We start from the raw sequence: 72,089 nt of genomic DNA on the forward strand, positions 1-72,089 counted from the left end.
GTTCCTCCGCTTGCCGGGAGCCGGCCCCTCCCCCCGGGGTCTATCTTCCCGTCCTTTGGGTTCACTTCTCCGCCCGTCCTACCTTTCAGAAAGTGGTTGTTTTTCTGTTTCCAGAATTGCTATTCTTCTTCTCTTTGATCTGCCGATGGATTTTCAGGTGTTTGCAATCTTTAGATAAGCTATCTAGCTGATCTCGGGCTAGCTGTTGTAGTCTCAGCCTGCTACTTCTCCGCCATCTTGACTCCTCCTCAAGAAATATTCTTTCTTTAGGTATCAGGTATCACAGTTTTTTTCTCCAAAGGTTGTTCTCCACTTCAGGGGTGGCAGAATAGGGACAAAGAACAAAACATCAGATTACCTAGTGAAAGACAGCAGAAGTTGTGTTCAGTACTGCCAATGCATCAGGAACTAAGGAATAATTCCAGAGTGGTGAAAACTAAAAAAAGGAGAGTAAAACTTAAAATATATATATATATATTTCCACCTGTTGGCTGACTCCTTTACTACACATGTGCTAAGTAAATCTCAAAGAAGCACAAGTGAGAACAGCAACCATGAGGCTTAAGAAATGAACAAAAATTTGAGTAACTATGGAATACTGGAAGATAGATTTCAGACTTTAAACTTTGCCAAAGTGTAATAGTCAGTATCCTAGAGCTCTAGTCAATATCATAGACCACTGGTTAAAACTGCCCTTGCTGTAAAGGCCATACCCAAGAAATAAGTATGATGCCTGTGAATAAGGACTACACCTTATAAGGACAAACTGAATAGCAGCTTTAGTAAAGCCTTAAATCTAGACACAATGAGATCAAGTTAATCACCAGAATACTAAAACTTATAGAAAGAAAGTTTACCCCTTTGGAAGAAGAAAACATTGTGTTTTCACAGGTATATTTCAACAATGTTCACTGTACTTATGAGGAATACTAAATAGAGATTGAAATGGCTAAAAATTAATATAAAACAAAGATAGTAGGTGAGGGCCCACAAATAACTCAGGTAATGAAATTATCTGACAGGAACTTTATGACTAATATGTGAACCATGATAAAAATCTGAAAGAAAAGAAAAGATGGAAAATAGAATAAAAAGCAAAGATTTTAACAGAGAATTTGAAATTATTAAAAAATTACAAAAAATTATGAAGTTATACATTACAATTACAAAATAATTGAAATTACAAAAAACTACAGAAATGTGAAAATATGAGCCCATTGAATGATATTGAACACAATAGAACATAGAATTAGAAAACTACAAATAGAAAAAATAGAATATTTATATACTGAAGCACTGAAAGAAACAAGATTGAGAAAAATAATATAAAGTAAAATGTAAGAAACGTGTGAGACACTATCAAAAGTTCTAACATATGCAAAATTTGAGTCCCAGAGAGAGGGAAAGAAAATGAGGTGGAATCAATGTTTTAGTAAATCACAGCAAATTTTTTTAAAAACTGATGAAAATTTCTCTGTGAATCCCATGCAGATGCAAATATTTCATTTAATTCCATGCCAAATAAATATTTTTTAAAATACCTGTCAAGTTACATCAAAGTGAAACTGTTGAAAATCAAAGATTAAGAGTAAATTTTGACGGTAACCACAGAAGCCAAAGATCTATTTATTACCTTCAAAGGAGTGCTAAGACTGATGGCTGACTTTTTTAATAGGAACAATCAAAGATAGATTAAAATTTGATGATATATTTACATGCTGAAAACATTTCCAATTCACAATTCTATACTCAGAAGAAATATCCTTCAAATATGGAATAGCAGGTACAGTCTCCCCTCCACAGGCACTCTAAACTTACAAAACTTGAAAGACTATACAAAGAAACTCTTCATATCCTGAACCACATGTGGAACAAGGCTTTTTATCTCTAAGAGAAAGGAAGCACATTAAGTAAGTATACATTCACCAAGACTTTCACCAAGGGTGGGGTAAACTTTCTGAACCATGATAAAAGAAGGGGAATTCAAAAAAGAGATAAGCAGTCTCCCTGAGAAGAGGAAATCAATAATTGCAATATGGGACTCCTGAGGCAGCTTAAATTTGGAAAGCAGGATATGAGAGACAAAGGAGATATGCAGAAAAGAACACCAGAAATCTGCATAAGGATCCTTTGAGCCTTTGGCTGGAGATTAATCTGCACATACACAGGGTGATACTCCATGAGACTTAGCAGAGGACAACTACTGAAGAACTGTATGCTAAAACAGAAATTCTGGAAATTACAAAATTCTGCATACACTGGAGTTTATATGGCCACAGTAGAGAGACTTCACACTCACTCTGGACATTTAACTGAGATGACAGAAATCCCTTTCTGTAGAAGTAAGCCTACTGTCATGCTAGGTAAGGCTACTGCAAAACTACCCTAATAAATTTTAAAATCAAGACTCAACAAAAATTGTAAATGAACTTCCTATAAGCACAAAACTCATCACTTTTTTAAAGGAAACTAACAGAATCCAGACTTCAACAATGTAACATCCATAAGGACCAGCATATAATCACAAACTGGTACTCATATGTAAAAGTGGGATCCTATCATCTGTAGCTGAAAGGAAAATGTCAAGAGAGATTTAGGGATGTCACTAAAATTAGCAGACAGGAAAATTAAAAGAGCTATTATATATAAGGTCAAACATTTACAGAAAAATAAAGGTGGAAAAGCATAAGAGAAGAATGGAAAATATAAAAAGGAACCAAATTATTCTGCTTCAAAGAATAATCAAGTACATATTACTAGGCTAGCTCTCCTGCCATAGACAACCAGAAAATATTTTCAGAAGTTGGAAACTGGACAGTACAAAGCTATAATCCTGATAGAAGAAAAAAAAAGAATGAGATGAATTTTGTGATTGCCTCTGGACTCTAGTATAGTGAGGTGGAAATCAGTCAGAAGAAACGTTATCTCCATATGGGGAAGATAAAGATCAGAACTCATAGATACAGAGGCAATGGGGATATATGGTATAGAATACATATATAAGATTGTTATACAGGAAAAAAAAAAAATCTCCAGAAATCTATGTGGACTCCTCTTCAGTGTTCACCAGAAGACTAGTCAGCTATATCAGGATGATACTCCATAGGACAGGACAATGAGCAACTACCAAAACTCACATCATATAGGAAGACATTTGAATTGAGATAAAGAGGAGAGGGAGATATTATTGAATACTTATGATGATAAGTGAGTCACCAGAAATGGTTTACATACATTTTGAGTAGTGATAAACCATTCCTGAAGTAAACTACTACAGATGCATTCTAATGGATATAGATAATGGATAATGGTGCCAGCTTTCAAAGGATTAATCTAATTCACAAATAATTTAACTTCTGCCAGAAAATATCAAAACTTGAAAAGAAAGTAAAAAATTTCATATATTCAAAAACATAACATTTATAATGCCCAGCATTCAATCAAAATGTATTAGGCACAATGAAGATCCAGGAAAATCTAACCAATAACCTAATAATAATGTTAAGAGAAACACATCTAGAAATCAATGTCTGCGATTGACAAAATTTTTAAAAAACACATTATATATGTTCTAGAATCTAAAGGAAAGCATAAAGATAATGAAAATAAATCCTATAGAAACAAAAAATGGAAATCTTAGGATGAATATGTAATTCACTGAATAGGAATAATAGATTATACACAGTGGAAGGAAAGATTAGTAAACTTGATGATAGGGCCATATTAATATAGGATATAAATGTTACAGATTTGATGAAGTATCAATGCCATTTGCCCTTTTAAAGCTTTTTGTGTGCTATTCATGGTTCTAAAAGAATCTACATGTAATGAATTGTAATTAACAAATCTCATGACATGAATAATATTTTGTAATATTGAATAATTCATATATATGTCTAAACAAAACATATGTGATGATGACTGTTTATTGTACGAATGTATACCTGTTAAAATGGTAAAAACTGCAATATAAGTTAGTGATTTGTGATGAAATTAAAATATTTCTGTTTTAGGATGATAACATCCACAACTCCATTACAAAATTTGATCTCAACTTCAAAATCCTTCTTTATTTCTGAATCTAAGCATTGCTTCAAGAATTTTATAGACAATTCACTATAACTTGCCCAACAAAGTAACATTTTTTTCTCAAATTAATGTGTTATTTTATTTTTTTAATTAAATTTATTTATTTTAGCATAACAGTATTCATTATTTTTTCATCACACCCAGTGCTCCATGCAGTCCGTGCCCTCTATAATACCCACCACCTGGTACCCCTACCTCCCACCCCCCGCCACTTCAAACCCTTCGGATTGTTTTTCAGAGTCCATAGTCTCTCATGGTTCACCTCCCCTTCCAATTTCCCCCAACTCCCTTCTCCTCTCTAACTCCCCATGTCCTCCATGCTATTTGTTATGCTCCACAAATAAGTGAAACCATATGATAATTGACTCTCTCTGCTTGACTTATTTCACTCAGCATAATCTCTTCCAGTTCCGTCCATGTTGCTACAAAAGTTGGGTATTCATCCTTTCTGATAGAGGCATAATAGAATAAACATTGTTAAAATATCTATATTGCCTAGAGCAATCTATACTTTTAATGCCATTCCAATCAAAATTCCACCAGTATTCTTCAAAGAGCTGGAGCAAATAATCCAGAAATTTGTATGGAATCAGAAGAGACCCCGAATCACTAAGGAATGTTGAAAAACAAAAATAAAACTGGGGACATCACGTTACCTAATTTCAAGCTTTATTACAAAGCTGTGGTCACCAAGACAGCATGGTACTGTCATAAAAACAGACACATAGAACAGTGGAACAGAGTAGAGAGCCCAGATATGGACCCTCAACTCTATGATCAATTAATCTTCGACAAAACAGGAAAAAATAAACAGTGGAAAAAAGACAGTCTCTTCAATAAATGGTGCTGGGAAAACTGGACAGCTATATGTAGAAGAATGAAATTCGACCACTCTCAAATTAATGTTAATAGGACACAACATAAGAACTACAATGACTCAGAAAAAAATGTGTAATTTGGCATTAGTTTCAATTGAACAAAAACTATGTGGAAGGGTTATTTTTAACAACATATTTAGTGATTTTGCTGAAATTAAGGCATTAACAAATTTTATGAAATAATTAGATAGTAATTTGTTAATTGTTTATTTCCTTTATATTCTCTCAGACATCATAGGATCACTGGGAGACAATTTTCTAAGGGTGACTCATATTTCTACACATCTTGCCAGCAGAGACTCTGTCATTCTTCTTGTTCCAGACCACTTTTTAAAGAATATTTGCATGGCAGAGAGACTCGGGAGATATACTGCTGTGTTCTCCCAGGAAAGAAGACAGAATTTTTCTGTTCAGAATAATATCTGTCAGGTGCCAAATTTGGGCAAGTTTGTTTCCACCTCCCTTAAAAGACTCTGATTTCCTGTGGTCAGATTTTCACTCCTATACTACAAGTCACTGTCTGCCCAGACATTGTGTGGCCCTTGTCATGTGACCATGTGGGAATTAGGGCTCAATAATCTGTTATAAGTGAAGGCATTTTGGCTGTTACAATGCTGTGAGTAATGAAGTCCTTTGTCTCCAGCCCAAGTATCTCATATATTCTTACAATGTCCACGTAAGGCAGGCTAATTTGTTAGAATAATTCTATATTAGAGAATATAGAATTCTTGTTAGGTTGCAGGGAGAGCAAAATCTCCCACATGCAACAGTTCTTAATAGGGGACTATTTCCAGAGAAGTATTGGAAATAAATACAAAGATTTATCATCTTTGGTATTTTTCACTTAAAACTAGACTTTCCATTTTTTTATTATGAAGATACATTTGTGAGAACAGGGCTACAAAATCTATTATGAAATATATTTTATTAAACTCATTAATTTATAAATTAAATATTTAGTCTGGTGGTATGTGAACCTCCATTTTTAGTCTTATCTCAGACTCTGTATATAATAGGGGTGGACTTCCTCACATGAGATGATCCCCACCAGTATCCTTAATCCAAATATAGAATTACTCCAACCTTGAACATTGAACTTCCAGAAATTCTGATGTGAACTTTACTTCCTTATACTTCATGTGTCTGCTGACAAGACCATTTAGGTAGACCTTGAATGTTATAGCTCTTCTCATTAGACAGTATTGCCTACTCTGCATCTTATCCTGACCCTGATGATTTCCTATCATATTTGTAAATATATAAACCAAAATTGATTTACTCATGTTTCTGTACAGATAAAAACTTCAAATTGCCATTTGTCAATAACATAGTTGTACCGCTTTTCACTAAGAATCTCTGTGATATATTTATTTATATCTTTTTATTGTTTCAGGCATAAAAGAGAATCTGGGTAGTTTCCTTTTTTGTCTATGAAAGGATATTCATATAAATGCACTAATTAACTGGATCATCATTGGTTTATTATTTCATTCATGTATTCATTGGACATTCATTGAGTACCTATTATATGCCAGATTCTTTTTAGGCTGGACATAAGACAAATTTTTTTCTAAAATTTAGTAGCAAAAGATAAGTAATAATAAGAAAAACACAGGGCTATTTCAATATATTGAAATATATTTGTTGTTGAAATATATTTCTTTGTTGAAATATATTTCAACAAGCAAACTTCAGCTTGAGGGGCTGTGGACAACAGAACATAATTTCATTAATGGCATTTTTTAAGTCATATGTAAGATTTCCAACTAACTGCACGTAAAAACATTTAGATTTGTTTTTCTTAACTTGGGTTTGGGGTCAAGAGAGCTTTAGAAATTCTGGGAAAATGGCAGTTTTAGCACATTTTACAAAAATACTACTATCCAGTACACAATTAAATGAGAAAAAAATAACAATAGAAAAGAAATGAAGAGTTGTAGAAAGTCATTCACCTCATGTTATATTAAAATTTGGATAATATTGAAGGGAAATTAAATGAGCTCAAATTAAAACTTTCTGGACTCAGTATAGAATGACCTATCAAAAGTGTGTGCCTTTCTGCTAGGTTTTATTAGTATTTATCAGTTTCAAAAAGAGACTACTGAAAAAGTGGTTGGGCTCTACCTTTTTAGAAATTCTTTTATCCTTGCTGATAGACAAGAGTTGTAGAACTGAAGGAGAGTATGGTAGGTTAAGTACTAGCATAATTTCATTTTTCCCCCAGTCTATAATCCTAGAACGAAGAGTGAAACATGAAAGCCAGCCTCCTTAGGGCTCAGAAGCAGCATAAACATACAAAATTACAATATAAACCCAATGAGTAGAAGAGTTTCATTCCAAATAAAACCTCACCAAAGTGAGAATTTATAGCCAAATTCCAGGAAAAACAGTTATGGAAACAAATCACTGACACATAATCTCTCAATTTTGTTTGTCTGTTCACAGATAACTTTTCAACAAACTCAGAGAGAAACTACAGAGGCAATGTTAATGAAGTTCTAGTTTTCCATATATCTAGATTCTCATCCCAATCAGGAAACTGAAGGGTAATTCAGAAGGCAAAAAAAAGTAAGAGCCAGTGGATTAATTTCCTCCTTTGATTTAGGAAGACTTAATGCTGACTTTCTTTTGTGTTGGTAAATGAAAAATATGGATTTAAAAAAATTACTTCAAACTACAAACATAACTACTAATAGAAATAAAAGTTTGTGAGCCAAATAAGGTAGCCACAAGTCACAGGTGACTACTAAACATTTAAAATACAGAAAGGAACTTTTTCTTTCATATTATTCAAGTTTAACTTAAATTTAAATAGCTGCATGTGACTGTTAGCCACTGTGTAAAACAGTGCATGTATTGAGCATTAAGAACGTTTCCTCATAGAGTTTGCTTTCTAGAGTTGAAAAAAAAAATCCAGAAGTATGTAAACAATCAGTGGAGTAATAAGATAACTTCAGACTGTGATGAGTACCATGAGTAAAGTAAATAGAACAATGTTTTTAAAAATGAATGTAACATGTGTATGATTGTTGGCAGATATGCTAGATAGGGTGATGGAGAAAAGTGCTGGAATTTGTGTTCAAGCCTAAAAGACAAACTGAATAGTAGACACATGATTGTCCAGTCTCTCTTAGATGTTAGTGTTCAGAGTTCTTTGATTTTTCTGGCATGGCCCAAGTTTTGCTGATCATCTCCTTGTCCTGTGCTAACGTTATTTACAAGGGACATCTGCAACTGAGTGGGTGGCTTTCATGCACTGAGACCCTTATAATTATCCATAATATGTTCATTCTCATACCATCTGCAGTTTTTTGGTTTGTTCTTAAAGCAGAGTTTTGAATTTAGTCTTTCTAAGAAACTTTGCAATTTTCAAGTTCTGCTGGATGTCAGCTGAAATTTTTAATTTTCCCAGATTTGCACAGAGCTGACTCTCCCATCTCTTCATTTTCAGTTATGGTGTTATCTTCTATGAGAAAACAAAAAAAAAAAAAAAAGAAAAGAAAAAGAAGAAGTGTACTTTAATCCTTAGAATTAATTCTCTAATTAAATTTGGATGGAAAAAAGTATTTTCTTTTTTGCAGCAACTTACTGTGGGAAACCATTAAATGTCCAACTTAACTTCTTGACTTCAGATGTAAAGCGATATTCATTTGTAAGAGTTAGATACCCAATACTTTGTACATTACTTGGTATTAATCACTGAAGTGTACCTAAGGAATCACTGGATCAACAGGATGAAAGGAGTTTCTCTCAAACAGATACAAAAATCCTTTCAAAGGAAATTGTTAGGCTTAAACTTTTGAATATAATAAACATACGGTATTGTGAAAAAACAAAAGCAAAAACTAATGTTAAAAATGAGAAGCTGAAAGCAAATTGATATAACTTGTAGAAGTTAATGAAATTAGAACAGTATTTGTAGCAAACTATAATTATATAGATAATGTGATACTTCTTAAAAGAGTCTGCAAGTTCAACATAAACCCTTCATATTCTCAAATGAGAAAAAGTCCTTAATAAATTAATGTGACAATGGCTTATTAATTCTGTTGGGAGACAAAAATCCGATATTTTACTCTCTAAATAAATTGTACATTGAGTCCAGGCGAAATATGCTATTTTACTATAATGAAATCCATAGTATAGTGAAGATTTTGTTACTGATTTTATAGTTTACTTATCTGTTAATAAGCCTAATACTGACAATTTAGTCATTTGGAAGTTTTCTTATAAGATACAAATCTGTAAATATTTTAAAAGATACAAAATTCAACAATCTTACATGTTAACGCTAAAATAGAATTTGTTTTATACGTTGGTATAATTATTTAGAGGATAATTCTATTAAGTAATTATGTTATGGTGAAGGACAAAATTGAATCACATTACAGATGGGTATCATTTTTTCATGTAATCAAACTTATAATCAAGAGTTAAAACAATTGAGTTGTTTTGCTAATCTCTTACTTGGTAGATTGGGGATTAACTTTGCAAGTAGTTCTTTAATAATGAATCAACACAGCTGCATTCTTTCACAGTCTAGAGACAGAGGGTGTAACACACACAAAAAACTCATCAATTGTTCTTATTATTAGTAGCTTTATTTGTTTTAGCATTTTACTGAATTTTCAAACAATAATTATATAACAAAGGATCAAACCAAGTAAATCCCATATTGCCTTTTAGCTACAATACACACTTAATTACAAATAATCAGCATACTCATCAAACAACACTTCGAAGGGCTTGGATTATTTATTACTACCATAAAGCCCTTCATTAAGCATGGAAGGGAGGAGGAGCAGTCAACTCTGTCCAAAAGAACAGAGAGAAAAATGCCTGCGATGTTTAATTTATAAAAAGGCTTTTTCCAATAAAGTAGTTTAAGTTATTTATTACTTTTAGTTATATATTTATTTGGTTAATGCATAATTTGTCACCTAATTTTGCCTTGACTCAGAAGACCACCAAATAAAAAGGAGTGTTTAAGAAACAATTAAGTTATCATATTCTACTCTAAATATAACCTCTTAATTGAAAGAAATGTCACCTCAGCAAAATGTCATTGGCAAGACATTTTTGGCATACTGTATAAAATTCTCTGATCTGAAATTTATCATTATCACCTATAAGTTTTTTTGGACTATGGATTGAAATATGTAAATACCTAAACTTAACAAAATATTCAGGCTTCCAGAGTTTTAAAAATAAACTTAAAGAAAATATTAGAGTGAACATACTCTTTCAAGTTCTAGTATATATCATTTTAATGATATATGATGCCTCCTTTATTAACGTTGTAAGGAAAAACAGCAGTGTCAATTTTTTTTTTTTATTAGTAGAGTATCAGTTTATTTGTAGCAGTGTCAATTTTTATGGGAAACTGCGTTCCATGTTGTTCTGTGCAGTGGTGATGACTACTAGTAATCAGTATTAAATATCCATAATCAATACTACTTATCTATACTGTATTCATCACTTGAAGGTTGAATATTGGTCAAAATTTTAATGACAGTATATAGTAATATATATATGGTCCTGCATTATGTTCACATTCAGTAGTGTAAACAATATCTGTATTATATTACCTCTGCTTAATATAAAACTGTGATATTTATAAAAATTCAGAATGGAGTTCCTTATTTTGTTGAAAGACTCAACTCAGCTATAACTTGTTATAAATTCTATTAAAAATTAGTGAAAAATCCCAGTAAATATTATTATCCATATTCAATATTATGGCAGTTTGATGCTCATTAGAAATTTATTTCTGAACTTGATACAAGGTGAAGTAAATACTTCCTTATACTAAGAATTCTCAGATTAAGAAAGAGGAAAGACTACTTTTACTGATACAAGGAAGATGTTTACATTTTTATTTTTTAAATGTGTTATTGCTAGGGGGATAAAATTGAAAACATTGTCTTTAATCAATGCACAATATTGTGAAACCTTTCTTTTTATTATTTTAATTAAACAGATTTTAAGGTAGATGTGTCTACTAATTGCTTTAGGAATAAAATGCTGTTAGGTGAAATTTAATTACATTACCCCAGCCAACTATGCCTTTTACAATAGTGGCGCTTTAAAATTGATATCTACTTTTATATATACCCTTCTGTTTGTTTGTTTAAGGTTTTAATTTAAATTCCATTTAGTTAAGGTGTAGTATAATACTGGTTTCAGGAGGGGAACCTTGGTGGCTCAGTTGGTTGAGTGCCTGCATCAGGCTCTATGCTCAGCAGGGAGCCTGCTTCTTCCTCTCTCTCTGCCTCCCTCTCTGCTTACTTGTGATCTCTGTCTATAATTCTCTTGATTTCATCTCAGGTCATGATCTCAGGGTCATGAGATGGAGCCCCACATTGAGCTCCTTGTTCAGTGGGGAGTCTGCTTGAGAGTCTCTCTCTCCCTCTCCATTTGCACCTCCCCCTGCTCACAGGCATTTCTATAAATAAATAAATAAATAAAACCCTTTTAGAAATAATAGTTTCAGGAGACTTTAGTGATTCATCACTTACATATAAACCCACTGCTCATCACAAGTACCTTCCTTAATATTCTTCACCCATTTAACCCATCCCTCCCCACATCCCTCCAGCAACTCTATTCATTCTCTATTGTTAAGAGTCTGTTTTATCCTTTGCCTTTTTCTTTTTATTTCCTATGTTCATCTGTTTTGTTTCTTAAATTCCACTTATAAGTGAAATCATATGGTATTTGCATTTCTCTGAGTGATTTATTTCACTTGACTTAATAGTCTGTAGCTCCATCCACATCATTGCAAATGACAATATTTGATTCTTTTCTGTGGCTGAGTAATATTCTATTATGTGTATATACCATATCATCTTTATTAGTTCATCAGTTGATGGACATTGGGCTTTTTCCATAATTTGGCTACTGTTAAAAATGCTGCTGTAACATCAGTTGTATGTGTCCCTTTGAATCAAGTATTTTTGTATCCTTTGGGTAAATACCTAGTAGTACAAATGCTAGTACAAATGCTAATATCTTCTCTCATTCTGAAGGTTGCCTTTTAGTTTTGTTGATTGTTTCTTTTCCTGTGCAGAAGCTTTTTATCTTAATAAAGTCCCAACTGTTTATTTTGCTTTGGTTTCTCTTGCCTAAGAAGATATATCTAGAAAGAAGTTGCTACAGCTGATGTCAAAGAGGTGGTTATCTGTGTTTTTCTGTAGGATTTTTATATTTTCCTCTCTCACATTTAGGTTATTTGTCCATTTTAAATTTATTTTTGTGTATGGCTTAAGAAAGTGGTTCAGTTTAATTCTCCTGCATGTTGCTGTCCAGTTTTCCCAACACCATTTGTTGAAGAGACTGTGTTTTTCCCATTGGATATCCTTTCCTGCTTTGTTGAAGATGAGTTAAACATATAGCTATGGGTTTATTTCTGGGTTTTCTATTCTGTTGCATTGATGTATGTGTCTGATTTTGTGCCATTACTCTACTGTCTAGATCACTACAGCTTTGTAATATAACTGGAAGTCAGGAATTGTGATGCCTCCAGCTTTGCTTTTCTTCCAGGATTATTTTAGATTTTCAGAGACCTTTTTGTTTCCATTCAAATTTTGAGATTGTTTATTCTAGCTCTGTGAAAAGTTCTGGTGGTATTTTAATAGGAATTGCACTAAATCTGTACATTGCTTTGGGTAGTATGACATTTTAACGATATTTGTTCTTCCAATCCATGAGCATGGTTTATCTTTCCATTACTGTGTGTCCTCTTTGGTTTCTCGCATAAGTGTTCTGTAGTTCTAGGAATACAGATATTTTGCCCTTTTGGTTAGGTTTATTCTTAGATATCTTATGGGTTTTGGTGCAATTGTAAATGGCATGGATTACTTGATTTTTCTGTCTGCTTCTTCATTATTGATGAATAGAAATGCAACAGATTTCTGTGTATTGATTTTGCATCTGCAACTTTACTGAATTTGTGTATCAGTTCTAGCAGCTTTTGGGTGGAGCTTGGATTTTTTCTACATAAAGTATCAAGTAGTCTGCAAATAGTGAAAGTTTGACTTCTTTATTGCAAATCTGAATGCCTTTTATTTTGTCATTGCTATTGTTCGATTGCTGAAGCTAGGACGCCGGTACTGTGTTGAATAACAATGATAACATCCCATCTTGTTCCTGATGTAGAGCAAAAGCTCTCAGTTTCTCCCCATTGAGGATATTAGCTGTGGGTTTTTGTATAGGGCCTTTATGATGCTGAGGTTTGTTCCTTCTGTCCCTACTTTGTTGAGGGATTTTTATCAAGAATGGATGCTGTACTTTATCAAAATATTTTTCTGCATCTGTTGAGAGGATCATGTTTCATATCCTTTCTTTTATTAATGTGTTGTAACACTGATTGATTAGCAAATACTGAATCACTCTTACAGCCCAGGAATAAATCCCACTTGATTGTGGTGAATGACTCTTTTAATGTACTGTTGGATTCAGTTTGCTAGTATTTCGTTGAGAATTTTTGCCTCCATGTTAACTAGGGATATTGTCTGTAATTCTCTTTTTTTGTGGAGTCTTAGTTTGGTTTTGGAATTAAGGTAATTGCTGGCCTCCAAGGAATGAGTTTGGAAATTTGCTTTCCATGTCATCTTAGTTTTGGTTTTTGGTTTGTTTTTTTATTTGTTTTTGTTTTTGTTGTTGTTGTTGTTTTTGAACAGTTCCAGAAGAGTAGGTATTAAAGTTTTCTTTAAATGTTCAGTAGAAATCCCATGGGAAGCCATCTTACCATGGACTTTTGTTTGTTGGGAAATTTTTGATTACTGATTCAGTTTCTTTGCTGCTTATTGGTCTGTCCAAATTTTATATTTCTCCTATTTCAGTTCTGGTAATTTATATGTTTATAGGAATTTATCCATTTCTTCCAGATTGCCCAATTTGTTGGCATATAATTTTTCATAATATTCCCTTATTATTATTTTCATTTCTGTGGTGTTGGATATGTTCTCTTCCCTCTTATTTGTGATTTTATTTATTTGAAGATGTTCTTTTTCCTTTTTGATAAGTTTGCCTAGAGGTTTATCAATTTGTTAATTCTTTCAAAGTACCAGCTCCTAGTTTTATTGAGCTGTTCTATTTTTGTTTGTTTGTTTGTTTCTGTATCATTTTTTTCTGTTCTAATCTTTATTATTTCCCTTCTGCTGCTGCCTTTAGTCTTCATTCTTTTTTTCTCCTTCTAGGTCCTTTAGTATAAGGTTAGGTTGTATATCTGAGGTTTTTCTTGCTTCTTGAGATAGATCTGTATTGCTATACACCTCCCTCTTATAACCACTTTTGCTGCATCCCAAAGGTTTTGGACCATCGTGTTTTCATTTTCATTTATTTATATGTATATTTTAAATTTCTTCTTTAATTTCCTGGTTGACCCATTCATTCTTTAGTAGCATGTTCTTTATCCTCCACTTATTTGTGGTCTTTCCAGATTTTTTCTAGTTGTTAACTTCTTATTTCATAGCGTTGTTGTTAGAAAAGATGCATGGTATGATCTCAATCTTTTGTATTTGTTGAGGGATGATTTGTGAACCAGTATGTGGTCTATTCTGGAGAATGTCCCATCTGCACTTAAAAAGAATGTGTATTCTGCTGCTTTAGGAAGAAATGTTCTGAATATATATTTGTTAAGTCCATCTGGTCCAGTGTGTCACTCAAAGCTATTGTTTCCTTGTTGATTTCTTCTTAGATAATCTGTCCATTGCATATCTTGTGAGGTGTTAAAGTCCCCTACTATTATTGTATTATTATCAATGAGTTCCATTATGTTCATTATTAATTGTTTTATATATTTGAGTGCTCCCAAGTTGGGGGTATAAATATATATAATTGTTAGATTCTCTTGTTGGATTTTCTCCTTTATTAAGATATAGTGCCACTCTTCACCTCTTGTTACAGTCTGGTTTAAAATCTAGTTTGATATAAGTATTGCTACTCCATCTGTCTTTTGACATTAGTATAAGCGGTAACTCAGTATTCTCACTTTCAACTTACAGGTTGAAAGTCTAAGGTCTAAGATCAGTCTCTTGTAAGGAGCATATAGATAGGTATTGTTCTTTTTATTTATTATGACAACTTAGGTCTTTTTTTTTTTTTTAAAGATTTTATTTATTTATTTGACAGAGAGAAATCACAAGTAGGCAGAGAGGCAGGCAGAGAGAGAGAGGAGGAAGCAGGCTCCCTGCTGAGCAGAGAGCCCGATGCGGGACTCGATCCCAGGACCCTGAGATCATGACCTGAGCCGAAGGCAGCGGCTTAACCACTGAGCCACCCAGGCGCCCAACTTAGGTCTTTTGATTAGGGCATTTAGTCCATTTATATTCAGAGTGATTATTGGTCAGTTTGAATTTAGTTACAGTAGTGCCATTTTATTGCTTTTTCTATCATTTTTTCTGTAGATTTTTTTTGTTCCTTTCTTATGTGTGGCAGTTTTGGTCTTTCTTTACCACTCAGTGTTCCTTTAATATTTCTTGCAGAGCTGTTGTAGTGGTCATGAACTCCTTTATTTTTTGCTATCTGGGAAATTCTGTTCTCTCATTCTATTCTGAATGGTAGTCTTGATGGATAGAGTATTCATGGCTGCATATTCCCCCCCCCCCCAAACAGGATGTTCAATGTATCATGCCACTTTCTTCTGGTTTGCCAAGTTTCTGTTGAGAAATCCACAGCTATCTTCATTCATTTTCCCTTGTAAGTTAAAGACTTCTTTGACTGTGGCTTTTAAATTTTTTTTCTTTGTTGCTATATCTTGCAAATTTAATTACAGTATGTCTTGTTGGCCTGCTTTTGTTGATTTTGATGGAAGTTGTGCCTTCTTGTTCTGGATGTCCATTTTCTTCCCCAGACTAGAGAAGTTTTCTGCTGTTATTTCTTGAAATAAGTTTTCTGCCCTTTTTCCTCTCTTCTTCTTCTGGGACTCTTATAATAATGAATGTTATTACATTTGATGGAATCACTGATTTCCCTGAGTCTATTCTCGGATTGAATTCAGTTCTTTCTCTCTTTTATTTAGCTTCATTAATTTCCAGTATTATGTCCTCATATGTCAATAATTCATTTCTCTCTATCCTCCAGCCTGCTGTTCATTGCATCAAGCCTGTTTCCAATTTCATATATCATATTCTTCCTGTCTGAGTGGTTCTTTTTTAACCTTTTTTCTCTGTGGTAAGGGTTTCACTGATGTCCTCTATTCTTTTTGAAAGTCCAGTGAATATCCTTATGATTGCTGCTTTAAATTCTACATCAAGCCCATTACTTATGTTTGTTTTACTTAGATCTCTGGCTATGGCCTTACCTTGTTCTTCCATTTGGGATAAATCCCTTCATCTTACCATTTTTTCCCTAAGTTTTTGCCTTCTTCTGTGTGTTAGAAAAGCCAGTTAGGTCCCTTGCTCCTGAAAATAATGACCTTATGAAGAAGAGCATGATGTTTCAAGGTGTCTTCAGTGTGTGCTGCATTGGTTCTGCTGTTATGTCTTTGCTGCTTTGTCTTTCAGGCCAGTCATGCTCAGATCCTCTACTTGCCTGCTATGGGCAGTGTTCGGTCACTGTCCTGAAAGTGATGAGTTTTAGGTGTACCCTGGTTTGCTTATGAAATGAGAACAGACACCAACTCCAGCAGAACTGAGGCCCTGGAAAACTCTCTGGTCAGGAGATGTTCTGTGGTCAGGCTTTTGTGCTGGTCTTCTCAAGGAGGGGCCTGCCTTGCTGTGACTGAGGAAAGCTTGACTGAGAAGGGCAGTCAGAGAGAAGGGAGATGCGGCTTGGTGTAAGCAAGTTAGGCAGCCAGTGTCAATGCTGCTGTGCTTCCCACAGGTTGCTTTACGTTTATGCTGAGGGGTAGGGAAGGAAAATGGTGCCATCTAGCTTGTTTGTTCCCACGGAGGTGTCTCCAGGAATGCTGCCTCTCAGGGCTGTGCTCTGGAAGAGCAAATAGTCTCCCCCTCTGTGGGCCCCAGGCATTTTTCAGAGAGCTGTTTTCATGCTGTCTGCCTGGGGTTGTTTGCCTGCCTTCTCTCTTGGAGCTACTCAGTGCCCCTGGGGTTCTATGCCAGCCAAGCCTACTGACCTTTAAAACTCCTGGCTTTAAGCCCTGCTGTTTGGAAGATCTAATGAAATTCAGCACCTCATTTTCCAAGTCAATGGCTTTGGGGAAATGTTTTCCTTGCATGTTTCCCTGTGTGCTCCTTTCTCTCCTGCCTGTCTCTACAACCACAGCTCCTTTCCCTCTGTAGCACCCATAATCTGTTTCCCCCTTAAACCACATCTACACACTTCCTACCTTCTTCAGTGTGGCTTCCTCTTTCCCCTTCAGTTATGGTTTGTTCTGTCAATCTTTGGGTCAATTTTTGAGGTATTTAGGATGATTTGATAGTTACCTTGTTGTATGCATGTGACAAGATAATCCTAGGGCCCTCCTATGCCACTGTATCTTCCTGTCCTCCTAAAAATTTTCTAAAATAATAATAATAATAATAATAATAAAACAAATCCAAGAATCTCAGAGAACACCAAGCAAAATATGTTTTTGAAAAGGAAAGAGAGACAGACAAAAAAAGATATAATATTCATGCTTGTGAAAATCACTGATGAAGATACTGTGTTGAAGGCAGCCAAAGAAAAAAAAGATACGTGCATACAGAAGAGCAAAGAATTAGAACAAACTTCTTATAGAAAGTATGTAAGCAATAGAGTGACAGCTTTAGAGTATTGAGGTAAGGAAGATAACTACCTACCCAAAATTCTGTAAGTGGTGAAAATATTTTTCAAATAGAAAGGAGGAACAAAAATTTAGAGAACTCATTACCAGTACTCATGTACTACAAGAAGTATAAAAGGGATATCCTTTAAGCAAAAGTAATATATTGATAGAAAGTCAAATCTGCATAAAGAAATAAACACTTCTAAAGGTGATACAAATACTCAGTAAACTAAATTAAAACAAACAACATTTCAACGTGGCAGAAATGAGTCTATATACTTCATTGATTATTATATATTAGAAAATAATAAGCAGTAGAATAGAAGATATATCTAATAGGATTTCAGAAATAGTCCACTCTATAATTCCTGGATGATAATGATTATTATGATAATGATATGATGAGGAGAACTATGACAACTAGATGCAGAGTGAATCTTTAGGCACTTTACATATATTAAAGTCTTTACTATTCACCACATTTAATGAGGTAGGTGATGTTATTATCACCATTTTTACCAATGAGAAAACTGAAGACCAGCAAGATTAAATACTTGACCAAGGTCACACAGTCTGGAACTACAGCATCGGTATCTACTACATGCAATCAGAAGCTACTTCTGTGATAATTTTCAAAGTAGATATTTTTGAAGATGATCTTATTAACATTCTGTGGGTCTTCATTTATGATATGCTAAGGTAGTAATAGCAGAACTGGCAATTTTAACTAACAAATAAAAGCATCCTCTTTTACATTAATGAGTAAGATTTTCTTTTTGATGTTTTAATAATTTTGAAACCTAAGTTTTAGATGTGCAAGAGAGAAATTGTGATTTCTTCTAAAAAGCAATATATATTTTTAAAGATTTTATTTATTTATTCAACAGGGATCACAAGTAGGCAGAAAGGTAGCAGGGCGAGAGAGAGGGAAGCAGGCTCCCTGCTGAGCAGAGAGCCCGATGTGGGGCTTGATCCCAGGACCCTGGGATGATGACCTGAGCCGAAGGCAGAGGATTTAACCCACTGAGCCACCCAAGTGCCCCTAAAAAGCACTATTTTTACTAAATGCTTATGAACCAAGTACATAAGATATAAGCTCTTATCTACTTTGTATTATTGTATTGAATTTGTTCACCTTACAGTCTTTACAGTACTCAAGTAAAATGTATTTAAAAGAAATATACATTGGGTGCCTGGGTGGCTCAGTGGGTTAAGCTTCTGCCTTTGGCTCAGGTCATGATCTCAGGGTCCTGGGATCAAGCCCCACATCATGCTCTCTGCTTAGTGGGGAGCCTGCTTCCTCCTCTCTCTCTGCCTGCCTCTCTGCCTACTTGTGATCTCTCCTTCTCAAATAAATAAATAAAATTAAAAATATATATATACATTATATGAATCAGTTAATGTGTTGTTAATATTGTTGCCATATTCATAATAGAATGGTGCTTAATTATGCTACTTTAATAGCCATGTTACTTAAATTACTGAATATTCACAAAATAATATGTTTAGATGGTACATCATCCAGTGTAAATTCAATTACTTTAAGTGTCAGTACCTTGGGGTGTTCAATATTTTAGAAATGTGATAATATGTTTCAATATAAATTATTTACTATGAATGCAGCATAGCAGAATTGTAACTAAGTGTAACTTAGTGTAACTAAGTGTAAATGACGTAGAGGTTAGAAACAAGTCCTTAAATTTGGATTACTTGCATTGCAGCATTGCTTACAGCAGCAGAAGGAAGGAAGGAAATAAGGGAACAAGAAAGGAGGGCCAGAAAGAAAGCAAAAGAAAGGAAGGAAGGAAGAGAAAGAAAACAAAAAGAAGAAAACAGAAAAAAGAGAATGAAAGATAAATTAGTAAGACTTACATAATAAATTATTAGTACAGTTTGCTATGTATTTCTAGTTCCTCACTGCCTAGGGTCATAGTAGGCTTGAACTTCCCTTGGTCCATGAATTTGGCATCACCATTAATTTGAGCATACATTTCCTGGTCACTTATGGACTGAATTTTAAGAGCTTAGATGTGTTTTACCTTGTTGTCTCTTTGCAGTGACACTCAGCATCTTCAGATGGTGGCTGCTTGGTCATTCAGGGTCCAACAGAGAAGGAGAGAGAGAGAGTAGAGACCTGTAGTAAATACAGGTTTACATGAGAAATAAAGAAGTCTTTGTTGTTTTAAACCAGAAAGATTTTCAATGTCTTTATTACTGAATGATTATTTACCCTAGTTGATGTATATCTTATAATCATAAACTGAAATACTGCATTTCTGTTTAAAAGCATAAGCTTCAGGGTGCCTGGGTGGCTCAGTGGGTTAAAGCCTCTCCCTTCAGCTCAGGTCATGGTCTCAGGGTCCTAGGATCGAGCCCTGCATCAGGCTCTATGCTCAGTGGGGAGCCTGCTTCTTCCTCTCTCTCTGCCTCCCTCTCTGCTTACTTGTGATCTCTGTCTATAAAATAAATAAATAAATAAAATCTTAAAAATAAAAAAATAAAAGCGTAAGATTCATCTACATTTCAAATGAAATTGAAAGTTAACAGTTCATCTATATGTTGAGTAGATATATAATTAGAAAATCTGAACTCTATTTGTGACTGAAGGAGCTGGGTAATGGGATAGTATTACAGACCTAGTGTACAGTGATAGAGAGAAGCTGAGATAGATAGAAATTTATTTATTGATTTATTTTTTGCTCTGAAGGAAAATTGTTTTCTGATAAACAATCTAGTAAAAGCAAATCAACAACCTTATAGCCACATAGCTTGGATTAGAAAAAGTGCTTAGTAATATTATTCAAATCTGTTGTATCTAATTGAAAAGTTTCTTATAGAGTGCCCTGGGAGACTGAATAAATGTTAAATAATTATCCCTTACCATAAAGGCTGTCCTTGAATATACACAATTACGGAAATGAGCTAAAATATTCGACATTCAGTATTTTTGAATCTAAGAAAGAACATAAAATACTAATAAACACCAGTAATTATTTACATGATGTTCAAAACACTAACTTTAAAAGCCCCAGCTTTATTTTTGTATTTTTCTATATCACAGTTTTTTAAAGATTAATTTACTTATTTGAGAGAGAGAGCACACTACAGCATGAAGGGGCAGAGGGAGATAGAGAGAGAGAATCCTCAAGCAGACTTTCAGCTGAGCCTGGAGCCCATAGGGCTTGATCCCAGGACCTTGTGAGCATGACCTGAGCCAAAATAAAAAGTTGGCAGCTTAAGCAACTGAGCCACCCAGGCACTCCTCTATAATAATTTTTGATGTTTCATTATCTTTTTAAACAGGCTTTGATATCTCTACTAAATGTCTATACAGAAAAACTACTAGCTTAAAATAATTATTATATACTTTAAATCTCTTTTAAATGAAAAAAAAATGAATACCATTCTTCAAGGTAGATACTTGATAAAATAAATTTCTAAACAATTGACAAAACAAATGTATGAAATAATATTTGATGTCTTACCTCAGAAAAGAGCCTCTTATTTTATCTCACAAAAATGTACATAGGGTAGCACCACAATAAAGTGCAAAATTGGAAGAATGGCTTTGGCTTTATTGTTGTTTTTTAATATAAAGGAAAATTTTCTTGAAAACATTGAGAATTCAGTTGCTGCTTATAAAATATTTATCGTCTATTCATTAAAATATTTCCTGTATTCTGAAAAGAACAAAATTTGTTGTAATATTATGCTGTTGATATTTAACTACTACTGTAGTAAAATGCTTCCTTGGAAATATTCAGATTTGTTTTAGTAGTACCTTAAAATAACTTATAATAATATTGGTTATTTTTCCCACTGACCAATTTTATTTATTTATTTGAATAATTTTTTTCAAATGTGGCATTTGTACACCTAAAGATGGGGAAGCAAAAGAATTTTTCCTTGGTCGTGTATAAGAACTTTCAGGAGAAAAGTGGGGAAGTGGGAAAACATCCTCTAATAGAAAGCCAAACAAGATCAAATTTCTTTGTGCATGCACAAAGCTAAATTGAAAGCCTGGCCTGTCAGCAAATGTTTAACTACTATGGAATCCATGCCTATTTCTAGTACCCTAATTGGAAATTCCAGAATAGTTTAACTAGAAGATACCCTACATAGTAATGTTATAGCCACATTTCCTTAAAATTTGGTACTCTCTTTTCATTAAGTATTCATCATTCTAAATGTAAACTTCTTCAGAATACTCCTCTTATAAAGGAAATGGAAAAAAATTTGGCTTTAAGAATAGACATTTTCAGTAGGTAAGAAAATATCTACTAGGTATAGATATAATGAAAATAGTCACGTTTTGCCACCAAATAATGAAATACCACCATGAAAACCTATGAAACATAATAAGGATAATGAAAAGAAGTGCTCATAAAGAGAGTCTTCATCAGCATTAGAGTAAATGGCATCTAAGCAAATCTAAGCTTAATATCATAGTGATGGAAATAAAAAAGAAAACAATTACAATGAAGACTTTCTACCATTCAGGTCACATAAAAATGAAAATAACATGTGGATTGTTGTTATATTAAAGGGAACAGCTTCTGCCAGGACTTCTAGAATGTAAGGAGACAAGTATTCCTGCAGTACCTATGTAACTAGCCAGTCACAGACTCTCTAGCTGGCAGCAGGTAGTTAATTTGTACTAAGGCCAAATGAAAATGTAGAAGAGTAAGGCTAAGTACTCCAGCTGGGCTACAGGCAAATTTTCATTCATCTATTCCCTCATGTATTCATTTAGCACAGATTTATTATGTAGCTAATATATGGTAGAAACTGTCCTAGATATTGCAGATACAAAGATGAATAAAGGGGCTCAGTGGGTTAAAGCCTCTGCCTTCGGCTCAGGTCATGATCCCAGGGTCCTGGGATCGAGCCCCGAATCAGGCTCTCTGCTCAGCGGGGAGCCTGATTCCTCCTCTCTCTCTCTCTCTGCTTGCCTCTCTGCCTACTTGTAATCTCTCAGTCAAATAAATTAAAAAAAAAAAAAAAAAGATGAAAAAACCAATGTCCTGTTCTCTCAAAGGACCAAATCTTGTAGAGGAATACAAATAGATGAGCAAATTGATGCAACAGGGCATTGGAGGTGCTCAGATAGAAGCAGTAAAGTCAGTTCTGCCTTAACTTTGAATAACTTCTTGAAAATTTCCCCTCCAGTTAAGGAGAACAGTTTTTTTTCCTACATCTCTAGGATCCTTGTTACATATTTAGATAGAATCTGAGAGATGATACTAATTACATTATCAGAATATTATGTAATTAGATCACAAATTGAGTGGTATATACAAAGTTTTCTGAAGAAACATAAAGGGGAATAATGAGGACTGGAGTATTAAGATGTGAAGTCAGAGGCAAGACTGAATTAAAGATAGAGATGGGAAAGAGTCTATAGTTAGGTACATAGATACATTAGATTTATACTGTATCTACATGGTAGGTATGAGAGAAACCATCAGGGTTCTGTGGTATACCTGCATTGTTGCAAAGGCTTTCTAATGATGTTCCATCATACCTTCTTTTTAAGATGATTCTTTTATGAAAACTTGAAGTATTTATTTTCATTTTTCTTGTTACTGGTTCTTTCTCCTCAGTTCTTTCCTGTTGGCCATATTTTTATTAGATCCTTTAAATACTTATTTTGGTTACTTTAAAGTTGTTATCTGGTTGTTTTAATATATAGGCTTCTCTAGTAAATCTGATTATTTTGGATTCTTTATTCTATGATATTATTGTGTGTGTGTGGGGGGGGGTGTACTCTAAGTCTGATTGAACACTGACATCGTATGTAGGAAAAAGACCAAAATCAATATTATTTATGCCTGAAGGTGGGCAGCCTCACCTGCCAGACCATTATTTTGGGAGATTGACTTAAACCAATTAGAGATTGAGGTGGATTCATTTTGCCATTTCTGTCCTTTCCATTAAATCACCACAGAGTCCAGTTCCTCCAGGAAAGGGCTGATAATACCTTATACTTCAGTTGTGGCTTGGGATTCTGAATGGTTTTTCTCATTGTTATTGCTCAACCTTCAGTTTTTAGTGGTCCTAACACATACCTGTGCCCCTGAGGTCTCTCAGCACACTCTCGCCCCTCTTCCAGTGGTAGATTGCCTTTCTCGGTGGGAGCAATACAGCTTCTGTTCTCCTGGCACAGCTTCAGTCTTCCTCAGAGACCTGTGCTCCCAAATGCTCTTTTTCTCAACACTCCTACTCTTCTAATGACAGCAAGTTTCTGCTTTGTGTCTGTGGGTTCACGAGCAGAGGAGTTTTCTGATACCCAGAAAGAGTAGGCTTTGCTTTTTATCGTAAAGACTATTCCTTGATCCTCCTCAGAAGTAGGGGTTTTTTACCCCTGCTTTTACCTCACCTCCGGAAACAATGGATATTTGCCTTGACTCTGGAGGTGACAGTGTTTGGTGCCACCAGTGCTTTTAAGATTTTGCTTCATGTTGGAGTATGTCTAGGGAAGAAGGTGATACTCAATTCCTGACCCCCAGTATCAGCTGATCACCTCCTGTCTATTGAGTTCCAAAGGGGACTCTTACTACCCCATGTCAGTCTTTCTCACTTCCATCTTTTCTTCCTTCCTTTCTTTTTCTTTTTTAATGTTTTATTTATATGTGAGAGAGAAAGGGAGAGAGAGACAGAGCATGAGCAGGGAAAGGGGTAGAGGGAGAAGCAGGCTCCCAGCAGAACAGGAAGCCCAATGCAAGGCTTGATCCCAAGCCCATCCCAGGCTCCCGGAATCATGACCTGAGGCAAAGCAAGACGCTTAACTGATTGAGCTTAGCTGACTGAGCCACCCAGGCGTCACCCAGCCTCGACCCCTGTGCCAGTCTTTCTTATGAGTACCTAGCAAAGGATTAGAGAAAATAATTTGTGAATGCAGACTCTTTTGTGTCTTTGGCTCCCAGTGATTCAAAACTAACATATTAGCCTATGTTAAGGCTTTAAGGAGCTGTAAAATTTTAGCTGATTTCTTCTTACCTGCTTGTATGGTGATCAGTTCTTCTTCCAGAAACCTGCAAAAATGAAACAAATGCTGTGACTCATTTTTTCTTTGTTGTCACTTTTAATAATACAATTTACCTACCTTGCCACTATAGCTTTCAGTAGCTTGTTTTAGGGAAAATTGTGATTTTTGCCAATTACCTGCCTTTTTTCTTTTAATTAAGTGGTGACTGACATTCTTTTGCTAATTTCTATATCTAATCAGAAAACAAGAGCTAATGTTTCTTTAAATTATCAACATAAATGTTCTTAATATTTTCTTAATAAGAAAGGAGACTGAAGGGGATTTGCTTAATGATTATTCAGTATTTTACATTGCTTTGAGGCTAGGCCAAAATGTAGTACTAACCAAAATTTTTAGCAATAGTACAGTTTTTCTAGAAATTAATCTAATGAAATAGGCACTGATCTATCATTAAGCTCTAGCCTTCCTTTTTGAGTAAGTACATTTAATGATATCTCAGGCTTCTCTGTGGAGAGAGAGTAAACTTCTCTGATTTTTCTCTAACTATGATGGCATAATGTGATAATATTCAAACCTTTTAATCCATGCAACTCTTCCATCAAATGAAAGTTGCATACATTCTTAATATAGAAATAACAAGAGAGTATGAATGCTCTGTTCAAAGGTTGGGAGGGGGAAGATGAAACAGCAGCTTTCTGTTTTCTGCTCTTCATCTGTCCCTCAAAATTCTAAAGTGGGCCAGGAGCAGCCTCGGAGGAAGCTGGGGATTTCTCAGTAAAATAAAGCCAAACTACTTAATCTGAATTGTTGGAAATAAAGCCCAGGCATGGGTATTTTAATCTGCTCTTCAGGTAATTCTTATGCTCGGTTGGGCATTTTGTAGCATATAATAAGACCACTGAAAACAGCAGAAATTTACCATTTTAATTTGACTCTGTGATTTATTAAATAAGTACTGATTTGTAATAGTATAAATAGTAACAAACTCTGAAGCACTAATCTCACTAAACTTTCAGAAAGTGTTATACCAAAGACCATCTCCACATTTCTTCTAAATAGTTTTGATTTACTGTATATGTGGCTTTATAAGAGAAGTCCCAAATTAAAAATTGCTAAATGGGATGGTATATAAAAATTAGGCAACACAAAAGTGGTATTATAGTTATTTTTCCAGTTAAAATATGCCAACTTTTTTATATACTGGAAATGGAAAATAAATACTCTTTTTAAAATAAGCTACAAGAAATATTATTTACAAATTAGCAATCATGTGAAACACATACCCAAAGCTCCTGGAATTTTATAATACAATTGTTGGCACTGTATAAAATCTTATCTGAGAAGTGTTAAAACATATTTAAAGAAGAGTTAAGAAAAACAATTAAGCATAGAATAATCATAGGATCTACTTATAAAATTTCCTCATTTATAACTAATTGTTCATAAAGAAATGTTGATTTATAGGAGGTCTAAAAGTTCAGGTTGATAAGCCTCATGTATTTGAGATTTTCAAAGTGATTGAGTATTTTTTAATTGAAAAGCAACAAGATTTTTTTTCCTGATTCAAAGAGACTCCTATTACTTTATAAATGTTATAAAATATATAATTCATTTTTTTTGAAGTCTTAAAGAAAATTGTTAAGTGTGAAGTATGGGGAAACTATCATCTACATGAGTGAATATGACACTATGTATTCTACTATGAAAATGCCACAAAAAGAAAACCTCCCAAATAAAGATCCTAATTTAGAGGAAGTGAAACCGAGAACTGTAGGGAAAGAAACTGGTGATATGAAGCCTCCAGAGCAAGGGAACCTTGAGTTAGACTTACCCCAGAATATAAGAATGCAAGAAAACACACTCCATCTTGATTAAACCTGATTGTGTTGTGTCTTTGCTGTCACTTAAAATCCAAATTCCATCAAGTAAGTATGAAGTATTTTTATATCATTCCCATCTATTAGCATAAGATGTATATCAGGATAACTACTATAAAATTATGAGACTAGAGTATTCTCTTAAAAGATTGCCTCTAAGGACACCTGGGCGACTCAGTTGGTTAGTCATCTGACTCCAGATTTCAGCTTAGGTCATGATCTCACAGGTGGTCAGGTTGAGCCCCATATGGAGCTCTCTGCTCAGTGGGGCCTCTGCTTGAGATTCTCTCTGTCCCTCTTCTTCTGACCCTGCCCCCTAAAATAAATAAATAAATCTTAAAAAAAAAAAAGTTGCATCTTATTTTGTTATGCCCGCTTCTGTTTTCCTATGCTGAGTATGTTTATTTTCTTCTTCATTTCTTGACTGATTTGTAATGAGTTTCTCTGACAATTTTTGAAATGAGTAGGTTTTCAAATTATACTGTTCTCTTGTTTCACTGCCTTTCCTTTTCTAAGTATATTTTAATCCTTAATTTTTATGTATTTTTTCTGTTTTCTTAAGCATTTTGTAATTATTTTCTTAGTTTGTTTCATATTTATTTTGATAGCTTATTTTAACAAATAATTTGAAAATTTATTACATATGATAATATAATTAAATATATTAATTTTAATTCATATATCTTATTTGTCATATATCATAACTTTTTAATTTTACTCAAAACAATTAAATGAAATTAATTTCCAGTTAAAATGTTATTTTCAGGCTGCCTGGGTGGCACAATGGGTTTAGTGTCTGCCTTTGGCTCAGGTCATGACCCCAGGGTCCTGGGATGAGACCCAAATCAGGTTCCCTGCTCAGCAGGGAGTCTGCTTCTTCCTCTGCCCCTCCCCCCTGCTCATGCTTGCTTTCTGTCTCTCTCTCTCTCTCTCAAATACATAAATAAAATCTTTAAAAACAAATAAATAAATGCAATTTTCTTTTTTATTTCTTCTCTTATCCAATGGTTAATATTTTTAGTTTTATATACTTTTGTGTTTTGTTTACCTTTAATTGCTGCTATCTTCATTACATGGTAATTATAGAAAATGTTCTATATAACTACTATCTAAAATCTGTTAATTTTTTTTGTGGCTTTCTATATTTCTAAATATCCATTTACTTTCTACTAGTCTATTGTCTTTGTAGACTTGTAGATCATTTTGTTTGTGGGTTATATATCAATTAAAGCTTATTCATTAAATTTCTCTTCTATATCATACATCTCTTTTAATTTGGTCTATCAAAAGCTGAGAAAATGTTGCCTAAAATCCATAGCTATGTTGTAGCCTTGAGCTTTTATCCTTATAGATTTTTTTCAGCAGATACTTTAGTACAGTATCAATCACTGCTGTGTCTAGGGTCTTATTTCTTAAGACATGGCACCATATAAGAGGGAGATGCAGTATGCAGCCACAAATATATTTACTTTCATAGATGGTATGACCAAGTTATCAGATATATAAAGTATGTATGGATCCCAAGGATCCAAAACTATCATCTTATAAATTCTTCCCTTTTTTAAATGATGAAAAACCCTTTAAAACAGACACAGAACCCAAACCTAAAGTGCCAGACCATGTCCTAAAGCAACCGGGAGTGCTCATGAGCATTGCAGTTTTTACTGAGTTCTAAGTTCTACTCATTGGGTTTCAGCTGAGATCTTGGCTCATTACTTTGTAGTACAAGCATTCTGAAATCCATCTCTTCATCTTACCTGTTTCTCCGCATTAGCTTGCTGACCTTGAACTGATCTCCCGAATTCATTAATTTAGCACACTTTATTTACATGTGTATTAATTTTTTTCCATGTAACAAATTATCACAAACTTAGTGACTTTAAAGAATACCCATTTATTAGCTCCCAGATTTGTATATGAGAAGTCCCTGCATGGTATGGTTAGTTCTGTGCTCAGAATCTTCTAAGACCAAAACTAGGGTGTTAGCTGAGCTGTGTTCCTTTCTGGAAGCTCTGAAGGATTACTCCCACACTCATTTAGGTTATTAGCTCACAGTTTTAGGACTAAAGCCCCTAGTTTCTGACTGATTGTCAGCCAGGAGCTGCACATAAATCCTAGCGGTGTCCTACACTCCTTACCATGTGGCCACCAGTGGAGACTTCACACTGATGCCAAATCCCTCTCAAGCTTTGAATCTCTGTCTCTCTAGAAAAAACCCAGTTCTTTTTTTTAAGTACTTTTTTGACTTTTTTATTGAAATAAAATACATATAATAATATATCAAGAGGTGTAGAAAGCCTTTATTGAGAGAGATCAATTTTTTAAGCAACCCAAAAGCAGGGCTTAACAACCGAGTTTTTGTTACGGAAAGAAAGTGGATCTTTAAACAAGAGGCTGACACTGAAGGAGGGGACAATTAGCTAGGCTACTACTCTCTTTCATGAGGCAAAGTCCAGGCAGGTATCATAGTGTAAACTCTAGTTCGCTTAAATGTACTTTTTATTGATTGTTTGACATAAAATAGTGCCATTAAATTCATTAAATTCATAATTATGACTACCTCCTCCCATAATTTGACTGTAGTTTAGCTAAAGCATTTATGTTGAAGTTGTTTGTTTTCATTTCTTATTTTCTCTTATGGATTTTAGTGAAAAAATTCAGAAAAGGAAAGTCTGTTTTTCAGGGTTACTTTTAAGCCAGAGTAAACTAAATCAGATTTTAATAATCAAAATATATAATTCCACAATGTGAGTATTTTTATAAGACTCAGTGAAACAATGAATGTTATTGTGAATAGAACATTGTTTTTTACATTTACATTGGAAAGTGGAACACTATGTACATTATCATAATAAATCAACATGACATCAAAACATTCCTTCAAGTCTATCAATAAATATGTTTTGAGAGTCTATTATGATAGGGAGACGGGGGAAAAAATGAGTATCAGAACTGTAAGGAGTTTATATCTTTGCAGAGACAGAGCTAGCATACACTGGAACATAAATTCTACGCGCCAGTTACCCACTTGGGCAGTTCAGACCATAAGCACCAAAGAACTTCAGAAGAGGACAAAATCAATGTAGAGAACACTTTGTGAATGAGGTAACCAGGAAATAAGAATGAAGCTAATTTGGATGGACTAAGTTATGAGGAGTTCCACCCTGTTTCCCCCATGAATATATGTATGTATGTCTGTGGTTTCACAGGGAGACATTCCTCTGGTAGAACTTTATTTTATTTTTATTTTATTTTTTTTAAAGATTTTATTTATTTATTTGAGAGAGAGAGACAGTGAGGGAGAGCATGAGCGAGGAGAAGGTCAGAGGGAGAAGCAGACTCCCCATGGAGCTGGGAGCCCGATGCGGGACTCGATCCCGGGACTCCGGGATCATGACCCGAGCCGAAGGCAGTCGTCCAACCAACTGAGCCACCCAGGCGTCGCCTCTGGTAGAACTTTAAAACCACATAAATATACATGTACAAACACTATATATATATATATATATATATATATATATATATACACACTATATAACCCAAAGTGACATGGGAAATAATCTCATTTGATAACAGAGTCTAATGATGTGATTATTAAAGTTTAAATTAATTTTCGAGTCACTAATAATGTAGTTTTTGAACAAATTTGGGGATGATTGTATTTAAAAAATTAATACCTACAGTCATTTGTGTCATGTGGTTCTGTTCAAAAGAAATTTTACAGTCTTCAGCCCTTCTCCTAGGAAGTTGCCTTTTGATAGGCTGCAATTCATTTAACAGAATTTCTGTTGGATGATTTCCATAACTGGTTTTCACCCTTAAAATGACCGTGTTTTAATGTATATATTTTTCTGATTTCGAAAGCAAGTATATAAAAAATAAAGCATTAAAGAAGAAGAAAAAAAATTTAACAAATGAAGACCATCATCCAATTAAAAAAAAAAAAAAAGGAAAGAAAGCATTAAAGAAAACTGAATGTGCAAAAATTCTCACATCCAAAGATAACTATTTTGTTTAATTTGGTGTCTTATCTTGCATAATTGTCTCCCCGATTTTTCCATGTCATTTAAAATCTAAATGGGGATTTATAAAATGAAATTCCTTTCATAGTATCCCTTAGATTTCAAAATCTTAATACATGTTCCCTTTACTGATATCAGTTGTCATTTGTGGTGTCTATCTTGCAAATATATCCATCTTGTAAGCAAAATAACTTCAGACAAAAACTGTAGAACATACATTTAATAAATTAAAATACTAAAAAGAATAAAAATTACTTTTTCTTAGAACAAATTAGTATTGCACTAACCACAACTCTATTTGATTATTTCAATACCTACAAAGAAACTTAAAAATTTTTACAATAGTTTTATTTATATAAGCCTTATCAAGAAGTTTGCTTCTTAGGAAATGCTGCTATCCCCTCTGCCACAGAGAGTTTCATCTCCTTAATACAGCCTCTGAAGGCTCTTTAGTTAATGTGTATTTGAAGTATCATTCTCCTCACAATGAACTGTACTGAAAAGTACCATCAAGGCTTTAGCATTGAAAGAAATCAATCTAGTGATGGTAAATGGTCTGTGGTCTCACAGGGATAGACTCATCTGTTAAAACTTTAAAGCCATACAAATCAAATATCCTTTTCTTTTGTAGAGTGCTTTATGTGGAATTAATGTATTTTTAACCTGCACAACACTAGCATTTTCTATTCTGGTGAAATGTACAGAAAATTCATTTCTTAAAGGTTCTGTGAAATTAACCATTTCAATTTGATTCAGCTTTTTTCACTGATCATGATGATCAGATGCTGAGACACTGATCAATGACCAAAAAATGTTTTGACTTGTTTGTTGTTTTGTTATGTTGCACAGCCACATTTAACTATGTATGTGCCAATAATTTGCAAAATCCTAATAACAGATTTGATAGACTCTTAAATACAGCATTGGCAATTGCTTGCAATTTCAAAATAGGTGAATCATATCTGAACCTTCCCTATGCCACCTACAATAAAATAAAACCATACAAATATATAAACTTTAGGTTGTGGAGACTGAAAGGACACAAAAGTGATTTTATTAAAAGGACTTTTGTATTTTAAAATTGTGATAACAAGTGAGCTATAACTTTCCCAGTTTGCCATAAAGTTTAAATTTGTGGCTTTTCCCACCTACTTCTTAGGGACAAAAACAAAAACAAAACAAAACAAAAAACTCATATCAATTTTTCACAGAAACTTTAAGACAAACCTACTGAAGTAAATGCATAGATTCTGAAAATTGCTAGATACAACAGTTTTTCATTTAACATGAATAAACACTATTCCATTTTCAAAACCATATTTAGTCACTAAACTTAAGATTTTAATACAGTATTAATTACTTTGGAGCACAAAGCCATAAAGGCAACAGAAACCTAGCAATACTGAGAAACTTTTCTGTGGACCGGGAAGCATGTAAAACCCAGGATAAGTGGTAAAACAAAAACAAAAACAAAACAAAACAAAACAAAAAACTTGAATTATACTGAGAACTTTTACCAAAGAGAGTACTTATTGCCAAGCTACTAAGGAAACTTATTTTGCTAAGAAGAATTATGTGATTTCCTCCCTTGGCTATCAAAAATATATTTATTTAGCTTGTTCCTCACATACTAATTTAAAAAAGAAAAAATATATATATTCTTTTGAACCTACCAGTTTATGGCATACTTTGTCTTTAGAATTCCCTGAAAGATACAAAGATAAAATTTGGGTTAACAAAGTTCATCAATTTCCTAGGAATTAAAATAGTACTGTGGATAGTCCTTGAAGAGAACCCCTGGAATTTTTCAGCGTTAACAAGCTTTTCAGCAAACCAAAGCAATTCAGTAAAACTATGACACAAATGTGAGTGTTGCCACATTTTTTTCTTCCCCTTCTAAGCATAGATAATATTAAGATAGTTTTCTAGACGACTCACAACAAACATGCATATACACTCCCTTTTGCAATATGTTATCTATTGTTTTGGGCCTTAAAAGTGGTAGTGTCTCTTAAAAACATGAGTACTAAGAGAATAGCCCTCTAAAACTCCACAAAGTACTTGGGGGGAAAAAACAAACTCAAACATAAATCCTGGAGCTGTGCTCTTCTCCTCACATTGATTGCTTGAAAGCTAGAACACAATTTGTAGCACATCCCTAGCAGTAAAATCCTTGAATTATCACTCTTACACTTATTTTTATTTTACCCTATTATTATTCAGAGCTGTGTTCACAACTGACAGCTCATCTGATTTGATCCTGGCTAATGTTAACATGTAAGGAGTTTATCTGAATGAATAGGGAAGAATGGCTGAACTCCTTGGATATTTAAGCTATGAATCCAAAAGATCTAGTCAGTCATTTATGGAACACTTTGTTGATTAATACTGGTTTGTTAAATTATTCTAATGTATTGCTATAACCACTCCTTCCAATTTCGATAGTGAGAATGGATAGATAGATAGATACATACATAACTACATACATACATACATACATAGATGAGAAACTTGAAATAAAAAGAATAAATGAAAACATAAACTGGTGATAAAGGAAATCTCTGCCTATCAATAATTAGGACACATGGTGTTATTGATGTATAAGTAATCTGCCTTACATCATGTGAACCATAAAGTATTTCAGAGTGAGGGAGTGGTTGTCCAGAGCTAAAATATTATGAGGCTATAATTATTTTATATTAGATTCCTTTTGCATTTTAATATAAATCAAAAGCATTTATTGTACAGGGCGTTTTTTAAAGTTTGGGTAATAAAAGTGGTGATTCAAAACATTAGACAGCATTTCTAGCTGTGCCTGTAGGTCATGTGGAATGTTAAATACCACATGCCAACCAATCACAACCCAAACTCTGAGCAGCTCTTAAGATTATATATAATGAATAACAGATTGTAAGTTGTTTCTTTATGCATGATTCTAAGATCTTTTTAAAGCCTTTTTAAAAAATGTTGCCTTTTGACTCTCCCTGCTTGACTACAACCATATCTACATGGCCATACCACATTATCTCACAGTATATGGTTGTCCAAAATAAGATAAGTGGCTCACCAAGATCACAGAAAAATGACAACAGGAGAGTTTGTATTTTCCTTTTTATGCGTTAATTACTATAATATCCACATTCAAATGAAAATACCTCTCTCCCAAATGAAGTCGTTCATTTTTCCAGGTGTTTTTAAAGAATTCTTAATACCCAAAAGTACAAGAAAACAAAAAAAGACCTACAATCTCTCTGTCAACATATTCCCTATACACCTGAGAGTAAGTGTAAAATTTACTCTGAAATAAAAAATGCTTAAACAAAATCAAACAATTAATTTGGCAGATACTCACTAATTTAACAAATATTTCTCGAGCACCTAAAATTGCCAGAAAATACTTCAGGTGTTTAAAATGTAGCAAAAAATACAGTGGAAAAATTCCTTATTCTCATGGTATAGAGACTTATCGTGCCAGAAAAGGAAAGTAGGCATAATTACATAATTTTTACTATCTAAAATATAGTGTAGGACCTAAAGAAAAAGCAGAGTAGATAGAAAGGGTAAGGGAGAGAGGGCTTCTTTATAAAGGGTAGTAAGAAAAGGCCTTTTAGATGAGGTGGTATTAGAACAGAGACATTAATGAAGTGAGGAAGTCAGGTGTTGGGGACAGAAGGAAAACCATAAACATAAATTCAGGGGCATACTTTGAGAGTTATCTTTAACTTATATACTTAAATATTAATGTGGGAATATAAAGCTTATAGCTGGTGATTTATCAAACATGCAGTATCATTTTTACCATATTAGTATATGAGGAGTTATCATTCAAATGGGAAAAAAAAAAATAGCATGAGCCTGATCACCATTGGAATTCGAGGGAAACTAATCCACTAAACAAAGAAAATAATTTTATGTAAAGATAAAGTGGAACAAAATATATTTCAAATATGTAAATTGTAGAAATATTAATTTCCCAATTAAATTAGACTTTTTTTGAAGATTTATTTATTTGCTATAGAAAGCAAGAGAGCATAATGGGAAGGGGCAGACGGAGAGGGAGAGAGAATCTCACTCAGACTTCCCACTGAGTAGGCAGTCTGACGAGCAGCTCAGTCTCACCACTCTGAAATCATGATCTGAGCCCAAATCAAGAGTCAGGCACTTAACTGACATCACCTAATTAAATTGCTTTCAATAGAAGCACCATAAAAGAAGAAAGTGGAGGAAAAAAAAAAACTTTCATATTTACTAGAAATGTTTATTAGGATGCATAAAATGTTCATATGTTTGAATCCACTGATTCTCATTCTAAGATCCTAGACTAAAAATATGATAGATAAAACAGTAAATACTTTATGATGGGCATGATTTTTCATGTTAAAAAAGTCTATGACCAATATAAGTCAAATGGCAAAGTAAATTATAGTGAAGCCATGTTTACAGTTAATCACTACCATTAAATATGGCATTTTCCAGCACTCTACCCTTAATTAACAACATTATAGTCCTAATCGTAGGTAACAAAAATCTGGTTACAAATGGTATGTAATATAAGATTTCTACTGTTTTAATATGAAAGTCTGGCTAATTAAAAATGTGTATAATACACAAAATATTTATAACCAACATGTGCAAAGATCTTTTTACAAATTAAAGAGAACAATCGGTATTATAAGTTTATAAAAAATAAAAAATTAAAAAAAAAAAAAATAAATGAACAAAGGTATAAGGAATTTCAAAATAGAACTGCAAATGAAAAGAAAATAAAGAAAACCTTGCTTCCTTTTAGGTCTAGGTAAAAAGAGCAAATATAACCATTTTCATTAGACTGTGAAAAATTTAATAATGCTGGTAGGGATTTGGAGACAAAGGATCCTATCATACATTGTTGAAGGAAATGAAAAAAATAATCAGGAAATATTTAGTAATATAATTTCAATTCACTAACTTTGATCTAGCCACTTTACTTTCGGGGATCTATCAGCATAGCTGTGAAACAATATTTATTGCAGTATTGTCTGATCAAACCTAAGTAAAGGAAGGATAAAATTAGGTATATTCATATACACTATGTAATATTCTGAAGGTATTAAAAATAGTAAGTTAGAGTTGTATGTATCAGTACAGATGGAGGCATGTGATTTTTTTTTAAGTTTTTATTTTAATTACAGTTAACTAGCATACAGTATTTCAGGTATACAATAAAATGATTCAATAAGTCCATACATTACCTGTTGCTCATCAGGACAAGTATACTTCCTCAATCGCTATCACCTATTTAATCCATCCCCCTGCTCAACTCCCCTCTGGTAACCATCAGTTTGTTCTCTATAATTAAGAGTTTGTTTCTTGGTTTGTCTTTCACTCTCTCTTCTTTATCCCCTTTGCTCATTTTTTTCTTAAATTACACATACGAGTGAAATCATGTTATTTCTCATTCTCTGACTGACTTATTTAGCTTAGTGTTAAACTCTCTAGCTCCATCCATGATGTTGCAAATGGGAAGATTTTCTTCTTTTTATGGCTAAATAATATTCTATTGTATATACATACCACATCTTCTTTATCCATTGACCTATCCTGGGTCACTTCAGCTGCTTTCATAATTTAGCTGTTGTAAATAATGCTGCAGTAAATGTAGGAGTACAGGTATCCCTTGGAATTAGTGTTTTTGTATTCTTTGGGTAAATACCCTGTAGTGCAATTAGTGGATCCTATGGTAGTTCTATTTTTTAACTCTTTAAGGTACCTCTATACTGTGTTATACACTGGCTGTAGCAATTTGCATTCCCACCAACAGTACACAAATGTTCCTTTTTCTACACAGCCTTACCAACACCTGTTTCTTGTGTTTTTTATTTTAGCCATTCTGACAGGTGTGAAGTGATGTCTCATCATAGTTTTGATTTTCATTTCCCGGATGATCAGTGATGTTGAGATCTTTTCATGTGTCTGTTGGTCATCTTTATGTCCTCTTTGAAGAAATGTCTGTTTATGTCTTCTGTCCATTTTAAAACTGGGTTATGTATTTTTTGGGTGTTGAATTTTATAAGTTCCTTACGTATTTTGGATACTAATCCTTTATCAAATATGTCATTTGCAAATAACTTCTCCCATTCTGTAGGTTGCCTTTTAGTTTTGTTCATTGTTTCCTTCACTGTGCAGAAGCTTTTTATGTCAGTGTAGTCCCAATAGTTTATTTTTGCTTTTGTTTCCCTTGCCTCAGAAGACCTATCTAGAAGAAAATTGCTACAGCCAATGTGAGAAGTTATTGCCTGTGTTCTCTTCTAGGATATTTATAATTTCAGGTCTCACATTTAGTCTTTAATCCCTTTTGAATTTATTTTTATGTATGGTCTAAGAAAGTGGTCCAGTTTCCTTTTTTTCCAAATTGCTGTCCAGTTTTCCCAACACCATTTGTTGAAGAGACTGTGTTTTTCCCATTGGATATCTTTTCCTGCTTTGTCAAAGATTAATTGACCATATAATTGTGGGTTTAATTCTGGGTTTTCTCTTCTGTTCCATTGATGTGTCTATTTTTGTGCCAATTCGATACTGTTTTGATGGCTACAGCTTTGTATGTAACTTGAAGTCAGGAATTGTGATGCCTCCAGCTTTTCTTTTCTTTTTCAAGATTACTTTGGCAATTTGGGGTCTTTTGTTGTTCCATACAGATTTTAGGATTATTCTAGTCCTGTGAAAAATGATGGTGATATTTTGATAGGGAATGCATTAAATATGTAAATTGCTTTGGGTATTAGAGATATTTTAACAATGATTGTCCTTCCAACTCACAAACATGACATGCCTTCCCATTTCTTTGTGTCCTTTTTAAGGACACAGGAGTACAGGTCTTTTACCTCTTTGGTTAGTTTTATTCCTAGATATCTTGTGTTTTTGGTGCAATTGTAAGTGGGATTGTTTTCTTAATTTTTTTTGAAATTAAGATATGATACCGTGCTGGAAAACCCCAAAGACGCCACCAAAAACCTGCTAGAACTGAGAAATGATTTCAGTAAAGATGCAGGATACAAATCAATATACTGAAATCTGTAGCATTTCTATATACATATGTATATACAGCATGTATATACAGCATGTAATGTGATGTATTTTTTACAAGAAAAAGAAAATTATAGAGAAATATATCTTTCCATATTTGTAATATTAAAGGATTTGAAAAATTAGAGGTATAATATTTATCAAAATTTTCTGGGAGAAAAGAGACAGGGTAGAGGAAGATAAAAGTAATACAAAATGGAATATTACACATAACATAATTTTAACTGGGTATGTAAAATAGAAACTTCTAACAGTAATAGTATTTTAAATATATAAAATTGAGTATGTTCACAGATAATATAACAGGCATAAAGTAAAATATTAATATGATGGGACTCCAAGAAAATTGTCTTTTATTTGTTAAAATTTTAATTTAATTCTAAAAAAATTAACATTTCTATTCAACAAAATGAAAGTAAAAAGGAAGAAATTGTCTGGCTTATTAGAAATTCTTATACTTTTGATTTTCTATGTATTGATATGATGGATTATTTTTATTTTTATCTATATATTTATACATTCTCCAAGAGTTTTGCAATTAGTATTCTATGTTTTACACTTAAAAATTATTAAATTTTATAATTGTAAGATACAGACTTTATTATGTTAAAAATTGGAGTAACCACAGAAATAATTTTGTCATGAGACTCCCAGAGAGAGAGTTTCCCAGAGAGATCTCAAAGCTCTCAAGAAAAATAATGCCATCATTTATCCCATAAAATAATTTGGGGGGACTGCATATTTAAAAAAAAAAGTGAAAAGAGAGACATATGTAAGCCTGAGGTTTTTAAATACTGAAGGTACCATCTCTATACAATAGGCATAATTGTATGACTATTCTCTCTTCCTCTCCTTTTCTAAGAACCCCCAGATAACCAAATAGGGCTAAATCTGAATGAGTGCTAGAAATGAGGACAGATAGCCCTTATATGCCCTGAGCTTCAATTATATGACTAGAGTGAAGGATGTCAAAAATATAGCATAGATTTTTGTCAGTTAACTAGACAGATCTTAGTATCTTAGCTGGAACTCCAGCTATAATCAATAATCTAGACAGAAGACCTAATGGCATGGTCCGGTGGATAGATGGGAGACCATACAACTTTAAATCTTTGTTTTTTGTTGTTTTTGTTTTTATATCTAAAAACAATGTCCTCAATAACAGATTCAATAGCAGGGCCACATTTTTGCCAAGGTTACAACAAATAGAAAGCTAAGAGTTAATACAGTGCCTTTCAGCAAGTGAGTTATGCCAGACTTAGGGAAAGCAACTAATATTGTTGGAAATGAAATCCTGGGGTGATAAAACCAAGTAATAAGTGGCAGAAGTAACTGTACAAGACAGTAGTGTTAAGTATGGACAATTGTAACACAGTTCAGGGAAGTGTCCTACATTACTGGAAGAGTTGGGGAACTGTCATTCCTAGAAGATCAGCTCTTGATTCACCCTACCCACAAGCAGGATCTTTCTTCATTCACAATCACTGCTGGTATAATTTAGAGATAGGTTAAAATAGAATCTCAATATTACATAGAATATCCTACAATCAGTAATTTAGTAATCACTAAACATTTGAGTCAAAGGGTACTAAACAACAACACATTATAGAACAAAGACCAGAAAGATCAAGTTACTAGTACAAATGGAAGAGAACTTTAAAGGCTGTATAACTAATACTTCAGAATGATAAAAAAAAAATTACTTTATGAAACAAAAGTAGACTGTTACACAAAAGGGGCCATTCAAAAACAAAGAGCTGGTGTGCCTGGGTGGCTTAGTTGTTACACGTTGTCCTCTGCTCAGGTCATGATCCGGGGGTCCTGGGGTTGGCCCTACATTGGGCTCCCTGCTCAACGGGAAGCCTGCTTCTCCCTTTTCCACTCCCCCTGCCTGTTTTCCCTCTCTCGCTTTCTCTGTCAAATAAATAAATAAAATCTTTAAAAAAACAAAACTAAACTAAAGGTAAAACTAAAAGACATGAAAGGTTTATCCGGCATTTCCCCAATCTCCCGTTAATGTGCCTATCATCTACCCAGTTGCTCAGCATAAATATTAGGAATGTGGCTTCATTTTTTTGATTAACTCACCGTCTATACCCAGTCTATCAGAAAAGAGATGTTAGCTCTACCTTCAAAACATAGCCATAGCTAGTCATTAATCACGATCTCCAATTTTAGCACAATAGTCCAAGACAACATTGTCTCCTACCTTGATTATTACGTAAACCTACTACCATTCTCCCCATTTCCACACTTGGCTATTAGTCAGTTCTCAAAATAACAGTATAAATGGTTTTCTTCAAAGGATAAAGCAAATTATAACACTCCCTAGCTATTTATGCTCCAACTGAACCCTCTGTTCTTCATTACTATAGAGATCATACAATATAATCCTTGTCTATCTCTCTGATTTTGTCCCTGTCATTCCGGCACTCACTGTGTATCAGCTACATTGGCCTTCTTTTGATCCCTTGCCTTAAAACTTTTAAACTGTTTCCCTCTGTACCATTCTCCTGAATCCCCATGTGTCTGCCTCCTTCACATTACTGGAATTTTAGCTGAATTACATACACTTCTCGAAGATGCTGGACAGAAAGTTAAAACAGTCATCTCAGTCCCTCTCTATCCCATTGTGACTTCTTCATAGCACTTATCACTGTCAGAGATAACTTCATTTATAGAATCCACGATTTGTTTGTCTTCTTTAACTTGGACTATAGTTTGAGTGCCCGGAAGGCAAGTGAAAGTGTATATGTCTATATTTCATACCAGTGCATCTCTATAATGGGAATCATTGACATAAATATACAACTCAAAACTTTTTCAAAAAATGGAAGAAATGAATAAATTTTGGTAAATTTATAGGTAAGAAACAGCAATTTGCTGTTTAAATGTGTGATTTTTATATTCATTAAAAATGTTTATGAGATGTCCACATTATTTGCATATTTTTCAACAGGCATTTGTCATTTTCTTGTTAATTTTTATGAATTACTTGTTAGGATTTTAATAGACTAGGGAAAAGATGTTCGTTTTCTTATTAAACTTGTTTTCACTTGTAGAATATTCTTTGAAGAGGGAAAAACATATCAAGGCTAATTAAAAATAGAAAGGTCTCCATGAGACTAGAGATGGAAAAATTACAATTTGGATTTTCAAAAAGAAGAATATTTGTATTTTGAAATCTGATCATTGCACGTCAATCTTAGCCTAGATTTAGAATTTGTAGTTAAAAGAATGGGTTGCAAGCAACTAGAAAAGAAAGCAGTGATTAGTACTATGAGGATTGCTAAGAAAAAGCCTTGTTAGACTAAATTCATTTTCTCTTTTGACAGGCTTACTAGACTGGAAAATCAGAAAAATGCAATAGACAAGAAATATTCAGATTTCAGTAAGAAATATAAAGTTTTTCATGATGTCCCTATGAATAAGAGAGAGAAATATGAATTGAATGATTTCACAATTAGATGACTTTGTGTCTGATTTAACAACTATACCTAGAGGTTTCCAATTAGTGGATCACACTGAACCTGAGGCGTATTGTCTTTCAGCCTGTGCCTTAAGACATTACTTTGTGCAGGGGACTTAAATGAGAATCTTGAATGCATACTGATTAAATTTATCAATAAAATTAAGCTAAGATAGAAGGGAAAATTAAACCAGAATCAAATAAATAAATAAATAATCAAGGCATATAAATGTCAAAAAAGCCATTTTGATCTTAAGTCATATGAATGTAAATCTAATATTTTCAGTGAATGTTGTGGTATTTCTAATCTCACCTGATCACCTTTCTTAAAGAAAAGTGTTCAATTCTGAGAAGTAAGGTCTAAGAAAATATGAAAAATAAATAAATAAATAAACTATTAATAAAAATAGTGATGATAAGAAACAGATAAAAACATGGGGATCAAGATGCTATACAAAAATAAAAATCATATCACATAAGGGAGGTCTCCAGGCTAAAGAAAAGAGTATTCAAGAAAGACATTTCATTGTTTCAGATATTTGAAAGTATTTGAAAGGTTTTTTAATGGAAAGAGATAAGAACTATTAAAATTCTAGAAAAAAAAGTACCAGAGTAAGTAGGTTTAAATGAGAAATATTTCTGTTACATATAAAGATCACTTTAATGTTCTTAATTCCACAAAGATGGAAGGAATACCTCCTGGGAGTTGTTCAAAGCAGAGATTATAATGTCAGGATAGCCAGAATGTTATCCTGAAATATAGGCCTGTTAGTTGTTGGAATATCCATCTGTAGCAAATTCACTACTACAAAATGCCATAAAGGAAGTGAATCAAATGGGTATTTTTTAAACAAAATTATTATAAAACCTACGAATTAAAGTTAAATATTATTAAATAACAATTTTTGCAGTGAAGCTTAGGTTGTTTTCAATTAAATTTAAGAAAATCTAAATGTTTGCTTTTATTGTGTATTTAGAGATAGAATCATTGGCCCAAGGATTCTGTTGTTATCAATAGATTTACATAAAGCCTCCTGTTTTGGATAAAGAAAAGGGAATGAGGTACATAAAGGAAGCCAAAAGAATGAGAAAAATTATAATTTATACCCTTCCCCAAATATCCAACTCAGCCACAGAGGCTGTTTGTATTCTACTATAGAGGTAGGCAGAAGTTAAAAGAAATGTTTTCATAAAGGATTTTTTTAATTGAGATAAAATTCACATGCAGTAAATATCTAGTTCTGTGAATTTGGACAAATGCATAAAATTGAGTATGTAGAAGTATAATCGAGGTAGAATTCCATAACTCCCTAAACCTCCTTCCTGCCCTTTTTGTCGTCAGCCCTTTTCTGTACCAACATCCCCTGGCAAATATTGATCTGTTCTTTGTACCCACAGTTTGCCTTTTCTAGAATACCATATTAATTGAATCATACAGGCTTGAGGCCTCTTGAGTCTGGTTTCCTCATGAAGGTCATTTAATGACTGAAAGAAAAGTAGTGCCTTTTAAAGTCGGTCTTGTTGAGGCTGCATTGAGATATCATAATCAGGACAAATAAAGCAGAATAACGAGTGACAAATTGATACAGTCAGTCAACAGTGGAGACATGGGGGTAAAACGACAATACTATAATGTGTAAGATCAGTACCGAACAAATGTGAAACAGTTCCTGAAGAGTCTCAACAATACCAGTGAGACTTTTCAGGAGGTGAAATCCTGTTGTTGTGCAGGTAGAAGATAACACCTAAGTGGAATTCCCATATTAATGTTAATGTGACCTCATTTATACCTCTTGGTTGATGGGTCTTAATGAACTTTAGGCTACAAAAGGATAACAAAAATCGGTTAAAATAAATAAATAAATACCAAACTCATAAACTAAATACTTTATCAACTGGAATGTTGAAATAATGCTGACAATCTGAGAAAGATATAAATATACTGCATTTGTTCCAAAACTCAAGATGAAGGAGTTCAAAGAAAGAAAGCAGAAACTATATGTGGCCATGGACCAGATAGAAATAGATTAGTGGAAGGAAGGAAGTTGTTAAGTCAATGGTTCTATTCTAAGAAGTTGCCATCAGACTTCTTTTTTAACCATGGTCATTGGTCAGGTTCAGTCTAGTGAATTTCAAGACACTAGATAAATTTAAGGATGAGCTAAAATCATATAGTTATTCATAGTGATGTAAATAGAAATAGTTTACTCAGAAAAAAAAAAAAGTTTAGTCAAACTTCTAAAATGATCAGTCAGAGATTTTTTTTTTTTTTTCAAATATACTCAATAGTGACAATTTTTTTTCTTTAAAGAGACACTATTCACAATTGAGGATTTTTTGTTTGCTTGTTTTGGTTTGTTTGCTGTTTATTTGTTTTTAATTATAATGACAAGGTTGGTTAATAGCTCAGTTTTGCTGAGCCATAAAGTCTTACATATAATATGTACTCATTACATGTTTGTTGGATGAATAGTTAAAAAACAATTATTTTTAGTTTGCTTATGAAAAGACACTGAATCTATGAAATGACTAAAGTTTTCTACCAAATGCCTTGGCCTTACTCTAGAAAAGAATTTCTTAGTCTAGATACAAAGATAATTTGGCCCCAAATAGCTGTATATCTAGTCAGATCCCTACTGTCTTATTGTTAGTAGAGCACTGTGATTCTGCACATCCCTTTCAAAAGCAAAAGAAGAGTGGGTAAGCTTGAGGGAGAAAAAGAAAGATGTGTCTTATGCCTTTAGACTTTTAAGAAATAGAGGCGTCTGGGTGGCTCAGTGAGTTAAAGCCTTTGCCTTCAGCTCAGGTCATGATCCCAGAGTCCTGGGATTGAGCCCTGCATTGGGTTCTCTGCTCAGTGGGGAGCCTGCTTCCTCCTCTCTCATTCTCTCTCTCTCTCTGCCTGCCTCTCCTACTTGTGATCTCTCTCTCCGTGTCAAATAAAGAAATAAAATCTAAAAAAAAAAAAAGACTTTTAAGAAGTAAATGAGTCATTCCACAGTGTATCTGCCCCTATGCTCCTTACTCTCTGTCTTTATTGCAGCACACACAGACTAACTTGCTACAGAACATGCTTAGACACACACTCACCTAACATGTGTTTGGTTTTTTTGTTTTTTTGTTTGTTTTGCTGCTCCAATCTTATACAAGGCTTTAGGGGAACTTCAAAAGACATTGTCTTTTTATGGCAAGGAATCTTCCTTCTGTCCAAAAAGTTGTTACCAGTTTACCATAAAAAACTGTTGCACAGGGAAATTGGCTCTTACTTCCTCCTGCGTTCAGATGCTATTCCTCTTTCTCTGGCTCCTAACAAGAATTTAAATTGATGATGTATCATATGACAAGTAATTCATAGTCCCATCTCTGCAAGGCTTCACATTAAGTGACCTAAGGTATGCTGTTGTTCAAAAAATTTTTTGACAAACTTGGGTATCCTACAGTGATTAGAGATAGGTGAGGATTTTTTCTCTCATCCCCAGAATAAAAAAGTGTACTACAAACAAAACATTTGATAGGTTCCTGCTCAGGAGAAATATTACAAGAGTTGTGTAAAACAGCCCTATACCTTTTTGTAGTTTTGAAAAGTTTCCTTCCTCTTTCTAGATACTTTCAGAGACCTTAAGTGGAAAACTAAAGGCAATAATATTCCCAGAGCAGGCACAGTAGCTTGTGGTCAGGACAGGACAGGAAGAAGGGTACTCCACTCACTACCAGAGACTAAGATCTCAAAAGATAAAATCAAAGAATTGAATCCTTATCTAAGGACATAAAAGACAATGCAGTATTTCTTACCAATCTAACATTAATGCTAAATACTCAACTTGATAAAGACAGTAAAACTAACTTAATTATAGTTAGTAGTGAAAGTCAAAAGGCTATCCCTATAAAATTGGGAAAAAGCAAAATATTGACTTTGAACATTCCCCTTCAATGTAGTACTAAGATGTAGCTCCTGAAGTAAGGTCAGAAAAAGACATGGAAGACCTACAGATTGGACAGGAAGAAATAATATTGTAGAAAATCTGAAGGAATCTACCATAATAGTCCTACAATTAGAACTAGCAAGGTCACAGTATATAAAATTAATATCCCCCAAATTAATAGTATTTCTATAAACTAACAGTGAGCATGAGAAAAAACAGCAGTTAAAAGCACAAATACTACTTAAAATTACTCAAAACATAATGAAAAACTTAGATGTACATTTGACAAAATATGTACAGGATATGTATATTAAAATTACAAAATTTAGATGTAAGAAATCAAAGAAAACCTAAGTAAATGGAGAAATATACAAAGTTCATGGATGGGGAGACTCAACATAATAAAAATTCTCCTCAAATGGTCTTATGGGATTAATGCAATCTCTACAAAAGTCCTAACAGAGGTATTTGCAGACATAGACAATTCTAAAATTTACATGGAAAGTTACAAGCTCTAGAATAGGTCTAACTATCTTGAAATAAGAATAAATGGAGGAATCACTTTATTTGATATTTAAAGTCTACTATATAGTAATCAAGACATTGTGCTTCTGGCAGGGACATAAACACATAGATCCACATAATGGAATAGAAAACCCAGGAATAGGCTCACACAAATATGCTCAGCTGACTTTGTAGGAAGGTAAAAAAGCAATTAAGACTGCCTTTCAACAAGTGGTGTGAACAACAGAGCAAAACTGAACCTTGACTTAAACCTCACAGCTTATCTTACAATAACTAAAAATGGATCTTGAACTTAAATGCAAAACTTAAAGCCATAAAACTTCTAGAGAAAAGAAGGCAAGATTTAAGGATCTTTCAGCAAAGTATGATCAGTAAAGGAAAAATCTGCAAAAGCTCATAAGAACATAAAAAGACAAGCTACAGATTGGAAGAAAAATTTTTAACTACATATCTAACAAAAAGCTGGTATATAGAATATGTAAAGAACTCTCAAAACTCAATAGCAAAAGAAAATTCAATAAAGGCAAAAGTATGTATTTCACAGAAGAGGATACACTGAAAGTAAATAAACACATAGAGAGATGTTTAGCATTATGAGCAATCAGGGAGATGCAAATTAAAACTACAATGATCTACTACTACACATGGATCCGAATGGGTATCATAAGAAGTATTGACAAAACCAAACATTATTGAGAATGCGGAGAAACTGGATATGTCCTACATTGTTAATAAGAATGCAAAAGGGTATAGCAGACTGGAAAGCAGGTAAGCAGTTTCCTAAAAAATTAAATGCAATTGTTATATGACCCAGTAATTTTACTCTCTTTAGCATTTATCTCTGAGAAATGAAATTCTATGTTCACACAAACACTTAAAGTAGGATATTCATAACAGCTTTATTTGTAATAGCCCCAACTGTAAACACCTCATATATCTTTCAATAGGTGTATGGTTAAACCATCCCTGGTACATCTATAATATAGAACACTACTCAGCAATAAGAGAAATGAGCTATGGATATATACAGTGACTACAAAGAATCTCTAGAGATCATTTTAAGTGAGAAAAGACTATCTGAAAATGTACTATGATTCCTTTTGCATATCACTTTGAAATGACAAAATATTTGAAGTGGAGAACATGTTAATAGTTACCAGTGGTGAGACCAGAGACAGGTTGAGGAATGGAAGGAGATGAACATAGTTGTAAAAGGGCAACAGGAAGAAGCCTCGTGATAAAACTTTAGTTTCTTAACTGTGACAGAGGTGCACAAATCTACATAGAAGATAAAACTGTATATAATTTAAATACACCAATGAGTTAAAGTAAAGCTAGAGAGATATTGATAAATGGGTGGATTGTATTGATGTTAATACCCTGTCTTTGATATTATAGTATAATTTTGCAATGTGTTTTTGGGGTAAATTGCATACAGGGTTCACAGGATCACTATGTAATTTATAATCATGTCAATAAAAATTCCATTTAAAAACAAAGTACAAGGGATGGAGTGCCTGGGTGGCTCAGTCAGTTATGAGTCAGCCTTCAGCTCAAGTCGTGATCCCAGAGTCCTGGGATGGAGCCCCACATCGGGCTTCCTGCTGAGCTGGGAGCCTGCTTCTCCCTCTCCCTCTGCCTCCTGTTCCGCCTGCTTGTGCGCTCTCTCTCTCTCTGTCAAATACATAAATAAAATCTTTTTTTTTTTAAAGTATCATTTAAAAACAACAACAAAAACAAAGTACAAAGGAGACAATGAAATAATCATCCACAAAAAATTCAGAAAATAAGAGAGATTAATGTCCATTCCCTAGTCTTCTATGGATTAGTCCTCTTTTATGGGTTTAAGAGTACCACAGATTTCAAAAGAACAATATATAAAAGGTAGTAACAACAGAGTTTTGTAACTTTATCACACTGAAATATTTTTTAAATTTACAAGGATACTTAGAAATTAGGACATGGCACTTAAACGTTCCATCTTTCTCTTTTCAGTATCCCAACATTTTACTTTGTCTGCCAGGCCAGTGTTTCTACCCCACAAAACACAGAGCACTCCTTCCTTACAGTTGTCATAACCCCAATCTGTTTCCTGTCCATGCCTTCTGAACTTGAGTGTCTCAGCCTTCACCGGTGAAAGAGGATAGGGAGACTTCCCAAATTCCAGAACAAGAAGAAATTTGGCTATTTTTGCATTAACTGACCTAAAAAAGCAGGTACATGCAAAGGTGGGGATGAACATTTGTCCCAAACAAGCTCTACGTTTTCCTAAGGTGTGACTTATCACCTGTAAACACTGCTGTGACCTTGCCCTTTCTACAGAATAGCCCTAAAGAATCATTCATTGTTCACATTCTCTGAGAACCTGTTTAACCACTTGATGGCTCTCTCTGCTTTCAGGGACAAATGTCAATTAGATAAAAGCAGATTAGATTAGATTGGATCCCATTACCAGTAATCTTCACCCTCACAGTAAATCAACACACCATGGAGTTAGGCAGAATTTCCACTTACCTCATTATCTCTCCAGATTCTCTCTTCATTCATCTCTCTTTCTTGCCCAAGCCTTATGAATCTAATTCTCCACAAAACATGAGTCCTGTGCCTCCCAGTAGTGCCACACCTCCATAAAGTTATGTCTTCCTTCTCCTTCAGCATATTGAGTAATGTTTGTTTGTTTTTTTTTTTCTCTCTTAGCCATTCCTTCAAGATCTTTTTCATCTTCACTATCTGCTTCCATTTCCTGTGAACAGAAAAGTATCACTATGGAAATAGAGACGATTGTGTCCACTACTGTTCATTTGCTGCTGTTCCACTTCTCCATCTCCAGATTCAAGAAATTCAGACATGCTTGCTTTTGTTCATTTCGGCTGTCACTCAAGAATGTGTGTGATAGGTGTTCTCTTTACTGGCCCATGCCACAAATTAAGAATTTGCAAATCCAGGTTGGCGATGAGTATCCTGAGGATCTCCTCCTACAGAGGAGCTATCATAACAGTCGGTAGAAAAATCTGTCCCAGCACCTTTTGGCTGATAAACATAATTGAAGATAAATCTAGTGTGGCAGAGTTCCTTCAGCATATTGAAATCATCCATCAGAGCTGTTCTTTGCTAGATACCACTCCTTCAAATGTAAATAGCTGATGTGCCTGAATTTTATGCCAAAGGAGGGTTTTTTAATGAAAAAGTAGGGCTTAGGAGAGAAGTGCTTCTAGGATGAATGAAACTTTGTAATGTCTCAGATAGGAGCACTAAGGAAAGCAAAGCAGTAGAATACTGGATGTCAGGAATGCTTCAGTCACATGTTTTCCTTGATCATCACTAGAGCTATGTATGTATCTTTGGATTCAGTCAAACCACAGATTTTCAGAGTCAGGAAATGAAGGAGTTGGCAACTTAGAATTATTTAAACAATTCATGATAAACCCACTAAAACTATGAATTTCCTATATGGATGCAACCTTCAACTTCTTTTCAGAAATACAGGTATATCATTTCCAAATTATAATTGTCATCCAGAAATATCCAATTATCTCATTAACATTCAGATAATAGTATATTAATTTGATAAGGCTAATTGTCAAGTATTTATGCAAGTATGATAAAAGCTTTTAACTTCAAAATACATAGGCTATTTTAGAGTTTAAAAAATTTAAAATTTGATCTGCAAAATTTTTTGCGTTAGATAATTAATGTATCTAATGAATCTAATGAATATTGTCATTGAATCCAATCAATAAAAAAGTAAAAGAAGAGAAAAAATATCTCTAGGCTTTTTTTTTTTTTCCAAATCAAGTTAGGTAAATTGAATAGGAATTATTATTACTGTGCTTATTTATAGGTGAAGTGTTTTTTTCAAAAACCTTACAAAGAAGTTTAGTTTAGATAAGATTCCATATATTGGTAGAGGGGAAGAAATGGCACAAATATTTGCAGCAAAGCATTACAAATACTACTTGAGGCAATTTCACTACTGATTCTATTTTTGAAGAAAAAGTCATTTAGAATGATTACCTTATCTTGAATTTGTCAAGATAACTAATTTTTGAAACATCCCTAAATATTTATGTCCTCCTAGCCTGCAGTAAGTATTCTACATATCAAATGGAATAATCAATTCTGTATAATAACCAATACCTTCAGGTTGGAAAGGTCATTCAATTCACACTGAAATCTTTCCATCTCTCTCTGAAGCTGTCATGTAAACTGGGCTTGAACACCTCCATGTCCCAGGACAGACAGTTACATTTAGGCCAGGCAGGAAATTAGCAAGTCAGATATATAATGAGTACAACCTGTGACCCTCGGGGTGCCTAGGTGGCTAAGTCAGTTAAGCGGCTGCCTTTGGCTCAGGTCGTGATCTTGGGGTCCTGGAATCGAGCCCCACATCGGGCTCCTTGCTTAGCGGAGAGCCTGCTTCTCCCTCTCCCCTCTGCCTGCTGCTCTGCATATTTGTGCTGCCTGTGTCAAATAAGTGAACACCTTAAATAAATAAATAAATAAATAAATAAATAAATAATAACCTGTGTCCCTCTAACTTCCACTCATCAGATACTATTTCTACTTCATGGGGTGCATTCTGAAGAAACTTTAATTTTCTTCCACATAGCACAATGTACTTGAAAAAGGATTACTTCTCACCTTCTAGTCCTTAGGTTAAACATGAACTGCTCCTCAAATTATGCTTCATATTATATGATCCCAGTGCCTTTGACCATCATTAAGACACACCTCTGAGCAGATTTCAATTAGTGTATAATCTGTTTAAATTTTGAGACCCAAAAATGAATGCAATATTTCGGGTAGGAATGAAGGGTAGCCCAGTGTTATCATTATCCTCATACTAGGTATTTCTTAAAACGCAACTAACAATGGTCATCTTTTATTTATAGTCAGGCTCATTTATTTTAAATCTGTTCATTAATTTTTTGACACCCCGTATCCACTTTACTAATAAATCCCATCAGCTCTTCCTTCAGATAAATTCAAAATCTACAGTAATTTCCCATTGTGGTTTAATGGTGAAAAATGGAATATTTCATCGTGGATCAGGAATCATCTTCTTTCACCCAGACCATTGCAACAATCTCCTATCTGGTTTTTTTCAAATCTTGTCCACTACAGTCTAGTCTCCAGACAGTGCCAGAGTGTTAAAGTGGGCCTTAAAAAGAAGTCAGATCATGTCTCTCCTACTCAAAACTGTCTAGTGCTTTTTATTCCCATTTAGAATGTGGATTTGGGCTTTCTATTTTCACAAAAATATAAGGTCTGTGAGGGAAGGAATTTTTTATTCACCGATGTGTCACTAATCCTTGGAATAGTGTCAGGCACTTAATAATTCTTAATAAATAATAGTTAATTGTGACTAAGATAATAAAATCATTTTCATAATTGCTATTATATATAAGCCATAGCTCTTTCAACTGCCATATTAGATTTCATTGTAGGACATTGCTGAGCTTCATCTTGTGTATAGAATAATACCTTTAAAAATCTAAGACAATCAAAATGTATTTGGACTAATTAGAAAATTAGCCAACTGGATAAGGTGCAAAACCTAATAGATCTTCCTGTATTGTAATAAAAGTCAATTATGAAATATAATGGGGGAATACTTTCATTCATAATATTAATGAAAAATATAATTAGCCTACCAAGAAACTCTAAAAGAAATATAAAAACATATCAAAAGCACTATAAAATTATGCCTTTGTGTAAAACTGACTTTCATAAATTGAAAAATATGACACACTCTGTGGTAAATACTATGAGGGTGTCCATTTCTTTACAATTAATTTATAAATTAAATAAAAAAATTTCTTACTCAAGATGCTTAAGATAATATGAACAAATCTGTTAACTTTATTTTGGGGCATTAGCTACTAGAATATTAGTTTAAGGCAAGTTTTGAAAAAAATTTGAGTTTAATGAATTAAGCCAAGTGAGACCAATCTAGGCCAACCAGACAGAAATGGACATTTATTGTTTAACATAATTAAAATAATTAAATTTTAAAAATTATTTTACTGCAAACCATCTTTTTAGTCTATCATTATCTTCTAGTTCATAACTTTTAACCAGTAAATGAATATCCTTCCCACTTGCATGTGATCAGAGTAATTTATGACCATACTCTCAAAGTGTTTTAATAGTTTAATCAACCAATATTTATCTGCCTAACATGTTGCAGTATAAATCATTGACAAAATATTAATTTTGACAATCTTTCAAAAGGCTCTCACTTACATGTTTTCCTTCAAATTTATACTTATTAACTGGGTTTTGTACATTTCTCAGAATAAAATTTAAAACATGGTTTTTCCCTTATATCTTTCTAACATATTTTCTATACTGCTTTAAAGTACCTTACATGTGCATGTGGGTGGCTCAGTCGAGTAAGTCTTTGCCTTTGCCTCAGTTCATGATCCCAGGATCCTGGGATCAAACCCCATGTCAGTTTCCTTCTCCCTCTGCCCTTTGCCCATCCCACTCCCAGGCTTGTGCTCTCTCTGTCTCTCAAATAAATAAATAAAATCTTTTTTTTAAAAAGAAGTACCCTACCTGTAGTAGTAATGTAATACACAATAATTTATTTTTTTTAATCTATTTGTATTTCTCCATATTGTCCATAAACATTTTATAAAATGCTGTTTCAAACTCCTGACTATTGCTGAGACATTTTTTACATTTCTAATCTAATAATATATAAATTGTATAAGATATTGATGCAGTTATTCTAAAATGGTTTGTTCTTTGCCCATTCACATAGAACCTAGTTATTACTGATTAATTTTTCATGTTATCCTAAAGCATCCTTTTAACAGTATCTTCTAAACTCTTCCCATATATTGACTTGAAGCTCAGTCACTTTGTTTTCTGGTTATTTGATTTGGTTTATTGCCCATCTTCTGGAACCTCGCCCAGTCTCTCTCTCTCTCTCTAAAGCCCTGGCAGTGCTTCACTAATCTCATTTAAGTAGACTTACAGTGCCCTGAGCTGTAATTGCAGACTTTATTTGATTAAGCTTTGTTTTAATTATTTCATCTTGGCTTTCATATTCCTCTTTCATGATTTCCTGGATATACGCTTCATTTCAATTTTATGTTATGGTCACACCAACTTGAAAGATATCATCAGAATTTGCATTCCTTTAGGAAGTTCATATAAAATTACATAGTGAATTTTTGTAACAATAATTCTATTTAAAGGTATCGTCAGAGGACTTAATCAGTTTATAGAAAAGGAACTACTTGAAAATCTGGAATGCCAATTGTATGGACTGCATGTCATTAAAGGATTTTGCTCAACCTCTATTTTTGCCATACATGAAACTCTTACATTATCTGTGTGATGACCATGAGAATAAAGTTTAAAACTTGATTTTCCCTTTTTTATACTCATATCACATCTTTTATCACTTTACAATGTCCTGCATATAGTGATCACTTATGTATCTACATGACATGGCAATGGTGTATGCAGCACCTTTGATTTATCAATAATAGAATTCAGCCCAAAATTTAATTAAAATATGGTAGGTTCTAAAAGCAAAAGGGAGAAGTATATCTAATTGAAAGAAGGATTAGTAAAAGTTTAATAAGCAAATTGAAATATATGTATTCGGATGCGATATTGTGCTCAATCAAGTTGGCAAAAGTTCTTTTTTTTTTTTTTTTGCCTTTTCTTTCTTTTTTGTTTTATTTTTTAGTGAGTTTTGAATTCAGGTATATGCAGCATATAATGAGCATTGCTTCTGAGAGAGTTCTGTTGTGTATGTGTAAAAATTTAACATAATGTATGAAGAGATAAGAAAATGCTTTTAATTTAAAGAAATAACCAAGGGGTGCCTGGGTGGCTCAGTTGGTTAAGCATCTGCCTTCGGCTTAGGTCATGATCTCAGGGTCCTGGGATTGAGCCCTATATCAGGCTTCCTGGTCAGTGGGTAGTGTACTTCTCCCTCTCTCTCTGTTTCTCCCCCCAGCTCTTGCTCTCGCTTTCTCTCAAATAAATAATAATTTTTAAATCTTTAAAAAAGTAACCAGAAATGTGTGTGTATGTGTGTGTGTGTGTGTATGAGATAATTGGTATTCTTTTCATAATAGCTAAAACTGGGATTAACCAAAAGCTCAAAATACAGAATAATGTGAGCTATTTTGAAATACCATGCATGCATGTGTATAAATTGAGTTTTTTGAGTTTTTAATAGCAGTAAAAATATACACCTCAAACAAAAACCAAATATACGAAAGTGCTAAGTTGTAGATGCAGTATGACACCTACTATAAAAAAGGAAGATGCTGAAGGGAGTTATGTGCAAATTAAGACAATTATCTCAATTATAAAATAATGAATATTTTTATTCTCTTCAAACATCCTGAATTCTCTATACTCCTAGAATGTTTTTTCAATAGTTGTATATGAATAAATTGTTTTTAAAAATAAAGGAAAAAAACACAACTTTGAAAAGAAATAGGATGACCATAAAAACAATATCCAGAGTTGTAACTAAGAAAATTTCATTTTACACCATATTTGGAGGCATAACTACTTTTATTTTTAACGAGGAACTCTAGCTTTCCATATTCTGTAATTGTTTATTCTTCAAAAATAATTGCAGCAACAAAATGTCATTCACCCAGATTTTAGATCTCATTTGAATCCTAACCCCACAAAGTAGCCACAATTTCACTCCATCACTCCAATAATGAACTGAGAACATGAAAACACAAGATTGATGTGTTTGTTTAAAAAGAGCTAATATGTCATGCTTGGCTAATGCTGCTCAACTTCATCAGGGGTAAAGAGAAGAGAATGTTAGTAATGAAGCATCTACTGCACATACTTCAGTGATAGAAAGTGACATGAGAAGCACAGCATTTGCTATTCTCTTCAGATTCAATCTTCTGAACGATGTTGCTCTGGACAAGTCATCTTTTAATCATTTATAGAGCAACTGAGCAACTTGATGCTTCAATAGTAGGACTCAGCTCAAAATTTAATTAAGGCATTCCAGGTTCAAATAACTGAATGGAGATGTAGACTTAATCAAACACAAGGAAAGGAGGGGCAGAGAGACTCGGGGAGAAAGGGATAGAGGGAGGAAATGAGCTTAAGGAAACTCTATAAGCTTAAGACAAAACTAATATATTCAGGCAACACTATTTATTTTTAGACCTTCTACCTGTATTATTGGTCCTTTCTAAATTCCTTGAAAAATAGCCACACCAAGAAAAATTGTACTGTAATCAAGTATGTGTGTGGCTTTACCTATGTACACACACTGTATGTTTGCTACCAATGTAAGTTTTGTGGGAAAATGCTTTTTTTTTTTCATGATTTCAACCTTGAACTATTAGGCATCATTTCCAGTTCACCACAAAAATCTTAAAAATTGACTTTTCTGAATTATACTTAATGTGAAATCCTTACTTGTATACTATACAATGGGAAATATTTATTCTTTTTGTTTTAATCTTACAGAGCCTGCTGAAAAAATCCCGTCCTTACTGACACTCAGTTATTGAGCCATTAGTTCATTTATGCTACTTTTTGGCCTTTTAATGAGAGGTCAGTGGCATATCTAATACATGTTATATATTAGAGCTAGAATGGGCTTGTTTTCCTAAGATGCCCTTGCTTCCTCAGTATTTTTCTTAGCTCTTTCTACCTTGATGAATTTGGATGAACAGTTAAAAATATATCCCAATTTCTTACATATTTGGTGATCATAAAAGACTTTGGTCAGTTTGGATTTATATTTGTATTCATGTATTAAACATCCATTAAATGAAAAGCAAGGTAGTTTTCCGATTTTCTTCCTAGAGATCAGAATTAGGGCACAAGTATTCACCTGGGACCACTGTTGATAGAGCTTCCCCTTTACCTGGAGTAGGATGGCTCTCTGATTAGCTGATTTCCTACCATATCCTCTTTCCCAGTCTAGCTGCTGAGCCATGCCACTGGTTTGCTGTTTATCTTTTCCTACTGTTGTTCCTGCACCTTGCTCACCAAACCCTTGATTTATTTTATTTTTATTTACACATGCCAGTAAACATTCGTAGAAATGCACAAATGATTTATATGAGCTAAGGGACATGAGAGTTCTGTTTCCCTCCTAGCTACAGGAATGGATATTACTAAAATCTAAATTGTAGAGTGATAGTTTCCAAGTGAGTCTTGTTTATGGACTTTGTTACTTGTTCTTAAGCAGAGTTGGAAAAAAGCCTTACCTAAATATTCTGAGTCATGAACCTGTCTTTTCTTTCCTTAATCGCACAACACAGTGGAATTAGTATATACCCGAAAGGACTATGAGTAGAGCTCTTATCACAGCACGTTTCCACTGGTACCTCCCGGCAGGTATCCAATGCTTGTTGCAAACTAAGGAAGACTTAAGATTAGCCACTGGCAACTCATTATTAACACTCATATATTCTTCTGTTGCCACTGTGGAGAGCTAAGGCAATATATTTAGTGTGAGAAAAGTATAAATGTTCTAGAAGAATAAAGTTAGAGAACACAATACAAATGTAATGAAAAGAAAACAAGCATAACTATAAGGCTTGAGACTAGATACTGAGAACACTTCCAAAGAAAATTCTTCATATAATTAAAACAAGTTGACATGCGGTATATCCTCCATTGTTAACCTTCATAATGGAAAGTATAAAATAATCCTTCCATTGAGGCCTTTTTCATTTGGAATTCAAGATAATTTCAAGACGGTGGTTCAATGTTGAAAAAAAAAATTTAAAGTCCTATATTAATTGTTTGCACAAAAAATAAAGGAATTTGAATTACTGACTTACAAATACAAAAATTGAATTTAGAAAGGCTTACATATAGCCACACAGTCTTACATATTACTGTACATTTAGGAAATCTATATTCTTCTGTTGTACCTCATATAATTTACTCAGAAATACTTTCCTTTGACCATAAGATCGGTTTATACTGTAACAAATGACCCTGGCAAACTCTATGTCTCTTAGTTTGAGAAAATATCATTGACTTCCCAGTGTAGTGGGGGATAAACACCCATAAAAAAGGTACCATAGAGTCCTGTTCCATGTCCATTTTAAGAATTCCAAGATATCAGACCGTATCGCTGAGAGAAATGGTAAAAAGATTCCAGTACAAACAAGTAAAATGTCAGAATTCCCTTCATCACAAAACAAAAACAAAGGCTGCACCAAGCTCTTAGGGAGTAAGAGAAGACACTGTCTTACCCTTTGATTAAACTTAGTTGTCTCAAATGTCAGAATACCCTTCATCACAAAACAAAACAAAATAAAAAACAAAACAAAACAAAAAAAGGCTGTACCAGGCTCTTAGGGGGTTGGGGGACACTGTCTTACCCTTTGATTAAACTTAGTTTTCTCATAATATTCTATGTCCTCAGTTGATGAAGATTATTGGATTAGTCTGTATTTGTTAGTAGTGACCACTTCAGGGTAAGGAAATTGTGATGGTTCACACCCAGTGGAAGATGAGGTAGATACAGTGACTGCCAGGATGTATGTTACTGTGCGATCAATGCTGTTGCCACTTTTTCCTCCCAAGTTTAAATAGCATAAAGATTGATAGTGCCTAAGAAAAGCCATATATATACATATATATATGTATATATATATATAAAAAATTATATATATATATATATATATATAAAATTTGCACTTGCTTCCTTTTCTTATCACTTTTCAGACCCTCTTAAATAGGATAAAAATTATATCAGATATTCATCTTGACTTTGGGACATAGGAAATACACATATATGCATGGAGAGATGGCAAGTGGTAGATATTTAGGACATAGGAATTATAGGTAATGTACACACAGACATACATTTTTGATTTAGCTACGCAACTGCCATTGTGGTGATGAGTAAATTAAAATCACCCTATCTCCTACATTTCCTAGGAGATGATCCTGACTCTTAATAGTTACTGTATTTGTATTTGAATCAATAAAAGAATGTGCAAATTTGGATATAGAGGAAATAGTTTGCTAATAATAGCCATTCTTATTAGTAATGCCAAAGCCCGATGTGAATCTTAGAGTGTTTCCTGTTTGCTTCTCTTTCTTGTCACATTGCAGAAGAGGATATTTAATTGTTAAATAAGATACTGCTTTAAAATCATATAGTACTTTCAGGAACATGAAATCTGTGATTTGACTGGATTGGATTAGTAAAACCAGGAGGCTCTGTTGGAGCTCATTTATTTTTTATCTTTGAGATAAAGCAGCAGTATTCTAATGGTGGCTTTAATAACCCTTTGTCCATTTTAATTGAAGAGTTGGTAAAATCATTTCTCGGGGTTACTTAATGACTATACTAGTTTCCTAGGACTACTAAAAAGCACCATAAACTGGGTAGCTTAAAACAACAGAAATTTACTCTTTCACAGTCTAGAAGCCAGAAGTCCAAGCAAAGCCGGAGGCTCTAGGGAAGAATCCTTCTTTGCTTCTTTCAGCTTCTAGTAATTGTTGGCAGTCCTTGGCTTACTTGGCTTATCACACCAGTCTGTTCCTCTTGTTTTCACAGCACTTTCTCCTCTTCTTTCTGGCAGATCTCCTTTGTGTGTCTCTCACAAGGACACTTGTCATTAGATGTAGAGCCTACCCAAAATAATCTCTTCATCTCAAGATCCTTAATTATGTCTATGAAGCACTTTTGGCCAAATAAGGCGAAATTTACAGATTCCAGGGATTTATGTGGGCCACTCTTCAGCCTACCAGACTGACTGAGAATGTGTAGGGGAGATGCAGTGATGGTATTTGGTGTATGTGGGTCAGGTAAGTCCTGAGGAAGAGTGAATGTGCTTTATTGCAGTCATTTTAAAAGGTTTAAAGGTATGCTTCCTTCCTGATTATTTGGGGAGCTCTGTCCATGAAATATATAGGTGAGAGCAATGCCATTGTCCCATGGAAGCAGGTTAAAAGTCCCATAAAGAACTGTTCTCCCACCTTGAAAATCAAAACTGTCAGATAATATACTGAAACTTAGAGAGGTTAGGAAAAGCAATACTTCAGCTCCTCTTTTCTCCTTCTCGCTTCAAACAGTCTTAATCTTTGATTAAACTTAGTTGTCTCATAATACTCATACATCCTCAGTTGATGAGGATTATTGAATTAGTCTGCATTTGTTAGTAATGACCACTTCACTGATAATATTTTCAGATGTGATTCAGGTCCTTAATAAGCATAGAAATATACTCAGCTGCAGAAGATTTTGACAGTGAAGTTTACTCAATATTGTGATGGATTATTCCTGGCTCTTGAGATGGCATTAAGATGTCTTATAGTTTAACATATGCAGTTAAACTATTAAAATATTCTATTCTTATAGTGAAAGCTTCAGAAAGTTTGCTGCAATTATGTATAGTTTTAAGAGTTGCCTACAAGATGTCAAAGAATTTAATCTGTGTCTTAATTTTACTAAGAAGGAAATTTGTATAAAATCTTTTTAACAAGCTAATGAGTCTATATATTTGAAGGAAGAAGGAACACACATATTTATTATGAAATAAACTAGACTCTCGGCATCATAGTAGTGGGATTTATTAGTGTAATTAAATTAAGAGTAATCAGAAACTACCAGTTATCACATTGCCCCAATAAAGAAAGCTCTATATTTGCATTTAAAATTTTAAACAATAAAATGTAAATCAAGAGTTATACAAACTTTAAATGTCTCTTTTTCAAATTTAGATTCAGAGAGCATAAATACACTCTGAAAACCGCAATGTTTACCATTTCCTGTTCAATTTACTTTCAACTTCATATGCTTTCTGAGAATGAGAACAGTAGAAATCTATCCTGGTATCGTTTTATCATTTCTGAGGAGATCTTTTGGCAAAGGAAAAACAAAAGACATTATACTAGCATTATGTACTTATTCCTGTTAAGCCAAGATAATTGAAATCTAGTATATTACAAAAAAAGGGGGGTTCATTAAGCAAAATGACCAGATACTTTTAAAAAGCAATAAAGTTACTTCTTTATATTAAAACATTTGAAAATGCAGTTCAATTTTCAGTTTGAACTAGATTTCATTTTCTCATTTACTTCTTGTAAAAATGCTTCTATCAATACTAAAGTCATCTTTGATGGTGTCTGTGATGTTGAATTAAGTACTTTAGTATGATGATTACAAATGCATATATCAAACTCCCATCCTCAAATCAATAGATACCATTTTTCACATATATCAGTCATGATTCTTGAAAAATAACCATCATAGGGTAATTAATTAAGTAATGAGCAGGGTGCTTTCTTGTTAAGCAGTAGGACAAATTCCTAATATAACAACAATAGAAAGTGTTGTGAATTCGATGAATGTATCTTAAACGATCCCTAAACCAAGTCAGTGGAATCTCCCCACAATGGTGAGGAGGTTTTAGACTGTGTTACATTTTCCACTCAATCAAAAGAAGAGTAGGTACTGACGAGACTATTTCATCTGAAAAATAATTTAAATGACTGTTACATGTCTGTGAGCTTTGTTCTCTATTTTGTAGAAGACATGGGTATCTCAGAATTTTGCTAATTCATTCTCTCTCTCTCTTTCCTTCACCATTCTGTCTTTGTCTCTATCTCTCTCTATATTTATATATACTATTTTGCAAATACTGGAGAAAATTTACTCATTTCATGCTGACAGTGTTCTTTTGTTTTCCTGTAGGAATTTAACAATTCTAAATATACATTGATATGTTTAGTTATATATAAATTTTGTTCAAAAGTCAATAAATTTAAAAAATAATAAATAGAAAAATAGGCAAATGTGAAATTTCAAATAATCTCAGAAATGCAAATTTTATTGTTATATTTGGAAGGGGAGATAAATCCAGGATATTTCAATTTTGCTGGCAAAGGTGATGAAATCCTAATGTCATTATAGACATAGCCTCTATCTCTGTGAAGAAAATCTTAAGGAATGGGGCATTACCTAACTAGAGATCTCTCTGTATGCTGACGGGGTCTTGTTTTTTTCTTTTTTTTAACTATATGGAAATTATAGCAGTTTCAAATGGCAAAGCAACTGGAGTTGTGAGGGGAAAACGTGGCATAAAGCATTAGCATTTTCATTTTACTAAACTGTGACAGTAGCAGAGTCTCATTTCTTTTACACTTGATTTCACACCCACTGTGTACTTTCTCCAGGAATGTCCCCCTGATTAGATAGATTAGTGAATAAAAATATCTCCTGTAGGTTCAGTGATATCTGATATTCCTAAGTACTTTGCAGACATAATTCTTTTGTTGATTTAAAGATGAAGTATTGTTAAAATGTCATGTTAACCAAAGCCATCTACAGATGCAGTGCAATCCTTATCAAAATTCCAATGGCATGTTTCACAGAATAGATAAAACAATACTAAAATTTGTATGGAACTACAAAGAACTCTGAATAGCCATAACAGTCCCGAGAAAGAAGAAAATCAGAGGCTTCACATTTCCTGATTTTAGCTTATACTACAAAACTATGGTAATTTAAAAAATATGGCACTGGAATAAAAATAGGCACAAAGATCAATGGAACAGAATAGAAAACCTGGAAATAAACTGTATATGCAGATATACAATCAACTAATATTTGACAAGGGAGCCAAGAATAGTCAATGGGGAAAGGATAGTCTTCAATAAATGGTGTTGGAAAAATGGGTAACCACCTACAGAGAATGAAATTTGACCTCATCTTACACCACTCCCAGACATTAATGGGAAGTAGATCAAGGACTAAAACATAAGAGCTGATATTGTAAAACCTTTAGAAGAAAACAGGAAAAATCTTCCTTGATACTGGCCTTGATGATGCTGCTTGAATATGACATCAAAAGCATGAGCAATAAGGACAAAATAATTAAGACCACATCAAACTAAAAAGCTTTGCCCAGAAAGGAAACAATCAAAAAAAAAAGAAAAGAAAAGACAAACTAGGGAATATAAGAAAATATTTGCAAACCATATATATTATGAGGTTGATATCCAAAATATATAAAGAGCTCATGCAATTCAGTAGCAGCAACAACAGAACAACCCAACTACAAAATGGGGAGAGAAACTGAATAGACATTTTCCAAAGAAGATATACAAATGGCCAGTAGGTACATGGAAGGATCCTCAACATTGCTTATCATCAGGGAAATGCAAATCAAAACCACAGTAAGATATCAACTCACACTTGCTAGAATACTTATCATCAATAATATAAGCAATAACAAGTGTTGGTGAGGATGTGGAGAAAAGGGAACACTGTGCAGTGTTCATGGGAATGTAATTTGGTTCAGCCACTATGAAAAAGAGTATGGAGATTCCTCAAAAAATTAAAAAGAGAACTACCATATTATTCATACCATATCATCCCACTTCTGAGTATATAGCCAAAGGAAATGAAATCAGAGTATCAAAAAGATATCTGTACCCCCATGTTTATTACATCATTATTTATAATAGCCAAGATATGGAGACAACCTAAGTGTCCATCAACAAAAGAATGGATAAGGAAGAAATGAGGGATATATCTATATCCATATCTATTTCTGTCATTGATATCTATCTGCACACACACACACACACACACACACACACACACAGAGGAACGTTCTGCCACAAGAAAGAAGGGAATTCTGCAATTTGTGACAACATGGGTGGCTGTGAGGGTATTGTGCTAGGTGAGATATGTCAGACAAAGGAAGAAAAATACTATATGATACCGCTTTATGTGGAATCTAAAAAAGCTGAACTTGGTACAAACAGTGTAGAATGGTGACTGAGGGGTGGAGACTGGGGAGATGTTGATCAAAAGGTACAGCCTTACAACCTTGAGTTAGTAAGGTTAGGAGATCCAAGGCACAGCGTAGTGATTATTCATCAATACAGTAAAGAAAGAATAGATATATAAATGTGTGAAAATTTGCAATAATCTTTTTATGTTAGAAGATGGGCATTCCTCAGGCGCTGAATAATGAAGCATTGTTTCCATCTTGACGTGTACCCTTGAGATATTCTTAGTTTTGCACCTATATTAAAGACTATAAAACTAGCCATATACAGTATTTCCATACATAATTTCAGTGTATCTCCTTGGGACTGGTGTGCCTTTTAACACTGTTTTCTTCCTTGAATGAAGGGAATAGATCAAATATGATGAAGGTCCTGTATACATCAAAGAAAGAACTTTTTCTTTGCCCGTACTATTATTACATGGTGGACATGCAAATACACCATTTAGAAGCCTGCATTTTAAGTCTAATTCCCCTTCAAAATGAAGAATGAGAATCGTGTCTCTATTTCATGAAACGAAGTTTCTAGAAAATCTAAAGTGAGAAAGTAATTTCATATAGGATTCAGACTTATAGATTGAGGTTAATAATGGAATCTGAAATAGATTTTCATGTCTTCAATTCTATATACAGCACTCATAGAGATCAAAAGATCTCGTTTACTTAAGAGGAGCTATACTCTCTAGTAAATGAGTTAATTGTTTCAGGTCAAAATTAATTCTTGTCCTTGTAAATTCCCTAGGGATTCCTCAGACATAAACTATTTGTTGAATATAAATTCTATCATTCAGTTTTCTTCTCCCTTGCAAATGGAGATTATAAACATTATTAAATGCATATTAATAAAATAGAATTCTCTCTCCAAACCTATTTTCAAGGGGGATTTCCTCTCATATAAATAGAGCTGGACTTCAATTTATAAGAGAATAAATATTTCTGAGTGTTTATGTAGTGTTTATCAGTACTTCCTGACACATTATATGTATAGCTTTGTCATGGTTAATCCTTGCGCATGAAACCAAGGAGGTTGGGTCTATGCTCATTCCTATTTTTCAGTTGAGGAAATACGGCTTAGAGAGTCAGTTAATTGGTTCGAGGTCTCTGATTCTGTAAATGATAAAGAAAAGATTAGCACTCCAGCATTCTGGCACTTCTGGCACCAGAGCCTGGAGTATTAATCTTTTTCTTGCCTTTTTTTTTTCTTTTAAGATTTATATTTTTATTTTAGAGAGAGGGAGAGAATGCGAGCAGGAGGGGCAGAGGGCGAGGGAGAATTCCAAGCTGACTCCACAGTGAGTGTTGAGCCCCATGTGGGGCTCTGTCTCATGACCCTGATTTCACATCCCAAGTGAAAACCAAGAGTCAGACACTTGCTTAACTGCTGTGCCACCCAGGAACCCTGACTGGGCAAGTCTTTTAATTTTGCTTGATATTATCTGTGAAAAGTAGAGGTTGGGGACTTTACTACATAATTCATATGGTCCCTTTGGATCTAAAATTTGATAGTTTGATACACTAATTAATATTTACCTTTCAGGACAGCACATGTTAAAGGAAGACTCTGATTATTAAATATAAACATATGACTTGATATGTAAATAAAAACAAATAAAAGTTTATATAAATTCTTATAGTACAGATATTACATATATGTATACATGTATAGTTCATTATACTTTCTGTTTAATTATTCAAGGTTAATTATTAATACTTACAATAAATATACAATCTAACATTAAGTTGAAAGTGCCAGTTTCAATTAACAAATTCTAGAGGACACTAAAAAATTTGCCAAGTATTTATGTTACATATTCCACAGTCCATGCTAATGACAAAATACCTCACTAAATTTTAAATGAAGACAAAATAACATAATAAATAATTATTTTTATCTGTCTCAAGGTGATATAAGGTAATGAATTGCATGTCTTGAATTCAATCTATTTGGCTTAAAGATAGATCAAGATGAAAATGAAGAATTACACAGATATTTATCAAATGCCCACTGCATCTTGTTTGTGAACATACTGTAATTTGGGGTTTTCATTTCTCTATGTCATTTACCAATTCTAATCCCAGAAGAAGGGAGAAAATAATATTTGGGAGCTAGTTTCCACCATATTCTAATAATATTGAAAAAGACTAGTACATCAGTCCTAGGTAATGACTTTGGGGGATAGCTATCTCATAAAAGCTTATGAATTTATCCTGAGAAGTAGTTTGAGAGGTCAGCTTGTCTCTTTCAACTTATAATGAGACAGCAACTAAACTATCCAAATTGATGGTATCTTATCCTATTGTACATGACCTTGACACGAGATTATTCCATTTCTTTTCTTGATAATACAATATAATAAAATATCTAGCCATGGCTGGAGCAATGCAAATTTATCCTTCTTCAATAATGACAGAGGTTATTGCCACATGAAAAATAAAATGGGTAAATTTTCTATAAGGCTTACTTTACTATTAGAAAATAATTTTGGAACTCTTTAAAAGATTTTATTTATTTATTTGACAGAGATCACAAATAGGCAGAGAGGCAGGCAGAGCAAGAGAGGGGAAGCAGGCTCCCCGCTGAGCAGAGAGCCTGACATGGGGCTTGATCCCAGGACCCTGGGACCATGACCTGAGCCAGAGGCAGAGGCTTTAGCCCAGTGAGCCACCCAGGCGCCCCTGGAACTCTTTAAAAGCTGAAAAGATACCACTTTTATTTAAAATGAGGGCTGAGTATAACTAAGACTATCAGGGATGAAAGCCCTCAACTTATTCCATAGGCTTTCCTTAAATTCAACTCAATCTAGAAGCCTGGAGATGAGTGCTCTGATGCTTATCATTGCCACAATTTGTCCAAAGTCTTCTCTGCACAGGATATCCAAAAGTTAGAATGTCGTGCCCTCAAACTGTGCATCTTCCAACTTCTCAGCACACTACTATTAAAGACATCACAAACTATTCAACACTATTGTGCTAACAACAAGCAGACTAATCTATTATTCCCATTAAGAAGGTTAGCTGTTTAAAAAAAAAAGAAGAAGAAGAAGAAGGTTAGCTGTTTTTTAACAGCCAGGTTTTAGATTTCAATTTAAAGGAAAGTATCAATAATATTTTATACCAAATTTATTTTCCAGAATGTCATGTAGTTGGGATCATATAGTATCTTGCCTTTTCAAATTGGCTTCTTTCAGTTAGTAATATGCAGTAAAGGTTCTTTCTTACCTTTTCATGACTTAATAGCTCATTTCTTTTCAGTGCTATATAATACTCTTTTGTCTAATACATGACATTCATCTGCTAAAGGACATCGTAGTTGCTTCCAAGTTTTGATAGTTATGAAGAAAGCTGCTATAACATCTATGGGCAGGTTTTTGTGTGAACATAAATTTTCAACTCATTTGGGTAAGGAGCACAATTGCTGGATCCTATAGTAAGAGTATATTTAGTTTTATAATCTTTTTAAAAATTTTATTTATTTATTTATTTATTTATTTATTTATTGAGAGAAAAAGAGAGTAAGAAGAGGGGCTGGGGCAGAGGAAGAGAGAGAATCCTAAGCAAGCTCCACCCTCAGCTCCGCCCAGGGCTTGGTGCCAGGCTCAATCTTAACACCAGGAAGTCATGACCTGAGCCAAAACCAAGATCAGACACCCAACCAAGGAGCTTCCCAGGCACTCCAGAGTATATTTGGTTTTATGAGAAACTGTTTTCCAAAGTTCCTGTACTATTTTGACTGCCATCAGCAATGAATAAAAGTTCATGTTTCTCCACAATCTTGCTAGCTTTTGGTGGTGTCAGTGTTCTGAATTTTGGCCGTTCTAATAGGTGTGTAGTGGTATCTGATGGTTGTTTTAACTTACAATTCCCTAATGGCATATGATGTGAAACATCTTTTCACATGCCTATTTGCCTTCTGTAGGTCTTCTTTGGTGAGGTGACTGTTCCAGTCTTTGGCCACTTTTTCATTCAGTTGTTCATTTTCTTATTGCTGAGTTTCAAAAAGCATGTTTTCTATTTTGTCCATTTTGGATAGTGTTCTTGTAGGGGATATGTCTTTTGCAGATGTTCTCCCAGTCTGTGGTTTTTATTCTCATTCTCTTAATGTTGTCTTTCTTAGAGCAGAAGTTTTTAATTTTAATGAAGTCCTGCTTATCAATTATTTTTTTCATGTATCTAAAAAGTCATTGCTGTCTTTAAGGTTACCTAGATATTCTATGTTATTTTCTAGGAGTCTTAAAGTTTTATGTTTTATATTTAGGCTTGTGATCCATTACAAGTTAATTTCTGGGAAGATTGTAAAGTCTGTGTCTAGATTCATTTTTTTATGTGTGGATGTCCAATTATTCAAATACAGTTTGTTGAAAAGACTGTCTTTTTTCCATTGTTTGCCTTTGGTCCTTTGTCAGTCAACTATATTTGCATGGATCTGTTTCTGGGCTCTCTATTCTTTTCATTAATCTATTTGTCTCTTCTTCTAATACTATACATTATTATTATTTGTTTGTTTTTACTTTTTGTAAGTTCTATGCCCAAAGTGGGGCTTTGACTCATGACCCTGAGACCAGGAGTTACATGCTTTACCTACTGAAACATCCAAGTGTCCCTCCTGTTTTGATTATTGTAGATTTATAATAAGTCATGAACTTGGATAATGTTGGTTCTCTGACTTTGTTCTTCTCTTTAAATATTTTGTAGGCTAGTTCAGGTCTTTTGCCTCTCCACATAACTTTAGAATTAGTCTGTCAATGCACACAAAATAATTTGCCAAGATTTTGGTTAAGATTGCATTGAATCTATAGATCAAATTAGGAAAAACTGGCATCTTGAAAATACTGAGTTTTCTTTTTCATGAACATGATATATCTCCATTTATTTAGTTTTTCTTTATACCTTTCATCAGTTTGTAGGTTTCTTCATTTAGATCTTGTACATTTTTTAGATTTATAATTAAGTTTTGGGGGGGAGTTGATGTAAATGGTACTGTGTTTTTAATTTTGAATTCCATTTACCCATTTATGATGTATTGGACACTTAAAGTTTTTTTTTTAGAAAAGCTGAAATATTCTGTTCTTATAATGTTTTTGCAGTCATAACTTTTGTAATGGATTTTGAATCCTGGTCTTAATTTTTCATTCTTTCCAACTCAAAGATAATAATGTACTATAGCCCCAGGTAAAAGAATGTAAAGTGTTTATTTACTTCTTCAACAAAAATAAACAGCATGACTCCTTTGTGTCCATCATTATGAATTCACATGCAATAATAAAGAATGGTGCTTGGCCTCACAAAAGTCTTCTGGCTAATTGGGAAGACAGACATAAATAGAGTTGACATGGAGCTGCAAGCTGGCAAACATTGTCTAAAGATAGTGGAAGATGCTTGTATCAGTTGCAGTTCTTCCTATTGGCTTTTAACAAATTCAGAGTTAAGTCAAAACCAAGTTGTCTTATTATGACCTACCCTACATGTTAGAAATTCACAAGTATTTCTTAAATGGACAGAAAAAGAAATTTCAGAGGTAATAATCAAACTTCTGTAATGACATCTTCTTGAATATGGCAAAGAATATATGGTCATTAGATGGATTTATGTCGTTATCATGATCTCAAGTCCATGCCTGTGAGATGTTGTGATACACAGATCCTGATGCTCAAAAGGTAACATTCTTCATTATGATTTGGTTTAACCAAATGACTGTAAGAGAAATCCATCTTTACTTCTCAATTAAGAGAATATATGTTAGTGTGATGAATAATTAGTAAAGGCATCTTTTACATGAATATCCTTGGTGACCATAGCCCCATTGAAAATAAAAAGCAAGAGGACTTAAAGGCAAAATCTTTAACAGTTCGCTTTTTCTTCAGAATATAATGTCATACTTCTGCCAGTTTCATTCATCTAGCAGTTTTCACCATCTCCAACTGATTGCCAGATGCCTATGACAATATTTCTGTGTGTACACATTAAGCAAGATTGTTGTTGTTGTGCTTTATTTTTTATTTATGTTAATGAGGCAGAATCTATATAGTAGAGAGCAGGAAAATTTCCATTCTGACGGATAAATAACATCTGTGAAAATTTTAAACATTCAAAATGTGTCTGTCTTGAGCAGCATGAGCCACCAAATTTTAATGACAGACATACAAACACATTCATCCAGAACTACCTGACTGGATTAAAAATTCCTACCCCATTAAAATAATATGCAGTGTTCTCTGTGCAGCTGTAATTGGTATTGATGTGGGAGATGAAGTATCAGTGTAATATTCCACGATTAGTTGTGCAGATCTGTTGAGGCCCCCTTACAAGCTCAGTGCTATGAATAGATTCAGTGAGTTAAATCTCAAAAGCCATTCAGATGGGATTCAAGCATTATTCTTTAATCATTATTAAAACTGAAGTCTACAGTGGGAGGGGGAAGTACAGAATGAAAGCAATGCTGAACTAATCATACCCTTATTGAAGTCTCTCAGGGAGTCTTACTTTAAACTTCTTTTTTTTTTTTTCCTCCTGATGTGGCCCTGACCTTCTATTCCACTTTCTCCCCAAAAGACAGAGCTTTCCAGGACCACGGTCCTCACAGTGTATTTCTTTTTCTCTTTGCTTATTTGGGATTGATTTAAATTGTTATTGATGGATCAGATCTTCATTTCAGCCTAGTTTAGTGGTATAATTTGCAACATATTTATTTTCACTTCAGAAAGCCTCTACTATTACTTCTTACTGTTGATAGGTATGGAAGAGGGGGAATGAAGGGGATCAGGAAAATTGTTAATTTTTTAATGAAATTTTTGCTGGAAATTAAAATACCTAATAAGGCTTCTGCTCCAATCAAGGATTTTATATTTGAAAATAACATATATTTAAATATATTAATATATTTAATATGATATTTGAATAATATTTTAAAATAAGATATATTATGTTTAAGTGAAATTATTTTTTTTCTTAAAGTAAGAATTACCCAGTTAGGAATAATTTCAACTATCTTCTAGAATATTAGTGTGTAAACTTTGATTAGCAAAAGAAATTTATCCACTGTATTGAACATAGGAATGCCATTAGCTCTCCCCATGCACCTAAGTGAGAACACACTTTTTCACCAGTAATACTGAAGTGTCCTCATAAAATCAAATGGATTTAATCATTTTCAATGGCTAAACTGAATAATTTCAGGAAAGAGTAGATCTGTGAATTCAGTTGTCATTTTTGGCCTATAAAACGGAGCCACTTTATAAAATAATAATGGTCTATGGGTGTATTTTGCTTTATACATGTTATCTCCTCCCTCAGGTCACAGCTCAAAAGACACTTCCTCTTTTTTGGTCTTTCTTTCCCGTGCCCTTGTGTTAAGCACTGTAGCTATGTATGCCCAGAGCAGCATTTAATTCTCCTGTCGTTTTATCGGAATTACAGTTAGTCTTTTGAATTGTCTCCCTTACCTATGAGGTAATGTTCCACAAGGTCCACCACTATGTCCATCTTGTTCAAACATTTTTTGAAGCACTAAGCAGAGTGCCTAACACATGGAAAGCCTATAATAAGTATTTGTTATTGCTGATAGAATTGAAGAAGACTCAGAGGAATGGGTGAATGACCGGGTGAGACAGCATCTGAAAGCTCCCAAAAGTAAGAGGCAGATCCAGAATCCAGACTAGAACAGCCTTGCTGGGCCTAGAACTTGTCACTCCTACCAGATTGTTCTCTACACAACATGGTCTCACTCTGGTCGAAAGAGTACATTGGCAGTCGGCTACAAAGCAAGCTGTTATGGAATGGTCTTCTTTTGGATGTTTCATTCTCAGAAAGGAGTATAAAAGACTACTGTTTAAAAAAAAAAAAGTGGCAAAGATTAAAAAGTTTGAGGAACAATTTCAACAAAAAATAATCTGTTAATGTGACAATTTATAACAACTTTTTTTTTTAAAAGTTTCTCAAGGTACTTACAAGCAGGCTTTGAATTTAATTTCCACATAATATAAGCTTTTCTAGGAAATGAATATTCATCAACAATTAGTATTTCTAAGCTTGCTATGTATCTCTTTGTAATGCAGTTTATTGGGCCAAAAAAAGAGCATTATCATTTATAATTATTGATTTTGCCCCAAACATGAATTTTGATGTATCTAAAAGAGCTTTTGCTTGAATTATGAAAACACTGCCTTTATCTCCCGTAGCAGCCCCCAAATCTCCAGAATAGGGCATAATGCCCTTTATTACTTGAGGATCTATAAACAAACCCTCACAGTTATGGCTGATTTTCACTTAATCTATGAGACTACTGGAATTAGTTCAAATTCTAAGTTTTCATCCAGGCCATTTGCTGAAACAATGCTTGTGCATTTTCTAAATGCTTCATTGATTGACAAGTATACCGTTAAACTGTTTTTTCACATATTCTGCAGCTGTGCTTTCATGGTTTCACTTAAGGAAAAGAAATCTAAAAAATTTAATTGATACAAACCGGAACTTGTCCATTTTAAGCACTTGTCTGTAAATTCCTTTTAGTGAATAAGTAGTTCTATTAGTCTCAAACCCTAGCAATTTCTGTATGTGAATACCATATGAAATGTGGCATTTCCTTATCCTGCAGTACTTACTTGAAAATAAATGAGTGCTATATTTTGGTTTGCCTAGGAATTACATGCTAATTGGCTGGCTGCCTTGACGCAGATTCCAGACAAGATTCTAATATGATTAATCCAAAAGAGTTAACCCATTCTCTTGATGTCTACATTTCTGAAACTAAGATAGTATACTGATTTTATTTTCCAACTTTCATTGAATCTTTTTAATGCACATGAAATGAACAAGATAATATTGCATGTATATTACATATGGTTTATAATTCTTCTCAGGAATTTCTAATATAATGTTGTATATGAGAAAATAGACCCAGGATTTTCTTATTTAAAAAGAAAGAAAAAGAAAAACAAACTCAAGCCTATCTAATTACCATCTGGTAAATCCAAGCGAGAGTATGTCTTTCTGTTCCAAAACTGAGTTTCTCCTCTACATTATACTCGACAGAAAGAAATACAGCAATGTGACTACAATTTTAGCATAGGTAATCCTATAATTTCTTTTATGCCCAGAGCCTCTTTTAATTCAATGCAATCCTATAAGTGCTGGGAATGAGAAAACAAACAATTCACTCGTAGATGTTTCTCTGAGCTTAAAATCTGATTGAGAAAAACTATACCCAGTCATGATCAAGCAGGGCCAACAATGAAAAGTGAAGAGGAAATGTGCAGTTTTCTTTGGTAGCACAAGGGAGAAAAATACTGCTTCAACTGGAGAAAATTACAAAATGAATCACTGATGCACAGAAAAAGTGACTCTCTTAGTAGAAAGTAGATGGAAGGCTGAAAAATAAACAGATGTGAGTGTGATTGAGTGAAACCCAGAGCAAAAGGATGGTATGAGCAAAAGCAGATCAGGGATATTTGCTAAAAACTTACATTGCTTCATAAGCCTAAACATAAAGTAAATCAAGAGGAGTAGGAGATACATATGGAAATGCCATCCCTAGCTGGAAAGCCTATCCTCCCTCTTCCTTCTTTTTCTGGCAAACTCTGCTCTTCTGCTCTCTAATATCTTTAGTGTGGAATTCTGTTATCTTCTCTAGATGCAGGTAACAGAGGCAGCAATAAAAGCAGTTATATTAGTCATCTAGAAATGCATACCAAATTGCCCCAAAACTTAACAACTTAAGAAAATAATGTTTTTTATCTTATCTTGTAGTTTCCAGAAATATTGG

Source organism: Mustela nigripes, chromosome 12 (assembly GCF_022355385.1).
Source record: "Mustela nigripes isolate SB6536 chromosome 12, MUSNIG.SB6536, whole genome shotgun sequence".
NCBI lineage: Eukaryota > Metazoa > Chordata > Mammalia > Carnivora > Mustelidae > Mustela > Mustela nigripes.